The 72,089-nt window shown below is 39.8% G+C and overlaps 1 protein-coding gene across 3 annotated transcripts; it reads left to right on the forward strand.

Moving 5' to 3' along the window:
- The first annotated feature begins 8,908 nt into the window (after window positions 1–8,908).
- Window positions 8,909–53,356, forward strand: LOC148011898 (uncharacterized). Of its 3 annotated transcripts, none has more exons than XM_087670253.1 (18): window positions 8,909–9,191; window positions 10,365–10,465; window positions 10,645–10,724; window positions 10,865–10,961; window positions 11,094–11,118; window positions 11,200–11,383; window positions 11,620–11,968; window positions 12,075–12,200; window positions 48,734–48,912; window positions 49,114–49,210; window positions 49,316–49,482; window positions 51,075–51,285; window positions 51,371–51,580; window positions 51,755–51,901; window positions 51,998–52,128; window positions 52,252–52,405; window positions 52,508–52,622; window positions 52,817–53,356. In XM_087670253.1, the coding sequence occupies exons 4-18, from the start codon at window positions 10,878–10,880 to the stop codon at window positions 52,978–52,980; spliced, it is 2,343 nt and encodes a 780-aa protein (XP_087526379.1). In that variant the 5' UTR covers window positions 8,909–9,191; window positions 10,365–10,465; window positions 10,645–10,724; window positions 10,865–10,877; the 3' UTR covers window positions 52,981–53,356. The 3 variants fall into 3 exon arrangements, with proteins under 3 accessions (XP_087526379.1, XP_087526381.1, XP_087526380.1); XM_087670255.1 differs by having other exon boundaries at window positions 10,877–10,961; XM_087670254.1 differs by lacking the exon at window positions 8,909–9,191 and adding an exon at window positions 9,444–10,284.
- The last annotated feature ends 18,733 nt before the right edge of the window (window positions 53,357–72,089 follow it).

Below are 72,089 nucleotides of genomic sequence, written 5' to 3' on the forward strand. Positions count from 1 at the left end.
CTGATGTTGAGAGTGCTCTTCTACAGGAAGAGGTTAACCGTAAGAATTTGGATGCCTCTCGTGTGTTGCATGCTATGATAGTTAGAGGCAGGAATGATGGATATGGAAAGCATGGCAGTGGTAGTAGCCGTGGACGGGATTCTCAAAAATCTCGGTCCAAGTCTCGTGGAAAATCACGTAGCAAATCTCGTGGCAGGAATGCAGATGTTACTTGTTCACCATTGTGGGAAAAAGGGCCATATTAGGCCACAATGCCATGAACTGTGCAATGAAAGGAGCAAAGATAAGAGGAAAGACAGTGCAGGACAAGTCTTCTGATCACAGCTTAGTGCCTGCAAAGTCCAGTGTTAAAATTGAAGAGATCAATGTTATGCAGCCTGAGGATGTTGATGATAATTATATCCTTGTAGCTTCTTTTAGTGCTTCGCAGATGACAGAGATACACTCTATGTATGCACAGTGTTGGCTCTTGGACTCAGGCGTGTCCTTTCATGTGACACCTTGCCGAGAGTGGTTTCATTCATACCATATTGTTTCGGGTTCTGTGCGCTTGGGTGATGACACCTCTCTTGATATTGTGGGCATTGGTGATGTTAGGCACTTCATAGAGATGTATATTTGATTAATGTATGGTTCGTAGACATATCCTAAACAGAATAACCTAAGTAGTATGGCTTGAATGTTAGGCACCTACTCCACCCACGAATGCTGACATGCAAGAGAAGAAATTCCTTCTCAGCATATTAAGGCACTCGAGTTTGGTGGAAAAGGAATAAACATCACAGGAGAGGAGAAGATATGAATTGAGTCGATGAATGATTATTTCTCTGCTTCAGTGACTGGTTCTGCCAATAAAGCAATGATAGCGTTGTCAGACTCGAATATATCAAATACAATAAGTTGTTGTTTTAAAAGACCATATGCTTATAAGGGGTCGGAGTGTCACAACGAATGTGTGATAGGTCCTACCCCACTGGTTTCAGAATGAAATCCCCAGTTCTTGCGAGATGAGGACATCTCGAGTTCTCTAAGGGAGACAAGATGTAATATTCCCTCCCCTCACATAGGAACCCCCCTATAAATTTTTAAAACTAGTTGAAATTTTTTAAATCTCCCTTCCCCCTGTCGTCGTCACGAATAGGTGGCGGAGGGAGGAAGAAGACCATGGCAATAGGGGAGAAGGTGTGGATAATGATGAGGGGGAAGAACTGGAGGATGATGTTAACAAAAAAGACAAAGAAGACGATGATGGCAACGATGTCAAGGGGGAGGCCACGTGGCCTACCACCCCCCCCCCCCCCCCCCATCCTCTCGCAGCCTGTAGCTAGCTGGGCGGCCTAGAACTCCCCCCACCATGCACCACTCCAATTCCTCCCAACCTCGCACCATTATAAAACCCCCCTATCAAAGGGAGAGAGAGAGAGAGAGAGAGAGAGAGAGAGAGAGAGAGAGAGAGAGAGAGAGAGAGAGAGAGAGAGAGAGAGAGAGAGAGAGAGAGAGAGAGAGAGAGGAAGGGAGAGGGAGAGAACCTTCTAGAAGGTTCCTCCTTCTTTTCCCCTCCTTAGAGGGTGACCACAAACACTTATTCTTCTCCTCTTTCTCGCGAGGTTATTCGCTACCCCACAAGCCTAAATTCCCCCCTCCCCCGATTCGCCCGCTATTTGGGTAACAGGCTATTGAAGCCTTGTGGGAATCACGCCTAAAAGAGAGGAAGGTCAAGAATGGCCCCCAAGCGGAGAATGTCACGCACAGATGGCAATCCCACAACGAGCAATGAAGCTTCAGGCAAGGGCATCACTGTCAATCCAACTACAATAGGTGTGACTAGAGCTGATGGAACTAATAGCAACACCCCACCTCTAGCCACTCAAGTCCAAGTTCTTCGCTCTCTCTAATAAAGTATTAAGCATTGATTATTCCTCACTTAGGACAATATTGTTTAAGTCTTGCAAGCTTACCTTGAGGGTTATGCACACAGACGGTACACACACGGGAAAGATTATATGAAACATACATCTATGGTACATGAAATGATCTTGCATTAAAAGTCTTGCATCCATCCTATGAAGGTTTCACATTAAATAACGGTTGAAGAGTTTACCTTGTGCTACCAAACCATGATTTGATTACAACTTGCATAATAAATCAGGAATCATTTTACATTGAAAGATAGACTTGCATCGTAATTGTTACAATTTTGTCTCGCATTCTTTGCCTTAGGAGAAAGAAAGATAAAGTTGAGTTAAAATTATGCGTAGTATTGTACTAGGGAAAGGCTAAAAGATAAATGTCACTTAGAGAGGAGGCATAAATGCTCTTGCAAGCTTGATTATCTCGCATTGAAATGATGGGACTTACATCTTGTACGGTTGTAGAAGACCTCATCATACGCATTAGCCAAAGGAAGGAAATATCAAGTAAAATTTTGCATAGTATCACTCTTAGATCCCAAGGGGGAGAGCGAATATGCGATGGAAATATTATCACGACTATTGTTGCATTGTTTGGAAAAATACCATTGGTTTTGTTAAACAACATCCTCAATGATTTACATTTAACTAATTGTTGGGTTGTCATTTGGATGATTATTCCAAGTGCTTGTGATTGATGGTAAATTCATGGTAGGAGTGTGTTGACAAATTGCCATGGGAATAAATGAATGTTTTCTTGGAAGATGATATTAGGCTGATTGCCTTGATTGTGCTTGATTCTTAAATGATTTAATTAATGAAAGTTTGTTTGCACAGGTGGATCATTTCCAAGATTGCACCATGGATTAACCCGACAAGGGCACTACTTGATTTATGGGCCAAAGATCGAGTGGTGAAAAGGCCAACCATAGGAATGTTGTTTCACTCTTAGGTAGCTTCTGCGTCAAGTGGAGCTCTGGACACCCCTTGCCAAGTCCGAAATGTGGTGCCATGTGATTTGGACCAGTTACTTCTGCAGGACAAAAGGGACATATAATTTATCTTGGAGACAAAGATTACCTTGAAGATAAGTTAAGGAACTTGTTTGCCAAAAGGAATGCTTGCTTTGTTTTTGTGTCGGTGCTATAAATTATGCGAACGAATCCCGTTCCCTAAAAGCCTTAATTAAGGAAGCTAATTTTAAATGTCACAGATAAATGTGATAGGACCTAATTAAATAACTAAAGAATGCCTATTGGGGGAAGCGGGTGGGCGGAACCCCCGACGACAGGGTGGTCCGAGAGAACTAGGAGGCTTCTCACAAGGTTTTACTAACGTCTGACCCTTAGAAATTGTTAGATTAGAACCCCGATTTATGTCGTTTTAGGGGATCGGAATGGGACTACACCCTATGGTAGAGAGATTGAGTGGGGCATCCCTCTGGTTTTCCATTTTCTTTGAACCAAGTGCGGCATGGGTCTACTTTGAATTGGGTATCTCTGCATAAAGTAGGACGTCCATGACCCACCAACATTAGAATGCTGTCAGGAGACCTTGACCACTAGGAACCCGAGTTTCAGGTCGATCTAGGTGGGTTTGGTTGCAAACATTCCATTGCAAGGTGGGCTCAAGAAACCCTAGGTGATAGATCCCGTAACATTGCATGGGAGTGTCGGGCAACGCCGCTTAGATTTGTCTCTCGATGGACCGCTAAAAACGTTCCTGGACAGCATCACTTAGTTTGCAAAAGGAAATCTAGGAGGCTGCTCCATATAGACATCCTCCTCCAAATAACTGTTAAATATGCAGGATCTAGAGCATGGCAGTTGCGTAAGCTATGGAGGTTGGAAGAGAAAGTGTGAGTTTATGAAGACACTGACATGACTGATTGTTGCACAAGTGAATTAGGTTCCAAGATGGAAGCTTGGACTCAAAAGCACAATCTTGTGTATTGACTGACAATGACACAGAGACTTTACTGAAGGACAAAAGTACTATGACATTACATTAGAAAAGAGAGCAAGTACAATGCTTTATAGGAAATTGGATGGTAGCACTTCTCCTACTGTGAATATGGGATTCTAGTCTTGAGCCCTCACTGCTCCTTACAAAGAGACTGAAGTAGGTGTGATTGCAAACATCTCAATACCCCTCCTCAATCACAACTAGAAGTACAAAGCGTATAGAGGCTTTAGTGAAAACAACACTTGCAAAGTATGGGCACACCATAAACATGGTGAAATACCAGAGGTTGTTGCAGAAAAGGCTGAGTGTGGGTACCATAAACATGATGGACATCCAGAGGATGTATTAGGGTCCTCACAAAGTGTACAGAGGTTGTAGTACAAGGCTACATGAGGAGTTTACAAGTTTATGTCCGAAGCATTAGGGCTAGGCAATACAAGGCTAAAAGAGTCTATTCGAATAGAAGGATTGATGAGGTTTTTCCTTCTCCTAGTGGTCTTCTTTTTCTTTTGCTCCATGTTCTTCTTCTTCTTTAACATCAACTACATAGGCCTTTTGGGACCTCTTTTTGGCATGGTAGAATGTCTCGGTGTGTTCGGTCCTTTTGCAGAAGTCACTAAAGAGTTTATCCTTCTTGCCTTTGTACCTGTTGCCAACATATAATGCTTGTTCATCTCTAGATGTGCTTGGTTTTTCCTTAGTTTTTAGCTTCTTTTCCTCCTTTAATAGTGATGCTTGGATATCAACAAGTTCAAGGTTTGGCTTATTGATTAGAGTTGTTGATACATCATTATATTCACGAAGCAAACTTTTAAGTAGAACACCAATGCAAACATCTTCTTCCATTTTAATGTTGATTCCTACAAGCTGGGTTAGAAGTTCTTCCATGTAATTTAGATGTGTGGCAACTGATGTGTTGGACTTCATTTCAAGCCTGAAAAATTCAATCAAGAGAACCATACTTTGATGACTTAGACTGTGTACCAAACAAGGTGTCAAGTCTCTTTCATGTATCCTGTGAAGTATCACAGTTATCCACATGGTGGATATACCTGTCGTCTAGCTCCAGTTTGATAATGGCCTAAGCCTTATCATCATTCTTTTGCCAAGTGACTGCAAGGTCCGCATCATGAGGCTTCTTTTCTTTTCCAATGGTAATGGCCCGAGGCCCTTCTTCATCAAGATGAGTTTGATGCGGGTTTGCCAAGAGTGAAACCTGACTCCTTTGAAGCGACCTGATGGAGAGTCTTTTCCCATGTTGGATTTGTAGGGACAACAACAAATAAACTTCAGAATTCTCAAATTTTATCAGTGGAAGAGCAGGTTACAGTGTGTCAAGAGACATAAGTAATGACAGTGTGAAAGCACACTATGTAAAGACTATGTCTGAGTTGATGTCGAACTTGAATCTTCTTAGTTCAGGGTTGTCGATCCTTCTTCAATCTTTCCAAGTCCTTCCCCTTCTTGATTTGATGTTGGGATAGTAGACCAGAGTGGCAGTGGGTTGCTCCAGGTGGCAGGAGAGAGAAAATTATGAGCTTTTTGAGCTTAGGTGAAAATGGCTATGGAGTCACGATTAGGGTTTCTAGGGGGGCCTTTGTTTTTTTGACATTGCAGGAGCTATACTTGATGATTTTCAAAACTTTTTTAATGGAAATGTAGTTGACTTGATGCTCTATCAAAGCCCCATAATGAGATCAAGATCACTTGCGGATTCAGGCACGCAGAGTGGACGACGACAACAGGTGCAATTCTGGATAGATCTCAACATTTTGAATAATGTTGGGGGGCAGAGAGGACTAATGTTAATGATTTATAAGTCAAGAGGGAGCAGCATAAGTGGAGGAAGAGATGTCTAGAAGAGATTTCATGAAGATATTCTTTGTATTGAGAGATCCAGGGAGCAGGGTATGTCCTGCAGGTTACAGTTCTAGGCTATGGTAGTTGACTGAGAATTTTCACAATGCTGAAGCTATGCTTGCCCAATGTTAGTGATTGATGTGTTAAGAAGAAGCTCTAGAAGTAGGGGAACACTTGTCCAGAAGGAAAATCAAGTGAAGGTAGAGTTGAGAGATGAAGTCATGGGCTGCGGACCAGAGGTTAAGATGAGCTGAGAGAGAGCAGGGGAGAGCTAAGCTGAGCTGAGCCATGCCCGACTGGGCTTTGATACCATGTTAAATATGCGGGATCTAGAGCATGGCAGTTGCGGAAGATATGGAGGTTGGAAGAGAAAGAGTGAGTTCATGAAGACATTGACATGACTGGCTATTACACAAGTGAATTAGGTTCCAAGATGGAACCTTGGACTCATAAACACAATCTTGTGTATTGACTAATAATGACACGTAGACTTTACTGAAGGACAAAAGTACTATGACATTGCATTGGAAAAGAGAGCAAGTACAATGCTTTATAGGAAACTGGATGGTAGCACTTCTCCTACTGTGCATATGGGATTCTAGTCCTGAGCCCTCACTGCTCCTTACAAAGAGACTGAAGTAGGTGTGATTGCAAACATCTCAACAATAACCCAAACACTTATTGTGTGCTTGTGACTACTTATGTCCATATGTTTCTAAATGGACATTTGGTTAAAGCATGTATTTCTTCTCCTACTTCCTAACCCCACAAGCTTTTAGGTTGCATGAAAATTTGTCAACACACTAGAGGTACACCTTCTAGTGACCTTCATTCAAAGTAGTTCAACACCTAATCAACATGCTAATTTTTCTTGTTTAAAAATAAGTGCACCCAATGAGACTGTACCTTGATTAGGTAGTATGTAGAATAATTTATTGTGTTTTAAAGAGAGAACTTGGTCTTGGCATATATGTGCACTAGTGCAATGGCTAAGTTGAAGGCCCCTTCCATTCCTCTTTTTACAAGCTTGGCTTTCATTTCTCAAACTTATTTCTTGGTCCTTCTAACATGGGACCGAGAGAAAGCTACATATAACCCTTTGAAATAAGGCTATCCATTGAGCAATTGTTGATATAAGACCAACATTTTTACAAAACAAGACTATGTAATCTACAAACTAGATATTACTTTCATATAGAGGACCACATAGACTCATTATTAATTGAGCTTGAATGGAAAAGCAATCATGACAACATATAATATCTTTATTATTCAAACTATGCTTTGATTTGTAATTTGAAATGCTATGTTTCATGGTAGAGCTTGTTCACAATACTTTTGAGGTAGAACTTTATGTTTTGGTTTGCTATGTATAGTTGGTTTCAACGTAAAAAACTTTATAATAAGCAAGTGGTTGCATAAAATACAAAATCATTTTAAATTTTGATTGTATTACAAAGTATGGATGTGCCTATTACTTGTACAACACAAGTGCAAGTGTTTACGCTCATGCATTGGAATGCAAATGCCCTCTACAATTCTAATATAGATCTAAGATGTTACAAGGATGGATTGCCATCATGTTGGGTGACAAATCAATACATCAAAAGTGCAAAATGTCCTTTATCCATGAAAAAATTAGTTCAACTCGGGTTGAACTATGCAAAAACATAAACTTTGGTTAAAGAAAATGTCCACCAATATGTGCTCTATGTGGAACAATTCAAGGGGAATGCCTAATGGAACCTAAACATCATTTGTTTGCAAGATATTTGTTATAATTTTTACTATGGCTAGTAGCATCAAATTGCACACAAGGCTCTTCTATGCAGGAATTGCATGAATGATGCTAACTCTAAACTTTACAATCTTCACTTGAATGGAAAGATGGTAAATACTTCCGAATGGAAAACAATGTAGAGAAACAAAAAATGTACATCACCTTCCATCCTTCCTCCTTCCTCCTTTTGTCCATGAGAGTTGTGGCGTTTCTAGTGAAGTTTTCAAACAATAACAATAAACAATGTCATCTTCAGATTACAATAATCAAAGGCCATAGCTAGGACCTCCTTGGGCAAAAGTGACTTCAACCTTTGGGCAATAAACTAGCATTGCCGGAGGAGAAGGATCCAATGAATGAAGTAAGAGGGGGGTGGGGGAAGAGGAAGGAGATTAGGGAGGTATTGATTGAGAAGGGAAAGGATATGAGGCAAGAGTAGGAAGGAACAATATATGATGGAGGTGTTAGAGAGGGGAGGGGGCAGCTTGAAGAGAGATCATTGAGCCATGGGAGTGGAGAGATGCCTCTTGTTACATAGATTCAACAAGATTTCAAATGTCGTAGCAAGTCCTAGATGTAATATGTTACAAGAATGTTTTGGTTTTTTATTATTTTTCCAATTTGTGTGGTAAGTAAAATCCCTAATTTCATTTTGTCCAATTTGTGTGTAAATAAAATATGTCACTAGAACTCTTCACTATGGCATAGGGCAAGCAAAAAATCTGTAGCCTAACTCTTGTAAGATTCATTATGTCAGGCAAGACCCACTAGCTCAAGTGGTAGTGAGGTGATGTGTTAAACCTAAGTGGCAGTGAGATGATGTGTTAAACCCAAGGTCAAGAGTTACACTCCTACGTGCGGTGGAGAAGGCACCTTGTGTGGTTGCACCACTCCCATGGGTGGTGGAGAAGGCACCTTGTGTGATGTAAAAGGTGATTATGGCTCCACTTAGTTGGTCACCAAGATGGAAGTTGTAATGGGAGCACACATTGAGTTGGTAGTCGAGGGTTTGGGCGCATCTTGATTACACATTTGGGCGCAACTTGATTACAAGTTTCGAAGGAAGCCTAGATATTCAATTAATGCAAAATCCCTTTGTGTCAAAGATTTATTATGCCACCCTACTCGTATGCACGCCTTACGCATTATATGCAAGTGAGGGGTCACCATGCATCATCATCATCATCATCTCACTCCCTATCTACATGTACTTTGTGTGTGAGCACCTGCCTTCACTAGCAACCATGTAGTCTCTAACTCTTGCAAGATTCACCCATGTCACCTTACTATTATGCAATGCTAATAACAAAGAGAGAGAGTAATTGTAATGGTTGCCACCTTACGCTTAATATGCAAGCGAGGGGTCACCATGCACCCCATCATCCGCACCATCGATCACCATATCTCGCTCTCTCTCTTTCTCTCCACGCACTCCGTCATTCGTCGTGACTACCTGCAAGCGAAGTGCAAGTCCGGTACCGAAAAAGGAAGAAAAACCAGGAAAGAAGAGGATAAAAAGGAAGCGAAACAACAGAGGAGAAGAAGGCCTCCATTTTCGGCATCGGCATCGGCATCGGCATTTCCACAGCAGCTTTCGGCTGTGTCAGTTCGACATCGATTTGGGCCAAGCACAAGCGCGTATCCCCCCCTCGTGCAATATCATACCCTGTGGCCAGGCAAGAACCAATCCATTTGCTTTGCATTCGATCCCCTGACGGTGCAGGAATTAGGTCAATCTGTGCCGAGCTTTTATTTTCGGTTTCAGTTGAATGTAATCGTTCGTATTCGGGGTCCTGCATTATCAATGCTTCCATTGGATGTTGGAGGTTCTTTGGCGCAACAACTCGAAGAGAATCTGGAATAGGTTATTGTGGGAAATTCCAATAATTGGCTGGATTGATACACCAACAGATGCGGTTTTGGTGCATGAACAATCAATGCTGCACATTTGATAGTCCTGGCTTTCCACGGACACTAACTTGCAGTCCCTTTTGAAATAGATTCGATGCAGTCTTTGCCAGGCTTCAATTCCCCTACACTTTTTTATATTCAATAGCAGCACCCATACAGTTGATTACAATCTGTCATATTTCGCACAATGTTTTGGCCTTTGAGAATGACAATCCAGTAGAAGTTGATGGTTGAGTGACCGTTGGAGTATTGTCAGACAACTTAGAAATGCAAATATCCAAAGTTGCAAACACTTCTCTACATTTTATCTTGGGTATGACAAGGCATCCATATGCGGTGGGAGCTACCACATAGTCTAATTGATCTAAGAAGTGGCCTACTATATACCCCAAGTTTTCCAATCATTGCATTCATTCTGTGAACCTGATGATATGGCCAACTTGTAATTTTATATCTAGAGTCAATAATTATATCTAGAGTCAATCAGGTTCGCTAAGTATTAAACATCAGAGTATATTTTGGCTTATTCTGGTAAGCTCTGCTTGGCATATAGATTGGTTTGGATGGTTTATCTACTTAATCTGAAAACTTTACTATAGGCAGTTTTGGCTTGCTATTGGTAACAAATGACATGTAAGCATATGGCAGATGCTGGAGACTACTGGTGAGTTTTTGTAGTCCTGGGCTGGCTTTTGGAAGGGGTGTGACCCTACAGGTTCATGGAGACTGTTGAATATCACAAGCTTTTTTATTTATCAGTTGGAAATATGCCTAAAGAAAAAGCACTGTATCTGCATGGATGATCTGTTTAGCAGTTGTTCATCAGTGAGAGAGTCTACTCTGTGGTTTGATCAACAGGTCATTAGCACTTGTTCAGTGGGAGAATCTACTCTCTGGTTTTCTCAGAAAGGTCTAAGTAGAGGGTGCTTTTTCAACAGGTCATTTTCTAATGTTGGACTTATAGATGGAATGGTACAAATGGAATGGTTTCGGTGTTTTTGAAATCTAGTGTTCAAGCTGATTAAAAATGCTATAACAGGTAATTATGTTCCTGCACGATTTCTACCACTGTCATGCTACCCTTTTACATATGTGCATATGATGATCCTAGACTGTGTACTTTTTAATGCATTTCAGTAAATCAATCATGCAAACACAAAAACTGATGTGTTGCCACAAAATACTCTGCATGCTGAAACTGTGCATGTTTTGTTGTAGAGCACCAATGGTGTCATGTATATTATGCTTGGTTATTTTAGCATAATGTGCATGCATGCCAATCGATCAATTTAGACAAGGTAAGGCTCGTTTTCATCTGTTGTTCTTCTTCATTCACAATAAACAATGGATTTTATCTCATCGAAGATGGTTTAAATAAGTCCTACTAGATTTTGGTCTCTCTTATCAATGAGATGTTTTGGATCTGTCGAGTTTCTAGGTTGCTTTTCAGAATGTCACTTGCACGCAAATCAGACCACCTACAGGATGCAGAACGATCTCACTATATGTATGGTGGCATTCCTTCATTCCATGAGGTAAGCAACCTGCTTACCAACATTTTTTTCAGATGTTATAGATAGTGTCAGATAAAAAACATACTCTTTTTGTTCCATTCTCTTACAGCTGATACATGTTATCTAACTGCCAACGCATCCTTAAACCTGCAGGATGTGGATGTGTACAGGCCCACAGGTAAATGGTGGTCATGGATTAAAAAGTTTTGTTTTGCAGTTGACCTTTTGAAAGATGTATCACGATATGTTTGAACTATAGATGAGCGGCAACTTCTCTTGGCAATCACGGTAGAGATTGAGGAGGGCCGTGTGGAGTTGATCTCTGTACGAGAGGGAGATTCAGCAGAAGAAGTTGCAACTAACTTCTGTAGAGAGCATTCTATCCCCGAACGCTATGTTTCTCCTTTGACAGAGCACATTATTAGCAAGCTGCAGGACATCAGGTCAGTGTATGAACTGAGAGCTTTAGAATGGGAATTTGATCTTCTTGTGATAACTTGTCCAAAGATGCCTTGCTCTGTTGAACTGCAGTTTGGGGATTCCTGTATTAGATTATCTCCAAACACATGTACTGAGTCACTGTAATTAAGTGTATTGTTTCCTCAATCAAGAAAGGTGTTTCTCAAAGAACAGATTTGGCCTAACAGTCTCCTGGGTGCCTTTTTCAAAATCTGGACAGCTCGGAGGACCCAGCACTTGGTCTTGATCCTGGTCCCACTGTTAATGAAAGGCGGCCCCAGAAAAAGAATATAGATTCTGTGCAAGAGGAGCTTTCCCCATCTGGCTCGTTACAAAAGAATAATTTTGGCCATTTGTTATATGATAACAACCAGCCAAAACTTTGCTACCACAAATTATGCTCTTTGAGGTCTCTTCTTGATCAGGAGCCACCAAAAGTGAGGACCAGAAAACCATCTGGCCACCACATCTTACCCTCATTTGCAAGTGTTGCAAAGGCTCACAAAGTTGAACCTATTTTTGAGAAGAGGACAGAAGCACCAAGGTCCACCCAACTTTCAAAAAAATCGGTAGGTAATGGTTGCTCCATCTACAATCCATTTACACTAATCTAACCATCCTATGAAAGAGTACTAGAGAGACATGGTGCTCATACCATGCTCTATGGTGAACCAGAAAGCTGTGTACACACGGTTATACGTGGAATTCTTGAGGCACAAACAAAGAATGGAGGAAGAGAAGAAAATGTGCCGAGAACAATACCAAGAGAGGCTGGAAAGAGATAAGCCAACATATACAAAGGTGAGAGCGTTAGTTTGATTTGTTTTCTTGTCAATGGTGTACAGATGTGTTGGAGTGTTAGCAAATTTTGTTTTCACTCAACTTTTTATGCTTAAGACTGTTTACTTCTTGAGGATGATTGTTTTCAGATTTGGGATAAATTTCCCACAAATTGTCCTTAGCGTTTATCTCATGTGCATTTCATTTCCTCTGTTCATATGTTAGGAACATATTAACTGTGAAGAGCAGAAGTCTGACCTGGACAAGTTCAGTATTTGGTTTCTTCCTTAATGATAGAAATTTCATGAGCTAAATTGCAAGATTAGGAATAGACTCTAGTTGTGTAAAGTGTTGCACAGTAAACCTTCAGTGTTTTTGGCATCCCATGTTGTGATGTGTGTACCACATTATGTTGGTCCAGTTATTATGCTAATTTCTAGCTGATTTTGAAGCACTACGCAGACTTTTTGATGACCATTGGGATAAAACTAGGCTGTATGAGGTGTCACCGTGCAGATCCCTTGGAAATCTCTTTATGTTGAGCTTGAGGACTTGGGGTGACCACCTAGAACAATATATCTTTGGCTTTTTTCCTGTAGACAAAGGGTGATCAACAATGTGCCACTGCTATATGTAGATATGTATGCAAACATGCACAGACTCAAGCACGTGCAAGGGCATATGTGTGCAGAGATGCCTCACATGGTCATGTACTGGAGATGCAGTTTTCCTTGCTGCTAGCAGTTTAGTTTAAAACACAGATCGATTCTCTGTTTTTTTTATGAAATTTTTGTTGATGACATAAAAGAGTTTCAGCACAACAGGGACTGTTTTGATTTCTCTACAGACCTGCAGAAGATGCATTTGGGTAGTGCATTACACAACTTTATCAGCTCTTGTAATGCTCATAGACTGATTATTCCGATGCCCTGGTTGCAGGGCATGCTAATTACTTTTGATATGTGAAAAAATGCCAAAGTCATTGAGTCAAAGATTGAAGAAATTATGTGAATGTAGAGTGCTTCTAAAAATACATGACAGGATTGCATCTAGAAAACGTTGGGAAACAAGAGAAAAATGTTTGTCGATTGCCCTTGATGTGCTTCCTTTTGACAAGAGTCAGTGCAACACTTACTCTGGACTTGTCTTCTTAATAGGGAGTTTTGCAAAGGTTATCTGCTTTCCTAAGCCTTGTGAAGATATGCTAGGGTTTGCATTGAGAAAACGTAGAATAGCGAACGTGACTAAAGCACAATCACTCCAACAAAAATGCAAAAATGGGAGAACAGTAGAATCTGATGAGTGAATAAATGCTGAATATGAATGAGTGAAGAAGATGATACATATGTGATGCTCAAGGAGTGGAGATGTTGAACACCATTGCATCTTGTGGGAGCAAGCTGAGAGAGAGTGCTATCCTCTGTGTATGGATCCTAAGTGCAGCAATACCACCAAATCTGATGCAGCTGACTGGAGCTGAGAGTGATGAGGGCCAGTCGAAGTGATGAATGATTGTAAGCCTGGTGCAAAATGATTGAATCTGGTCAATAACCTGAGCAGGTTGAGCAAAAAGCAGATTAGGCTGGAGCGGATGACTGAAAACACAGCTTCTACTCATGGAAATGCAGGGCAGGATGATGTTTTCTGGCTGCTTTAAAACAGGTGCCTGGCCAAGGAAATAGTTGCAACCGCAATGGAACAGGTCGTGTGATGTTTGCTTGTGATGTGGCTGCTGTAAACCAGGTCATGGCAGCTGCAATAGGGTGAGGAAATGAAAAGTGGTGTGCACTCTAAGGAACTGAATAGTTGCAACAGCAATGGAACAGGTCGTGAGATGTCTAATCGTGATGTGGCTGAGGTCATGGCAGCTGCAATAGGATGAGGAAGTGAAGAGTGGTGTGCACATTGAGTCCCTTTTATAGAAATTGTTGGAGTGAGAAGAAGTGTCATGTGTTGTACGACTATCTAGAGTGTTGTACAAAATTGCTCAAATGCCTTTTTGGGCCTGTTTTAAAGAGTTAGAAATGCTAGAAAAATAGGTCAATATAAAGACAAGTCTCGGTGGCTCAACACCCTCTCTCAAGACCAAAAAGAGAGGCCAAGGACAGTGAAGAGATGGTTTGGCCTTGACCCGAAAGGTCCACCTCAAAGAGACCAAGGCATTGGGCCAACGGTGTCACTCTAGGTGGGACCTATTGTGAAGATATGCTAGGGTTTGCATAGAGAAAACATATAATATATGAACACAATAACTCAGACAAACGCAATAAAAGCAAACACAAAAACACAAACGTAAACTGAGAAGAAAGAGAACTTTGATGTGAATGAATCAATGTTGTAAATGAATGAGAGAATGTACAGAAGGTTCAAGGGTAGAGATATCTAGTAGCCAGTGGCTCTTGTGGGAGCGGGTTGAGGGAGGTATTGATGTGTGTCGTCCATTGGAGATGGATCTCAAGTGCAGTAACTACCAATCGGAGCAAAGGCTGATAAAGAAAAGTACTCAAAACACAAAAACGTCTTGTAGTAGCTACAGACACAAGTCACAACGATGAAGAAAATGGAAGGGCAACAAGATTGAAACTAGAATGCAATAGTCTTTGGGGCTGGAACTAGTGAATGTAGCAATGTCACCACCTGAAGATGATGACAGCTGATTAGTGTGGCAATAGTGGGAGGTTGGGCGACAGGTATAAGCCATGTGGCAGCAATCGTTGGGGTTGAACACACAACTAGTGGAAGAGAGCTGATGGACGAAACTTGCAACACAAGTATGGGCTGAATGGCAGGCAACTTGTCTATTTATAGATGCAGAAGGATCCTATCAAATTAGGGTTTTACTTATGGGATACAAAAACTCTATAGGACCGTGCATTGTTAATGAAACTTTTGGTAATTTACACGTTTTGGGATGTTGAGAAGCTCATTCACTTAGTCCATTTAGTTCATTTTTTTCCCTTCAGTTTTAGGATTTCACAGAGTGTACAGCCCCAAAAAGGGTTTGGTCCTAGACAGTGTTTGCCTTCTTATAGGCAGTCTTTGTCATTCTTCCACACATCCATCAGACACTCCTGCTGCTTCAGGCGCCCTGTCCGCCTTTTGCATCAAGCTCTGTTTGGAGCTCTCCCACACTCTGTATTAGCATCCACACCCTGGTGACAACTCTCATCACTTGGCAACCTCATCTTCCGTGTTGGCATCAATCTTTGCAGCCCCAAGCATTTGTGTTTGGGGATAGGTGGCCTCATCAGGTTGTGTTTGCTCCTCTAGCGATTACGTCTCCAACTTGCAACATCCTACAAGTTGTGGTGTTAGTTCTCAGGCTCTTGCTATTTGCGTTTCCAGCCTAGCATCTCTCCTACCAGCTGGGGATAGTGTACACAGCTTGAGGACAACAAAACATAGACTGGGCGGTCTAAATGATGTCATTGATGATCTTGTTTGATGCAATAGGTTGGATGAACAGTAGAGCAGCCTGTGTGGTAATAAAATACCATTGTCTCAACTTGTAGATGACCTCCATGTTAAGAAATGCCGAGATAGAGAATGAGAACTTAAAGTGTATGGCAAGAAGACAATGGATACAGTAGAACTCAAGGTGAAGATAGCTCAGAATGTAAACATAATGATTGATACAAACCATGCTGGTATGATACAATGAGCCTTAAATCTCCTGTGAAGAAATACCCTAATATAGAAATACCATAACACGGAAAGAAATTGGCTAGGCAACTTCCATTGGCCAGTCAAATTATTTTTCAAGGTACCGAAATAATACTAAATTATTTCGATGCCTTGAAAAATAATCTGACTGGCCAATAATTAAATTGGCTAGGAAACTTCCATTCCCGTGTATCTCTGCGCCATCTTTGACCATCAGATTGGAATTAGGTACCATTAAACGCCACTTCTCTAGTGTCACCAATTGACACTTATGGCCAAATGAATGACCTAGGCCAATAATTGACACCAAATACCACCAAGTACATGTGCGGCATAACTTATAGCAACTTTTGTCTTTGACATCCTGTGATTTCCTTTGGTTGCGGGCTTGTAAATTTACTCTAACCCCAGTTATACCTCACATATGCAACATTTACTTAACCATGTGATTAAAAATTAATCCACATATTAAGTGAGGTTTCAAAAATACATGTCCTCATGACAGCCCTCTCCCTTGAAATCCTTGCAATCGTCCTCAATTGCACTGCTAAATGCATCAAAAGCAAAGTACTACATTGGAATTTCCATAGGGCATCATAGTCAACACAACATTGCGCATTGTTGTTCAACCATTCCATATGCCCAACATATGCTGAAAATTACGAGCCAACATAACATAACATAAGACTCACAAAGAATCTCAAAAACATTGCCAGATTATCATGTGACATGTCCATTTCTCATGAGTTCAATTCATATGGCAAAACCAAACCATAGTACAATGAAAACTAAGCATAAACCATGGCTGAAACATCAATGGCATCATAAGGCACGTTGCTGTCCACAAAACTAGCTGAATACCACTGAATATTAATGATCATACGCTGAAAACCAACATTCGATAATCAACCCTTGATGATCATTAATTGATGCTACACCAAGCATAACCAATGCCATACCAAGCATAACTGATTACACCCTGAGCATAACGGATGCAAATGTATAGTTTCAGAGTTGCAGTGAAAACCATACCGATCTGCATACCAAACATAGTGACTAGTACACTGAATAGTGATCTCTTGGCAAACATACTGTTCAGCTACAGTACCCTGAATATATGCTGAATACATTCGAGATTCACTACTTCTAGAGCTGTCCACTATTGAGGAGTGGAGGTGCTAGCTCCCTCACAAGCATTAGGTAATACTCTGGACCTTTACTTTGCTGAACGTGATGGAGCCCGAAGCTCTAATTGGAAAGCATCAACGTAAAGCTGCAACAACTAAGGATGCTTTGCCAAGTCATCCTCCTCCATCCATTTGGCATCCATTGGTGAATAATTCTGAGACTTCACCAAGTACCTTCTAAAACCCTTACCCTTGATCTTCCTCTCTGTGTGCCAAAATTTGCTCTGATACCAGTATTTCATCGAGCTCTTCAACGTCTAGCTGAATTTCAGTAGATACATCCTTTGGCACATCTCCATGAAAAGGTCTAAGCAAGCTCACATGAAAGGCATTGTGTATCTACTAGTGTGGAGGCAATTTCAGCCTATAGCATGCATCAGTGATCCTCTCCAACACTTGAAATGGCCCATAGTATCTCATAGACAGCTTTGGATACAATCGCTCTTTGCCCTTTCAATTTTACATCCAAAGTATGAACTTTGCCTCTGTGGAAGAGGGTCACAATCTTATCATGAGAATCAATCACTGCATGCACACGATGACACCAAGGCATACCAAGCAAGACATCACATTCTTCCAATGGAGGAATAAAGAACTCTTCGCTGTCCACATAACTTTGAATGTGCAAACGAAGCTTTCCAATGATAAGAGTGACCAACTCTGTATGTCCCTTGCATGCCATACCAATCTCACCCATGGGCCCCATCTCATCCTCTCTGATGTCTAAATGGGCTGTCATATCAAGAGATGAAATTTGACCGTGCCCCTAGATCAAGAAAAATCAATGCATGCTGATCTCTGATTTTGCCTCATGTCCTGCAAAGTTCAGTACTATCTTGATCAGGCTGATCTGCCACTACACCAAGCACTAAACCAATAGTGGTTTTGCCTTTCTTTTCCTTATTATCAAACTTTTCAGCTTGCTGTTTATTAGGACAGCTGCGTGCTATATGCCATCAGCTCCCTAGGTCGTGCATCACTTTTCCCACTCTTTCTCTGCAATTTGTTCCTCTTTCCAGCCCTATTTTCAGATCTGCCCTGATTTTCAGCTTTATTTTCAGATTTATTCTTTTTCTCAGCCTTCGCCTCTTTAGCATGTGACTTGGAATCATAATTGTGGAATCCTGCATCCTCACATAGCAATGTGTCGGCTGTGGTAGCAGTTTCTATAAGCTGAGACATGCTGGAAATAGTGGACTCAATGCAAAAATCCCGAATACCCTTTGGCAAACCACAAATATACTTATCCACTTGCTCATGGAGGGGTACAGTGCAATAAGAAGTAACTAGCAACAATGCATCCCAAAACTTCTTATTGTACTGATCCAAGTTCTTGCAATCTTTGGAATTCAACTAATTCCAAGCTGTCATAATGTCTACTTCAAAGGTACTTGTCAACCAATTTGAAGCAAACATTTGCTTGAACTGGACCCAAGTGGTAGGTGACTTCCCTTGAATAAGAAGTGTAGTCCACCATTGCAATGCATTTCCCTTCAAAAATGTGGTTTCCTTGCGTATCTTAGATGCCTCTGTGAAGTTGCCTCCAGAATAGGCTGCGTCAAATTGCTGAATAAAAATAAGTGCTTTCAGCCTATCTTGTGCACCATTGAAAGGCTCAAACTTCACGCTTTTGCCACCTTCATCATAGTCCTTCGGCGGACCTATGGGAGTCAAGTTATCATAAATGGGCTGCTGCACAAAGGGTGCATTGGCTGTATTTGCATAAAAACCAGCACTATCTGAAGCACCTATATGACTAGCACCAAATCCTTGTGCTTCAATAGTCCCTAGGGGTGCTGATACATATCCATATGGCCCACTTTGTGCTCTAGGCATCATGTGTATATTGCCATACATGGGGTTGGGCATTCCACTTGCATTACGCGGATACATTGGGTGTTGTAAGCCATGCATTGGCTGTTGCATACCATAGGGATTTGTGCCATACATTCCCGTATGCAGTGCTTGTCCAACCATAGCATGAAAAATGGTACCACCACCAAAGTATCCTTGCTGTCCCATGCTTGCATGTGCATAATTGCCTTGTTGCCCATGTTCCCATGGATTGGCATTACCAAGTTCACCATGCATTTGCACTTGTTGCCCCATGGATACCAATTTTTTATGCTCATGAGGCATTTGTGCTCTTCTAAAGAAGGCTTAGGCATTTCCTTTGGTTCTTGTGGCTGTCCCGAAGCTGTAGAAGGTGTCTCCTTCTCTTTGCCTTTGTTGTCCTTCTTTGGGGCATTCAATATTGAGTAAACTGGGGATCCTTTGCCAATTCAGCAAAAAGATTTGTTGTTGTACGCATTCGATCCTTGAAGCTATCATCAAATTCTTTAGCCCCTTGCTGGTCATCAGCCTCTTTATGCATTGAAGTGCCAACATTTGGGTCATTTCCCACATTTTCAGCATGCTGTCCATGCTAAGAACCATGCCCAACATCAGTCATTGCATTTCCCCCTTCACCATGTGATTGACCAAGGAGTGATGCATCCTCTCCACTTGATCCTGTATCACCATGTGAAGACATGCTTGCTGTAATTCACTGCTGAGAACAATTTCAGCAATAATGCAATAGTCCCAAGTTGCAATCAAGTACCACGGGTCCACTAGTTCAAAGGATTTGATGGTGTCTTGGTAATGGAACCATGTAACTAGCCTTCCTTCCGTGGATGGGTGGTAAATCCCTAATTACAACTGAATTACAGCAACAAACAATTAATGCAAATCTGAAAATACAAATTTACCTATACTGATATTGGACAATGCACACCTGATTGGCCCCAAAATTGGCACCCCTTTTGGTATTTCTTTAGCTTTATTGAAGAAGAAGTTGATTTACAATGGGATTCTCCTGATCTACTTCGCAATCCAAACTCCCCTTGCTATCCAAAGTGACTAGCAAGTCTTCAATCTATTTTGCCCCTTGATTCGGGCACCTAATTGGCCTTCACCTACTTCATAGACGATGGAAATGCCCCAAATTCAATGGCTAGCTAGTCCTCCACCTCAATCTAGCTGAAATTCACCTTCAGCCCTGTTGAATCCAAGTCTTGGAGCTTCCAATTTCTAGCACGCTTCCCCAGGCTGCTGCTAATCCCTAATTTCTGTTGTAAATTAGGGTTTACAACAGAGAAATTTGCAATTTCTTAGCCTCCAAGGGTCCAAATGCTGAGATCTTCGAAGCACGGTTGTGAAATGACTGGGAGATATGAGAGAAAAAGCTGTAGAGAGAGAAAATTCAAAGTTTTGTAGCGAAGAATGACTGAAAGTCAGTTAAATGCAGTTGTTGCCTTGCCACAACAGCTTGTAGATGCAAAGAACTGAAGAAAATCAGTCATTTACTGCTGTTGCCCTATCTCAATAGTGTGTAGATGTTGTCACTTGCTGTTGATTGGTCTTCTCTTGCCCCTGGTTGTCTTAGAAGGTCCTTCAATGACTGCAAACTAGACCAGCAGCATCTCCTCCCTCTCTCCTGCAAGGTGAATACACTAAAAATGCCTCTCTCCAGCCTCTAAAGACGTTTTTCAGTCTTGTGTGGGCATTTTTGACCAGTGGCAGCCTTCCCAAACGGTTTTTCCAGCATTTATCCATAATTAAATATTAATTTTCAGTCTTTAAATACTGAAAATTAATCTAATAATTATTTCGGTGCCCTGAAAAATATTTGACTGGCTAATAATGAAATTGGCTAGAACTTCCATTCCCGAGTGTTTGTGCGCTATCCTTGACCATCAGATTGACATTAGGTACCATTAAACACCACTTCTCTAGTGTCACCCAATTGACACTTATGATCAAATGAATGACCTAGGCCAAAAACTGGCACGAGATACCGCCAAGTATTTGTGTTACATAACTTATAGCAACTTTTGCCTTTGACATCCCATGATTTCCTCTGTTCCCGGGCTCGTAATTTACTCTAACCCCAGTTACACCTCACATGTGCAACATTTACTTAAATTAATCCACATGTTAAGTGAGGTTTCAAAATTACATATCCTCATGACAGGTGGCCAAGCTCATAGTTGGCTTTGACTAATGCGTTGCTCCTAATGGAGTGTAGAGTAAAGAGAAATGAGTGTAGTTGGGCCATCTTCTATGCAAATACTTTATGAATTCAATATTCAACATTTGCTCAATACCTAGTGAAGTGGATGAGGATGAGGGGGATGGGGAGGATGTTAGAGTTTAGTCATCCCCTAGATAGGCACAAGCAGAGTACAAATGCTCTCGGGTAGGTTTATGTAGTTCTTGGATCAAGTCGGACAGTTTCATGTAGTCACTAGTTGTTCGCAATAGTTTTGTGAACAGTTGGATCTAGCAAGTGATGCAATTGTTGGTAGGTGCTACATGGCACGCAGGCAACATTTTCACTGCATTCATTATTTTATTGTTCTATTTCTATTGCAATTGGCTAGTTTTTGGCTAGCCGACCTGCATCATTTTATTATTTCTTTTCAGCCTATATATGGCTGGCCTGCCCTGAGTCATTCCTACTTTATATTTGCAAGTGGAGAGAGATCCTCAGTGCAAATATGCTTGACAACTCGTTGTACGTATCTGCTTCTTTCATTTCAGCATTCGTTCACTACAAATTTTTGCATTATACTATCTCTTTCTCTCTCCTCCTTCTCTCCATGTTCATTTTCTTTTAGTCTGGTTATTTGCTTCCTCATTCGTTGTACTTTGACATGGTATTAGAGCCATGTTGAAGGGCTGATTGATTTTGGGCAGACCTAAAGGGGAGATTTTAGCACGATAAAAGGCTGCATTTTCAGCATTTGAGGGTGAGTGGGGGGCCTGCACATTGACACAAGGTTGGGATGTGCAGTGAAGCATGGTAAAGGAACAAAGTTGCTATTTTTGTTATAGGTTTTTGCTATTTGTGAAGGAACCCAACAGTTAAAATAGGTTCGAGACAAGTGGAGGAATCCCTAGCAGGCTGTGTTTTTAAAGTCACAAGGAGCCACCCTTGTTTTTGTGTAGATTATTTAGGTGGCAATGTCTTCCGAGCTTGATGTGGAGTTTTAGGCTATTATGGACGGTAAGGTCCCTGTGTTACTAGCTCTTCCTCAAGATCAAAAGCTTGATGGGGAGAATTACTACATTTGGTGGGTAATGATGCTTGCTATCTTGGAGTTCTATGATTTGGTGGAGATTGTGACCAAGGTCATTGACCATCCTAGAGCTTGTGATTTATCCAAGCTTTCTGTAGATGAGAAAGTTGAGTTGGTGAAGGTACAGGCACATTGGGACAAATTGAATGCTTGCATTTGATTGCTCTTGAATCCTATTTCTCTTGCGCTTCGACCGTGATAGCCTACATTGAGCATTTGACCATTGCTAAGGAGATATGGATAGAATTGGATCAATCGTACAATCATATGACCGTGATGCAGCAAGCGTCTTTGGAGATAGAGATGTGAACGTTGAATCCATCCAAGTCCGCTTCCATGGAGGAGCATGTTAATAAGCTTCGGCAATTGCAGATGTGGGTCTAGAACATAGGGAAGGTGATTACCTCAGAGGACATGGGGATAACTCTTCTCTTGCAGTTACCACCTTGGTTTAGTGCCTTTCCTTGATTGCTTCAAAGTGAACAAGCACCCTCAAGTGGGATGAGTTTGTTCTAATGGTCTTGGTTAAGATGGAATAACTCAAAGCATAGAATGCTCCCAAGACGAAGGCATTGATAGGTCAGTCTTGTCATTAAAAGGAAAAGCACAAGAAGAAGAAGAATGAGAAGACCAAGCAAGACAAAGCCAAGGAGTCTATTTGTCACATTTGTGGCAAGATAGGTCATTGGAAGAAGAATTACCCCGACAAGGATAAAAAGGATACGAAGAAGGAGAAATCTACCATGGACTCAAGAGCAGTGGTTACTCCTTCATTAGCTGCCTTTTTCCGTTTAGAGGCGATTGAGGGTTTGACATCAGCGGCTATTGATGTAGCGATGTTGGTCCCACAGCCTTATGAGTGGATTGTGGACAATGGAGCTTCCCACCACATGACTCATTCTACATATGGTATTGCCTGTATGCATTCGCTGCATGGTAAATTCTCATTGGTGATAGCTCTTTGGTCCTTATCAAAGGCATACATGATATGTTGTTGATTTCGAATGGGCATGGCGGTGCTCATACAACAGAGCTCCTCTTCTTGATGGAGATTTGCAATAGTGAGGAGAATGGGGTCTATAAGATGTGGACTTTATCAGCCTTAACTTATTTTCTTCTTTCTTCTCAGACATAGACTGAGTTATGGCATGGTCAGTTTGGCCACCTCAACTATGAGTACCTTAGAAGGGCAACTCGGGTCAACTTGTTTGTGGATTGCTAGAGATTGGGACGAGCCACCTGCCATGTGTCTCTTGCATTCATGGCAAGCTGTACAAAGATACAGTTCGCAACAAGGCTTCACAAAGGGCAAAGGAGCCCTTGAAGCTTGTTTCGATGAACTTATATAGATCGGTGAGAAGAGAGTCCCTTAAGGGGAGTTTATACTTTATGCTAATTGTTGATGATTTTAGGAGGATGACATAAGTGTATTTCTTGGAGTTGAAGTTTGAAGCATTCTTACAATTTAAGAATTAGTTGATCTTCAAGGATGGGTTTGGTTGGAAACTTTAGACCTTGCAATGTGACAAAGAAGAGAGTTTGTATCCAACGAGCTAGCCAATTTTTGTGTAGATTGTGGCATTCACTAGGAGTTTCCCAACACGAACACACCTTAAGAGAATGGCATATTGGAGTGAAAGAATTGCAGTGTGATTGAGATTGCACAAACTATAATAGAGCATCAACGGACACCATAGTGTCTATGGGTTGAAGGAGTGGCCACTGCTATCCATATCCTTAATCGATCATTTGCATTGATCATAGCTGGTATGACACCTTTTGAGGCTTACTTTGGTCAAAAGCTGGATGTGTCTTATTTTAGGGTGTTTAGGTGTGATGTCTATGTTTGCATCTTGGAGAAATTGAGAGAGAAGTTCAAGCTGGCTTCCAAAAGGGAGGTGTTCGTGGGATATAGCTCACAGTCATAGGGATATAGGCTTTCTGATCTCGTTTCACGGGAGGTATACATGAATTGAGATGCTCGGTTTGTGGAGTTTCTAGTTGCAGAGAGGAGTGCTGAGAATCCTGTACTTGGAGATTTGGGCGACAGTAGGCACTTGAGCTAATGCCTCTTGAGGCTCCACGATCAATGGAGGAGGAGATTGCTTCACCACTAGATTCACTCGTTGAATCGACACCAGTGGATGTTCCAGAGACTTCATCAAAGGTAGAGCAAGGAGGGGAATATTGAGGGAGTTCTTGAGGAATGGTAGTTGTAGGATGGTCCATGGCGATCTTAGAGGAACTAGGGATACTCCACCAAGGTTATTTGTACTAACTATTGTTTAATGATTTATGCCACATAAGATAGGGAGCCCATTTTTGTGAAGGAGGCTTTGAAATCACAATATTGGAAGAAGGCTATGGAGTAGGGGTTGGAGGCTGATGAGCAAAATGACACAACAAGCAATTAATTTACATAAATTGAAATTTACACTTTGCCTCTTAAATCTTTGACAATGGATAGTCTATTGGCCCCAAAACTAGTACCCCTTATGGTATTTCTTTAACTTTTATTGTAAATTGATGGAGCACAATTGAGATCCTTTGATCTATTCTACTAATTCAAGTGTCTCTTCTTGTTAAAACTGACTAGTAAATCTTCAAACCAATTTTCCCCTTGCTTTGCTTAGGGATTGGCCTTCACCCTACTCCTTGAAAGATAAATTAAGTCCCAAATTTTATATGGGTTGGTTGCCTCTTGAATCTTTCCAAAATTTTTAAATTTCAGTTGCTGGAATTCAAGTCCTAGACTCTCAATTCCGAGTATACATCCCGCGGTGGCTGTCAAACCCTAATTTCTGCTGTGAATTAGGGTTTATATAAGAGATTAATCAAAATCTCCACCTTTGATGACTCAAATGGCTAAATTTTGCTGAGATAACTTGAGAGATGGTTGGAGGATGAGAGAGAATGCTGAAGAGAGAAATTTCAAAGTTTCATTGCAAGAAAGGTTGAAATTTTGTTGTTGCCTTGCTCAATATCCATGGAAGTAATCACCTGTAGCTTAGGATCACCAGAAAGGCTACTATCTCCTCTTGTATGCTGTCACCTACACCAGAGAGACCTTGGGATGTTAACATCTATAACTAGAGGGCTCCAAATAGTTGTTGCCTATTGTACGACTAGTCCTTAGTAGCTGCAAATCACATCAGCAATATCTCCTTGCTCTCTAATAGCCTCCTCTCACACAATGGCTGCAATAGACTTCCATCAATCCCCAAAAGGATTTTTCCTACTTGCATGGGCAAGTCTTGCTAACAAGTGGTATCCCTAAGTAGTTATCAGGCGTATGGCTGGCATTAATTAATCAATTGATGCCTAGTCTCTAAAGTCACCATTGCTGTTAGTGGCAAATAAATTGGTCTAGGTCAAAATCTCACACTAGGTACCACCTAGTATCTCTTAGCTATAACTTACCACAACTTTTGCCTTTGGCACCAATTGATATTTTAGGGTCTTTGGTTTCACATAGTGAAATAATTAACTTACATCTCACATATGTAAGTCACATTAGCATATTTATTTAACTTTTAATCAAATTCTAAGAAAAGCAATAAAATTTTACGTCCTTGTGATAGACCACCTCCGTGAAATCCTTGCAATTGTCCTTAATTGCATTGCAATGTGCAAAAGCATCCATTGCCACTATTGGAAATATATGTTGGCATCGTAATTAAACAATATGTGCACCTATTGCTTAACCATGCTCATGCCCTCTACATGTGAAATTCTAGTCACTTAAATCGGTTATAGTCCATACACATGAATCATAACAACTATTAGAACCATAAGGGATGTATCGTTGTGCTAAAACCCAACATTGTTCCGACCTCCAAGGCATCGTAATGCATAAACTAAGCATAAACAACACCTCATAGCAATGATATATCTCATTATAGTCGTGTAAAGCGTACATTATTTATAAACCACATATAACTTATGTAATTATACTTCTTTTGCATCACCTATAAATGTACATCGCATAATACCCATGTATTCCATATGTGCCTTGTAAATGTACATCATATCAAAATATACATTCCATGTATTCCATACATGTCAATAACCTTGCAAAGGTATAGTTTTAGAGCCTAGGTACAAACCATACATATGTGCATATCAATTCACAGTGACTAATATACTGAATAGTGATTTCAATGGCGGAAATATTGTCAGCATATAATACCCTGGATGCAAACCAAGTACATTGGAGATCCACTACATAACAGAGCTATCCATCACTAGGGGAGTGGAGGTGCAACCTCCCGTTGAGCATTAAGCCATGCTTTGGACCTTCTATGCTCTGTTAAGCTTGAAAGAGCTCGATCCAAGATTGGCTCTAATTGAGACACATCAAGGTATAGGGCATCACTGAGGATAATCTACTAGGTCACCCTCCTCCATCCAGTTGCATTTTTTCATGGGTGAAATAATATTGAAGCTTCACCAAGAAACACATGGAAACTTTACCTCTAACTTTACTTGCCTTGAAACCTCCACTAGGTTCTAGGTCTTTGTCTCTTTGGAGCATGGAGATCCTTTGGACTTTCACATTGTTGCAATTTTATCTTAACCAGCATGACCTCATATCCAATTGACTAGCCCTTCATGTATACCTGATATGCTAGGAGTACCAGATGCATTAGGAAACATTCATGTTTGCATACTTTGGATTGTTGCAATATGATTGTGCATGGAAATTTACATATTACCAGCCATGCCAAGTTACATTTTCCCATATATTGGATGCATCCCTGACAAGCACTATATAGATCATTTGCATGACTAACATTAGTACCATGAGTCCCAAACATAGTGGGTTGTATACATGCATTTCTAAACTTGTCACTTTATGCCCTAGCATCATGCCAACATTGTTGTACATTGGGTTAACTATCATGGGGAAGTGAAATTTTAGAGATGTTTTAATCTTGCTAGTAATATTTGATTAAGTTAATAATCAAATGTGCAAGGTTGTAAAGCATGTGTTGCACATGGCAGTTATTTTATGGTACTAGGGCAAGGACCTCGAGGAGGCACTGGGTGTCAAAGGCAATAATTGTGATAAGTTATGCCAGCTAGGCTTTGGTTGTCAATTGGTGCCAGTTTTGATCCTAGGACAGTTATTTGATCAATAAGTGCTAGTGGTGACACTAGGGAGTAGCATTAATTAAATGCCAATCTAAGGGTCAATAGAGGTTGGGGACTAGTCCAGGTTGCAAATGGCCTAGCCAGTTTATTTATGGATGGACATTTATTTGATCAATAAGTGCTAGTGGTGACACTTTTGATCAATAAGTGCTAGTGGTGACACTAGGGAGTAGCATTAATTAAATGCCAATCTAAGGGTCAATAGAGGTTGGGAACTAGTCTAGGTTGCAAATGGCCTAGCCGGTTTATTTATGGATGGACATTTAATTTTGGGGAGGATCAGAAGGGCTGTCAATCTAAGGGTCAACAGAGGTTGGGGACCGCTCTAGGTTGCAAATGGCCTAGCCAATTTATTTATGGATGGACACATTTAATTTTGGGTAGGGTTAGAAGGGCTGAAAGTAATTGTTGAGATTAATCCAATTCTAAAAATTAATTTAATGGATGAAAATTGTTGGAAAATAGGATTAGAAGGGTGCTAGTTGGCACAAATACCCATGCAATTGAGATAACACTTTTGGGGCTGACGGAGACAGATTCAATGCATTTTCAGCTTGAGAGAGAGGAAACAGCTGCTGGTCAATTTTCTGCAGAGAAAACAGCCATTGGAGGTAGAAAACAGCTACCAAGAGGGCCATGAAACCAGGCAACTAATTTAATACAGTAGGTACAATAGGCGATAGTATCTTGAATCAGATGATAGCATTCTGGTGCTCGCTGGGATAGTAGGCAACAGCTCTGATTGCAGATTTGATTGGGCAGCAATCAGTTTTGGGGTTTTCCATCAGCATTTTCAGCCATTTGGAGAAGATCGCAGCTAGATTTGGTGGACAACAAGAGAAATTCTGTTGCTGTAGATCTTAAACCCTAATTTACATTAGGGTTTGGAAGCCACCTTGGGACCTGTATCATTAGTCAAGGGCATTGTACATTGAAATCAACACCTGAAATTCAAGGAATTGTAAGGGATTTCAGACGTCGGCTCATGCATTGTGAATTTGGGGCAATATTTGGTCAATTGAGGTCCCATTTGTACAAGTCTTGGGTGAAGATCAAGGGGCAGTAGGCCTAAATTGTTTGTTGTTTGTTTGTACAGTAAAGGAGATCATGGAATCTCAACTTGTACTCAATCCCTTAGCAATTGAAGTTAAAGAAATATTGAAAGAGGCACTAGTTTTGGGGCCAACAGGGTGTCTATTGTCCAAGATTGTTAAGGTAAAGTGTGCATTTCAGTTTATGCTCATTTATTAATTGCTTAATTAGTTATTACCACCCTATCTAAGAAGGAAGACTAGTTTCATGATTCTATTTCGGGATATCATGCAATCTTTTGATTTGGTGGGCTCAACGCACCTAATTGCAAGCCAAAGCTTTGTGCTAGTGCTATTTTTTGTGCTCAACTGAGAAATTACAACAATATGTCTTCATGCAATGAGATGGAATCAAGTAATGAAGATACCTCTTAGTATGGACATTCATGGTGAATAAGGAAATGCAATGCTTGATCTTGGACAAGGCTCGGAAGATGGACGACAAGCTAAAAATGTTGTTGTTGGGTAGGATGCACAGCCTTCAAGGCAAAATGAGGCTGATGACCAGCAGAGGAAGAAGAATTTGATGATCAATTCAAGAATTGGATGAGGAAAGCAGGAAATCTCTTTGGAAAAGGATCCTTAGCTTGTTTGATTTTGAATTCTCCTAAGAAAGACAGCAAGGGCAAGAAGAAGTAGTCATCTTCTACACCTTCCGGACAATGAGGTGCACCAAAGATAGTGCCAAAGTCTTCACTTGAAGCACCCAAAGAAGCTAATGAAGAGAAATAGTTGGTACTTATAGGGTAAGGTATGCAAATGCAAGGCCATCATGGAAGTGCCAATCCAATGGATTTTGGATAGCCAAGTATGCATCCAATCATTGGATAGCTAGGATACTTTGGTGGTAGCACTATTTTTTATACAATGGTTCGACAAAGGACTACATATGGGAATGTATGGCACAACTCCCTATGGTATGCAGCAGCCAATGTATGGTGTGCAAGGCCTAATGTATTTGGGTATGGCTAGAAATGTGCATAATCCTATGTATGGCAGCACTTGTTTGATTCCTGGGGTACAAAGTGGCATGTTTGGTAATGTATCTACATCCTCAAATGCTTACGGAGCTCAAGGAATGAGTGTTGGTTACGCAAATGCTTCGTTTGGGTTTGGTCATGATGTAAATACAACAAATGCACCGTTTTTGCAGCAGCTAGTAAATAATAACTTGACTCCCAAAGGGGCAGTAAAAGACTATGATGAGGGTGGAAAAGCAGTGAAGTTTGAGTCCTTCAATGGTGCACAAGATAGGCTAAAAGCTTTGACTTTGATGCAGCCTATTAAGGAGGAAACTTCATTGAATCCTCTTAAGATTTGGAAGACAAATCACTTTCTTTAAGGGGAATGCATTGCAGTGGTGGTCCATACTCTTGATGCAGGGTAGAGCACTAGGTACAATTCAAGTATATGCTTGCTTCGAATGGGTTGACAAGTACCTTTGAGATGGCATCATGACAACTTGGAATGAGCTTGATACAAAGGAATGCAAGAATTTAGAGCAATACAATAAAAAGTTTTGGGATGTATTGTTGCCCGTCACTTTTTATCGTCTGTTACCCCTTCATGAGGAAGTGGAAAAATATGTATGTGGGTTGTCCAAAGGAATTAGGGATTTTTGCATAAAATCCACCGTGTCTAGCATGTCTTAGCTCATAGAGATTGCTGCTACAGCTGATGCTTTGTTGTGTGGAAAGGATTCGCGTTTCCAAGAGAGTAGGGAGAAGCCGAATAAAAAGTTGACTAAGATTGAGAGAAGGGGTAGATCTGAAAACCAACCTGAAAAGAGGCCAGAACAACAAAGAAAGAGCTAGAAATCATTGGCGTAGTGTAGGAATTTGTGGCTGCAAATGAATGCTTTATATGTGAACAGAAGGATCATATCACAAAGGATTGTCCCGATAGGTAGCAAGTTGGAAAATCAGAAAATCAGGGAGATCCTAAGGGAAAGAAGCCCAAGACATTAGTGAGATTGGTACCCAATGTTGTTAGTGATTGGCCAATGATGATGTTACTGAGTTATTAGAGCATGGGAAAAAATTAGGAAACAGTATGCATTGATATTCTTTGATAATGGCACGCATGTCAACTTCATCTTGTAGACATGGCAACTCGTCTAGGCATTAGAAAGCATAAGATGGGGCCAATGGAAAAAGTTGGAATGGTATGTAAAGGCCATGCATAACTTCTCACACCGCTCATTTGAAAGCTTCGGTTGTACATTCAAGGATATGTGGACAGTGAAGAGTTCTTTATTGCTAAACTTGAGGGTTGTGATGTATTGTATGGTATGCCATGATGTCATTGTATGCATGTGGTGATTGATTCACATGCAAAAGAGATCACAATTCAAGGTAAGGGAAAGACTCTCACACTTGATGTAAAGTTGAAAGAGGAATGTGCCCTTGTTGTATCTGCTTTGTTGCCATTTCTAAAGTAATGAAAAATCATCTTTCAATGTAAATGGCTTTTATTGAGGATAAGGATGATAGTGAGAATATTGGAAACACGTTTAAGTTAGAAAAGGATTGCATGTCATTTTTAAAAATATATGCTGATTACTTCTCTCAATCACTTCTAGGGCAACTATTTTCTGAAAGGCTTGAAGATCATGGCATAGATCTTATTCTTGGAAGTAGCCTACCTAATAAGCCACTCTATAGAGTTAGTGCAGCCTAGTAGGAGGAGATTACGAGTCAAGTGAATGAGTTGTTAGAAAAAGAGCCGATTCAGCCCAACTCGTCTCCTTTTTATTCTCTAGTGCTTTTGGTGCAAGAAAAGGGTGGTTCATGGCATACGTGCATTGACTATCATGCTTTGAACAAAATCATGATAAAGAATTAGTTTTCGATCCCTTGGATCAATGATGTTATGATAGATTATAGGAGGTAGCCATATTTAGCCGTATATATTTGAAAAGTGGTATCATTGGATACACATTTGATCAGAGGATGTGCTTAAAATAGCTTCCAGGGCATCTTTTGGGTTGTATGAGTATGTTGTCATGCCTTTTGGACTTATGAATGCTCCTGCTACTTCTAATCGAATGATGGATTGCATCTTCAAGCTATATAGAGGATTTGTGGGCACTTTCTTTGATGACATGATTGTCTATTCAAAGAGTAAGGCAGACCATAGAAAGCACTTGGACATTGTGTTCAATGAACTTGATAAACACAGACTGGTCATTAATGACAAGAAAGGTGAATTAATTTTGCATAAAATCCACTCTTTAGGTCATATTGTATCAACGGATGGTATTCATATGGACTTTGCAAAGGTTGAAGCAACACAATCATGGCCACCTTTGAAGAATATACATGAGATTTGTAGCTTCTTGGATTTATGCTCTTCCTATAGGAAGTATATACGCAGTTTTGTTGAAATTGTATTTCCATTGTATGCCTTGCAAAAGAGAAATGTGTCATTTATAAGCATTGGAAAAGTTAAAGGAAAATATGACTTCAAATCATGTGTTTGTGTTGCTGGATCTAAGAAAGTCATTAATGGTTTAGTGTGATAGATGTGGAAACAGTATCAAGGTTGTTTTAATGCAGGATGGTCGAGTTGTGGCTCATCTTCTCTACAGTGCAAAGAGAAATTTGTAGGTCTATGAGAAATAACTCTTCATTGTAATTTATGCATTGTCTATATGGAAACATTACTTATTAGGGACTGATTTAACAGTGTGGATAGACTATCAGACTTTGAGATACTTTCTCACACAGACAAAGTTATCAGAGAAGTATATGAGATGCACAAACTTTCTCTCTATGTTTCATTTTTGGATTGTATATATTGATGTTAAAAAAAATATTGTGGCTAATGTACTATCATGTAAGCCTCAGATTTTAGCCATCAATATGATTTATCACATTGAGTTGAATGCCATGGAGTAGTATGTTGCTGATTTGGACTTTGCTAATGTTTATGATTAGCTTTGCAATGGCCAGAGGCATGAGTACTTTGTGCTAAGAGATGGATTTCAATGATGCATGGACAACTGTGTGTCACAAAGTAGTTGAGACCTAGAGTGATTATTGAAAGTCACACTCTTGTGTATGCAGAACATAGAAGTATTGATGTCATAGTTAAGGCAATGGAGCATTTATTTTATTGTCCAAATTTGAGGCATGATGTAGAGTAATTTGCCAGGACATGCATCATATGCAAGAAAGTAAAGCATGGTAGGCAAAAGATGCCAGGTTTATTGCAGCCCTTGTCTATTCCAGATAGGACTTAGCAGAGCATTGCAATGGATTTTATTTTTGAGCTTCCTAGGATACCTCTAGGGAATGATGGGATATGAACTATCATTTGCAAGTTTAGCAAATAGACCCATTTCATTCCGGCGGAAGAAAATAAAAGCTAACCATATGGTACATTTGTTCTTGCAGCATATCTTTAAGTATTATGGTATACTAGAGTCGATTATCATTGATTGAGATCCTCGGATGACCAGTTTATTTTGGAAGGGGTTGTTTGAGAATATGGATATCACGCTGAAATTCTCATCATCCTTCCATTTGCAAACAGATGGTTGGTCTGAAGAGACTAATTCCATAGTGCTGGATCTTTTCAGGTGCTATGTTTCAGACCATAAGACACAATGGAAGCAGTATTTGCCATTGGTTGAGTTTGCTTATAACAACACGGTGTATAGTTCCACTAGCAAAGCTTCATTTGAAATGGTTAAGGATGGCAAGAAGATACCACCTATTTTGTAGACTAAGGATAAGATCTTTGAGGTTAATTGCTATGTGGAAATTTTAGATGCAACCTATACAAAGATAAAGTATGCACTTCAAAGATCACAGGAAAAGCAAAAGAAGGTAGTTGATCGCCATAGACATGCTTTGTAGTTTGTAGAGGGCGATTATGTATTATTGGGTTTTGAGAAGGCAAGACTGAAAAAGATGAAAGAAAGAGAGAGGTTGTATCCAAAGTTGAGTATGAGATACTACGGGCTCTTCCAAATGTTGGAGAAGATTAGCAATGTGGCAGATAAGCTGAAATTACCTCCACATTGGTGGATACACAATGCCTTCCATATCAGTTTGTTGAGGCCTTTTCATGGTGATATGCTAGAGGATGTATCTATTGAACATCCTCACTTGTTGCAGCTTTAACCTAGATGTCTTTCAATTAGAGTTGACTTTGGTTCAAGCTTAGTTAGGTTCAACAAAGCAGGGGTTTGGAGCATTGCTTGATGCTCAAGGGAAAGGTAGCACTTCCACTCCTCCAATTGTGGACAACTCTCATATGTAGTGGATCTCGGATGTATTCAGTATGCATCCAAGGTACTGTATTAAAGTATATCTACCATGAGGTCAGTACTCAGTGTACTAGTTACCGTGAGACGTGTGCAAATGAGTATGGTTGTTACTGTTGCTTTGAGACTATATTAATGCATGAGTTTTCGCATTAGTTTGGAGATCAATTACTTATTAGTTTTAGCTCAGTTAGAGATCTGATTATGGTCAACTTTGGATCAGTTTTGCATCACTTTTTGCATCAATCTCTAATCAGTTTTTACACTCAGTTTGTCGTCAGCTTGGAATCACATTTGTAGCAACTAGTAACTAGTTTCACGTCAATTTATGATCAGATTATGCTCAATTTTCAATGGTTATAAGCTGGTTCCATGGACATCAGTATGATTGGTGAATGCCTTTGACAATTTCAACCATGGTTTATACTGAGAATATGCTTTGCTATTGTTGTGAAGTCAAACAATAGAGAAACATGAGTTATGGATGCATCCAATGGATTTCTAGCAATAGTTTTGGAATGTTTTTTAGTTTTATCTGACATTTATGCTGGCTGAAAATTTTCAGCAAGTTTTTGGGGCATATGGCATGGTTAGAAAGAAACCGCCAATGTCGTGACTGTGATGCCTTATGGAAATTTCACTGCACTATACTTTTACTTTGGCACAATGTAGTGTAATTGAGGACGATTGTAGGGATTTCAAGGGGGAGGTCTGTCTTGGGGATGTGAAATTTTAGAGATGCTTTAATCTTGGTAGTAACATTTGATTAAGTTAATAATCAAATGTGCAAGGTTGTAAAGCACGTGTTGCGCATGGCAGTTATTTCATGGTAATGGGCCAAGGACCCGGAGGATGCTTTGGGTGTCAAAGGCAAAAGTTGTGATAAGTTATACCAACTGGGCTTTGGTCGTTATTTGGTGCCAATTTTGACCCTAGGACAGTTATTTGATCAATAAGTGCCAATGGTGACACTAGGAACTAGCATTAATTAATTAAATAGTACGAGTCTAAGGGCCAATAGAGGTTAGGAACCACTCTAGGTTGCAAATAGCTTAGCCAATTTATTTATGGATGGGTACATTTAATTTTGGGCAAGGTGAGAAGGGCTGAAATTATTTTTTAAAATTAATTAATTCAAAAAAATTAATTTAATGGTTGAAAACTATTGAAAATGGGATTAGAAAGTCACCACTTGGCACAAATACCCATACAACTGAGAAAAAACGTTTGTAGGGCTGGTGGAGAGGTATTCAGTGCATTTTCAGCCTGAGAGAGAGGAAGGAGCAGTTGTTGGTCAATTTTTTGCAGAGAAAACAGCCATTGGAGGCAAGTGACAACTGCCAGGAGGGCCTAGGAACCATATGACTGCATTTGATGCGGCAAATATAGCAGGTGACAGTATCTTGAATCAAGCGACAACATTTTGGTGCTTGCTGGACAGCAGGTAACAGCTCCAATTGCAGATTTGACTGGGCAGCAATCAACTTTGGGGTTTTCCCACGTGGAAAATCAGAGAATTCTTTCTCTCTTGCATTCTATCACCTTCTCCAATCCATTCTCAAGTTATGTCAGCACTTCCTAGCCATTTGGAGAAAGATCACAGCCAAATTTAATGGACAGTAAGAGAAATTCTATTGTAAACAGTAGCCACCTTGGGACCTATGCCATCAATCAAGGGTATTGTACACTGAAATCAGCACCTGAAATTCAAGGAATTGTCAGGGATTTTAGATGCCGGTGTCGTAGTGCATAGGGTTGAAGGTCACCACAGGGGTTTGGTAAGAAAACTGGACAAGATAGATAGAGATGTGTCTTCAAGAGATAAGTAGATTACAGTGAATGTTTAAAGGTTCAAGAGGTACTTCACATTCAATCACAAGGGTTTGAGAGAGAAGAATGTATGGGGGTTCAAGAGCTTAGACTCTGGAGATGGTAGAGATAAGAGAAGGGTTGAAGGTTTCAAGCCAAGTTCCTGAAGATGTTAATAGAGCTTCCAACTGCATGTTCTTAGCAAAGATCACAAGAGTATTATCTCATAAGTTCTAACTCAAATCAAGCTTCTTTTCTTGACTGTAAGAGCAATCACAAATTATAAAATCAAGTACAATATGTTGTCATGTATCATAAACAACTTTGCATCCCATCATTCATACATGATGCCATAGCATGAATCAACTTTGCATGATTACATTCAATGTAGATTGTTAGGGACAAAAGCTTATGAGTCAATTACAAGGCTTATAGGGCAAAGAGACTTGCTTCAAGAGCGCTTCAAATTGAGTTATTGATAAGGATAAGTTACCACAACCAAGAAATAAGAGAAAAAGCTCCTTTTAATTCAACTCAAAGCATCTATGAATGATCTACAAACATTGCCCTGCCATAGGGGCGCATAATACTTGCATATTTTGACAAGATGTCTTCTGTAGAGTAATAAATGAATTAAAAGAACACTGCTGTAGCTAACACTTTGAATATGGCTGAAGATATCAGTCCCAAATCAGCCTACGGAAAAGAAGGGGTTCGAAGAAATAGAATACGTAGAAGAATAGTTACAGAAAGAAATAGAAAATGTATAAGAATACTAACAGAGATGAAGCCTGTCAGTTTATTTCTACATTATGAGAATATAAAACTTTTGTAGACAAAAACGTATATAAAATAATACCTTCCTCTATGTTGCTCAGATCGCCAATCTGATGCCTCCATTGGTTCTGAAAGGAGAGTAAAATATCAGGATACCTGTCCAGAATTCAGCCAGATCACTCTTTCTTCATCTCCCACTTTGGAGTGCTATTCACTGCCTGAAAACAGCGATTGCACATCGCGCGATTTCGCTAATCTCTCTTTTTTACATAAAATCCTCTTAAATTAGCTGAAAGCTACATGCTTTTTTTTGCATGTTATCATAATCTAGAAGTTGTCTATAGTTTTATGGATTTTTACAGGAGATAATATCTAAAATATCAAAAATTGGTTAAAACTTGTCCAAAAATCTAATATTTTTGAATCATGGATACTAACACTAATGTCTAAAATGGCATTGGCTCTCTAAATCAATAAGAAAGCCACACTCTAGATTTTTTTACACGTGTGTGCGTAGCGGCACAACATCCATCCCCTCCTAACTTGCACATTCTCTGGCATGTGCCAAAGTCTTTACGGATTTGCAGTGTTAGAAGAAGTATCTTCTGCCATGTCAATGTCTTCATCTTCTACCTCTTCTTCTTCCTCTATGTTTTCATGCTCTTGAATTATATCCAAGTCTTCTAACTCATATGTTGAACTTTCTTTTCATTTGAAGAGCTTGATTCTTTTTCCAGCTATGGGTATCTTCATGCTTGTTCCATCCAATTCAGCCAATGAATATGTGGCATTGTCATGAATGACCTTTACTACATACGAGCCAAACCAACGCTTTATCATCTTTCTAGAAGCACTGTATTGATTGTCTAGGTTACTGTGATAGACAAGTACCCAGTCATTTTCTTGAATTGCTCTTGGCCGAAGTTGATATCACTTATCAAATCTTCTTTTGTTCTTTAGTCTTGCTGTCTTTAGCTTCTCAATAGCTGCTTGAACATCTTCGGGCCTTCTTTCTGGCTGCTATATGTGCAAAGTTAGCAACTCTTCTCTACTAATGCCTTCCTCCCAAGGTAGAAGACTCCATATGAGAATAGATTCTTCAATTGGCATAATTGGTTGTTGTCCATGCATAAGTTCAGCTGCCATATAGCCAATCACTGTACTGTGAGTAGTCCATTTAGCCCATAATGCAAAAGGTAGCATTTTAGGCCATTCTTTGATATTTCCTTTACAAGACTTTGCTAGAGCTTTGAGAATAGGCTGGTGTTCTGTCTCACTTTTTCCATTGCCTTCAGGGTTGCAGGTTGATGTTAAAGCCAACTTAATACCCAATTGAGCAAAGAAGTTGCGTGTCTCATCAGCATCCAACTCTCCTCTATTTGTAGTTACTTTACCCACACAACCCATATCTGCAAAACACATCTTCAAGAAAAATACGACAAACAACTTGAGTGGTCTTAGTTATTAAGGCTTTACCTTCAACTTGATTGGTTAGATCCTCTCTTGCAAGCACTAAATATCGCATATTCCATATTCTTGTAGGCATGGTTATAAGATCAATAATCCATCTATAATGTATAAACAAGGGATAAGTCGGTTGTAACCCATCTTGATGCTTGACCATAGAATACATCTGACACACATAACAGGTTTCAACAAAATGTGCTATGTCGTTTCATGTTTTATCACCGATATTTTTCTTTGACTTTACTAAAGGTTCCCCATATGCCTCTATGGCCAGCCCACAAGCTTTCATGAAATTCCTTCATTACCTATTGTTGCAATCTTTTGTTACCTAAAACTCGGACATGCGCTCCTTTCTTCTTCTTTGCGTGTTTCCATAGATACCCTTCTTTAAGAAAAAATCCATAAGCTTTCCTCTTAATATGCTTGAACTCTTCATCAGTTCAAGACTCCTCCTTCTTCATTGTGCTCAAATATTGGCCAATCTTCTTCAAGGAAATGAACTAGATTTTGAGCAATGCAATGAGCATGCTAGCTTCTAGTTAATCACTCTTCTTCCATAGATAATTCTTTGATCTTTGTTGCTGTATACTGATTTACAGCAGTACCTTTTCCTGTTCTTATTGTACTTAATACTATATTATTAAAAAGATCAGCTTCACTTGCAAGATTCAGCGTTGAGTTTGTATATGCAGCAATTGAAAAGGTACTTTCAGCAGCCTTGGAATGAAATTCAGCAAGTATAGATTCTTTAGCTTCATCTTCTTCCATAAGCTCTTCTTCATTGTCTTATCTTACACGTGATAGCATGTCAACAACTGGATTCGCCTTTCCTGCAATATGCTTTAACTTGGGGTTGAGAGATTTAATATATGCAATCCATCTTAGCATAGCAATGTCGGGTGTAGAGCAGTTGGCAACATGTCCAAGAGTGGAAGACAATCCATTTCTACCACTACGGAAGCACCTATAAAGTATTCACGATCACAATCCATCTTAGCATAGCAATGTCGCGTGTAGAGCAGTTGGCAATCATACCCAAGAGTGGAAGACAATCCGTTTCTACCACTACGGAAGCACCTATAAAGTATTCACGATCACACTTTAATGCTGTTACAACTCCCCACAATTCTCTTTTTACTTGTGCATACCTTCTTTGATGTTCATTGAGAACCTTTGCTCCAAAACGAATTGCATACTTGTTACCTTTAAGGTCTTCTTGGCCAACAGCCCATCCTATCCCAATGGGACTTGTATCCACAGTAAGGATGATGGGTTGACCATTTGAATAATCAGCCCTTTTGAGAGTGGGGGCTGAAATTAACAACTTTTTTAGTTTGCGTATAGTGAGAGTATGCTCTTTTCCCCAAGAGAATCTTTGGCCTTTTCTTAATAATTGATAAGGATTTTCGGCGACATGAGCAAAATGTGGTATCCATATGAGATAGAATACACATGCGCCAAGAAATCTTCTCGTCTCTGAGATATTTGTGCATTTTTCTTGCATTCTGCTGATGGCATCTATCTTGATTGGTGAAGGTTTACGTCCGTAGGAGCCACACAGATGTCTGACCACTAGGACTTCTTCTACTCCAAAAATCGACTTAGCTCCAGAAAGAGTAAGATGTATCTCTTCTAGCCTTGTCAAAATCCTGTCACAATCATGAATATGGTTAACTACAAATGTCCTGCAGTCATTTTCGTCAAGCTCCTCATTCTTTTCATTGACTTCACATCCCTTGATAGGTACATCATCAAGAAATGAAAGAGTAAGTTGTGGAATAAAGTCCCTTAAGACTTTGTTCATGGCACTTATCATATGGGCTACGGAGTTTGTTGCACCTTGTGGTAGAGTGTACATACGGACCAATCCAAGAGGTGTCTTCATTGTGGTAATGTCTTGGCTTTCTAATGAAAGCTGAAATTGGTCATATCCTGAATATAGGTAACCCATAGAATAAATTGCTCTACCTGCAAAAGCTTCAGTAAACTCGTCAACAATTGGACCCGAACCAACATTTCGGATTGTGACACGATTAAGAGGCTGTAGATCTTGGATGAATCGTAAAGGTCTATTTTTCTTGGATACGGTAAATTATCGATTTGAGTAAGGTGCTGAAGAAGGTTCTAAAATCTTCATTCTGATCTTTTCATTTAGAAGTTCTAGTAATTTAGGCAAATGCGCCCTTGGAACAGGAATAGGCTTGAGGTTCCAAGACACATGTGGAACAGTAAAAATGACCATAGGAGCCACAATATTTAGATCCACATAGCCTATTTCACTTGGTTAAAATACAAAAGCTTTTCCATGTTTCATTAGCATTTGCATAAAAGAGTGTTTTTCAGTCGGTTAAAGGAAAGAATTTTCACCTATTTTGAGCTCTTTTATACTTTCAGATGTGAACTTGTGACCAATGTTGGAAGGATCACGAAGACTTGGCTGATTTGCTGCCCTATCAGCCAGCCCTTCACTTTTAGGAGACAGTGGAACTACTATAGGCTTGACTTTCTTATCCACCGTCTTGTATTTTGTCTCCACTTGCGCTTCAGCCTTGTTGAGTAAACCAATGTCTTCTTGCTCAACAAATTCTTGAATTGTTTGATAAAAATCCAATGTACATACTTCTATGGACTGATTTTCAGTATGAGCAGTTGCATATATTTCAGCCAATGTGTCAGTAGTAATCAGTTTAAAAAAAATGCCCAAAATATCTTCATTTTCAATCATCATGTCATAAGTTTTCAGCACCATTTTTACATGACATAAATATTTTCTTTCAGCTTTAGTCATGGCTAGAAGAGACTTATAACAACCCATCTATTGGTTGTACACTCATATAGATTTGCTAGAAACAGTTTAAACCCTTGAATTCTCGGGCATTAGGAGGCACATGATAATCACGCAGTTGATCTTTGTTTCGATGATGGTTAATACACACAGTAAGAAATTTGTTAAACGATGTGGATCTAGGACATGACACAAGCTATGGTGGATCAAAGATGTAAACCAAGTTCATAATGACATGGACAAGTAGAGATAAACTATTACACAAGTGAATTAGGTTCCAAGATAGATTAGCTTGGACTCATAAACACAATCTTGTGTAGAATTGACAATGATAGACACTTAACTGAAAGTACAAAGCATCATGATATTGTATTCATTTCATAGTCAAGTACAATGTTTTATAGGCTTTGAGTTGTTCCACTCTCCTCACTGTGCATATGGGATTCAGGACAGCTTCTCTTGGAGCATACATCATTTGTCTATTTCTCAACACCTCCCTCAAATGATGAGTCCCTACACTTGCTGGCTTTTGCCCCCTCTACATGATAACATGGCCCGGAAGACTAGCTCATAGGCAGCCTAGTCAAGTTAAAGCTTGAGACTTTACATCTTGGCAAGGGTTTTACAAATCAAATCCACTAAGGAAAAGAAAGATCCACTATGGGAAAAACATATGAAAGATACAATGAAAGTTCTTCAAAACAATCTGTCAGAGTTGTTGATGGTAGCGGAAGCATATTCTTCTTCTTCTTCTTCCATGAATTGGTTCTGGTGATAATCACTTTGCAATTGTTGTGCTCTTTTCTTGTGGAAACATTCACTGGCTACATGGCCAGTCTTACCACAATAGTGACATGTAATCCGATCCTTGTTGTTGTTGTTGATGAATCCTCGACCTCTTCCTTTAGGTCCAGCAGCTCCTTTGGTGTACAAAAGATTGTCCCTAGATGATGAGACATTGTCTTTTGCATTCTTGTTTTTTCCTTTTCCTTCTTCATCGAGTAGTGAGTGCTCAATATCTTTAAGTGTGAGGCTTGGAACATTACTCAAAGTGGACATAAGATTTTCATATGGATCCTTGTTTACACTTGCAAGCAGTACGGCTATTGCTTCATCTTCCTCAATATTCTTTTTAAGAGATGCAAGCTGAGTTTTTAAACTCTTAAACTTATTAATGTGTATGGTCATAGAAGCACTGTCTTTGATATCTAGTTTATAAAACTGCATGAGAAGTTTTACCTTTGAATTCTTTGCTTGAGTACCAAATATTTTATCAAGTTCCTCCCAGGCGGTTCTAGCATTTTTAATGCCAGATATATGATGTAACACATCATCACTTAATCCCCAGGCAATGATGCCTAGTGCCTTATTATTCATCTTCTTCCATTCTTTGGATTTGAACTGGTCTTCTTCAACAAACCCGTCTTCATCATCTTCCTTCTTGTTATCCGCATCATCTTCAAACAGGTCCCATAAGTCATTTCGCATCAGGTGATACATGGTCTTTTCCTTCCAGGCATGAAATCCTTCACCGTTGAATTTAGCTATTTGCTCAATCTCTGCCATGTTGCTAAACTTCAGTTAACCATCAAAAGATTGTATTTAAATGTGTCAAGAGACACAAGAGAATCAGTGTCAAATTGACACTAGTTGAGTGTTAATGGATACTAGTCGGTACTTGATTTGCTTTCTCTCAGGAACTTCGTGGATGGCTTCTGAGCTTCCTTGGACACTTCCAGACTAGTAATGATCTTCAGAGAGTATTCCTCAGTGATTAAAATCACTGTTGATAATGGTAATGAGAAAGGGAACAAGGTTGCCAAGCTTTCCAAATTTCAGGATATGGCTTCCTCTAGGGTTTCAGACAGCCGACTGTTCTTTCAGTTCGTGCAGCTCAACGAGTTGACCATTGCCCAAGATATTGTATGGGGAGTAGGCTTGCATAGTGAGCTTCAAAAGCCCTATGCTCACAGGGTCGATTGCGGACTGTACGATTGGCGTCAGCAGTACGACCGTGGATAGGCGCAGACAGGACAGCGCGTTTCGATTTGTGTAACGCTGGAGCTAGGAAGCAGTAATATCGTCGATTGAAGTGCTAGGATGAAGCATCTTGAGCAAGAGAAGATACCTCCAGAAGGAATCACCTGAAGATATGGCCCGTAGAGAGAGATCCAAGAGCTCCAAGGTGGGTAGGTGCAGTCTGGCTATGGCTGCCACAAGGTCCAACTGAGATTTGAAGTTGAAACTGAAGATATGAGCTGAATGTTGGCTGGTTAGAGATCACCAGAGGTGAAGGGAGACTAGAGATTCAGAGTATGAGCTGTGCCATGCCCAACTGGGCTCTGATACCATGTTAAACGATGTGGATCTAGGACATGACACAAGCTATGGTGGATTAAAGATGTAAACCAAGTTCATAATGACATGGACAAGTAGAGATAAACTATTACACAAGTGAATTAGGTTCTAAGATAGATTAGCTTGGACTCATAAACACAATCTTGTGTAGAATTGACAATGACAGATACTTAACTGAAAGTACAAAGCATCATGATATTGTATTCATTTCATAGTCAAGTACAATGTTTTATATGCTTTGAGTTGTTCCACTCTCCTCACTGTGCATATGGGATTCAGGACAGCTCCTCTTGGAGCATACATCATTTGTTTATTTCTCAACAAAATTGGACAGCTCGTTTATTAACCTTACTTCGGATTCCAGCATAGAAAGAACCATCATCAAGAGCTTTAGTTTCCAAGCGGGCTTCAGAACAGAAATTCAATATGGTATGTGGACTCCATGGTAGTCTCATGGTTCTCCATCCATGTCAGATGGGGAAGTAGCAAGTTGGGAGGCCCACTCTTGATCGTTTATGTCCATGTTTGGCTGTGGAGATTGGGGTGGTGTTGAAAATGTGTTCGAAGTCATCTGACCCTTTTGTTGTTCTTGCTTTCGTGAATGAGCTTTCCGATCAAAAGCCAAGGTTTCTCAAAGAGTACCTAGCTTTGATACCATGTAAAGAAATGCTCTAAACGTAAAAAGCATGAAACCAATCGTACGACAAAGCATAGATTAATAAACTCAGAATACAAATAGGGTTAGGGTTTGGGTAACTTAGAGACCTTGAACACAATGAATAATAACGTGAATGAATAATGAATATACAGTGCTCATGCAACAAACACACTATATGGTGAATATTGAACCTCAAACTCTCGTATCTTTGGGATCAAGGCAGAGGTTATGATCTGTAGAGTGTGTCGTACTCCAAACAGATCCTGAATTGCAGCAAAGGCAGCCTCAAGTGTCGAACACCAGCAAACGCATCCAAGGAAGAATGGATGATGTAGACAATAGTGCAGGAGAGGGAAAAACTAAAAAGGAAGGTACCTAAAGAGAAAAAATTTGCACAACAGTTGTTAGGTACAAACGCAGCAAATAGTGATGAGAGAATGTCAGGGCACTAGTCAGAAAACCAAAACGTAGCATTTAGAGGAGAGAGAAGATGATAGTGATAGCACCAAACTATAGGCAACAGCTCTTGGAACCTGGCGACAACTACAAACATGCAACAAAGGTTGGAATCATGCACTACATGGTAGCAGGTGGCTAGTGGAAGCTCTAATTGAGATGTCCTTTGCAAAGGGGATGTGGGCAACAGAGATACGGCTCCTGAAACTTGCAAAAAAGAGATTTAGGGAGATTGGTGGACTACATGCCTATTTATGAAAAGTTTGGGGCACCCAAATTAGGGTTTTGTCTCCTCATGTGAGATTAGACTAGGAACTAAGATTGTTGAAACCAGCCTTCCTCCTCAGAGATAGTGGTAACGACCTAATTAATCAACAATTACAACAAGCATAAAATTCACATAAACTGAAAATGCACACTTTATCACTTAATCTTGGACAATGAACAGCATGTTGCCCCCAAAATTGGTGTCCCTTGTGCAGTATTTCTTTAGCTTTTATTGCAAATGGATGGAGTACAACAAGATTCTGTGATCTCCTCCACTAATCCAAGTGCATCTTGTTGTCAAAACTGACCGGCAAGCCTTGAAACCAATTTGCCTCTTGGTTTGCTTCGAGATTGATCTTCACCCTGCTCCTTGCAAGACAAATTAAGCCCCAAAATCTGATATGGGCTGGCTAGCCTCTTCAATTACATTGAAATTCTTTAATATAGCTCATGGAATTCAAGTCTTAGGTCCTCAATTCTACGCACGCATCTCAAGGTGGTTGTCAAATCCTAATTTCTGTTTTGTAAATCAAGATGGCTGAAGGATGAGCGAGAATGCTAAAGAGAGAGAAAATTTAGACTTCCATCATGAGAAAATGGAAGAAATCAGTTGTTGCCTTATTTAGATAACCATGAAAGTTGTCTCCACTAACGAAACACCCCAAATAAGATATTTTTTGGTTGAAACAACCCTCAAACTGCTATCACCTACTATTGTAGTCTCTTTAGGATATGTCACTAGCTCTTGAAAGGTCTCTTGCTAATTGGGAATGGCCTATCAATTGTTGCAGTAGCTACGGTACCTCTCTCTCTCTCTCTCTCTCTCTCTCTCTCTCTCTCTCTCTCTGTGTGTCTCTCTCTCTCTCTCAGCTTGCGCAAGGTTGGAATGACCCTCTCTCTCTCTCTCTCCCAACCTCAAGAATGTCTTTTCCACTTACATGGGCAAGTTTTGCCATGTGCCAGCCTTCTAGTCCAAAGAAGAATCCGTACAACAAGCTGTTGAAGTACCACCAACCGGAGGTCTCTCTCTCTCTCTCTCTCTCACCTGCTGCAGAAAGCTGAATGAATGTGATCAATGGGCTGAATTGCCTAAATAGGCAGAAAACGCAGCATAAAAATGACTAGGTCGGCCAACCAAAACCGATCAACTGCTGCCAAATATGGCCGTTTGGAAGTCAAAACTGACCGATTGTACAAGAAGTGCAATGAATAGCTGCATGCCACATGGCACTGTCTATCGGCCCTACCTGGCCTGTCCAAAAGACTGCCCAATCGCTGGTGAGTGCACAATACTTTCTAGGTGAGATAGTTATGTCCTTTTCCGTATTGTCGCACGGAGTTGTCAAAAAAGTGTGAGCAACTGGAAACAAAGGGAAACTACTGCAATAGATTGCAAGAGCACAAAGAATAGAAAAGAACACTACAAGAACACGAAAACTCAAGGAGAATATGCTCGAGAAATGAAATCCATATACCAAGGCTCAAGAACTATACAAAGACTTGGGCATCGAGTCACTAACAATGTGCTTAGTCTCCCTCTCTCCTTTTGGAAGTAGTCGTGCTAAAGGACGTGTATTTGATGGTTGAGTGACAGTGGGAGAGGGGCAGCCTATAAATAGGATACAATAATGCGAGACAGGGTGATTAGTTTGTGGTATTGTAGCACGGAGTGGTCAGAAAAGTGTGACAACCAGAAACAAAGAGACATTGCTGCAATAGATTGCAAGAGCCTAAAGAATAGAAAGGAACACTACAAGAACATGAAAACTCATAGAGAATTTGCTCGAGATATGAAATCCATATCCCAATACTTAAGAACAATACAAAGACTTGTGCATCGAGTCACTAACAGTGTGCTTAGTCTCTCTCTCTCCTTTTGGAAGTAGTCACCTAAAGGATGTGTATTTGATGATTAATTAATAGTGGGAGCTACTATACTGCTAGTTCCTCGCATTTCTTTTGGAGATTCCCCTTTTTGCTACAATGGTAGCACTGTGGTTTCTTCTTCTTCTACCTATCATCCCTCTTTGAAGGTGCAAAGACTTCCTACTTGCCACCATATCAAGATGGTAGCCTCCCCTATAAATGCAAAGAAGCCTCATGCTCAAGTAGCATAGAGGACACATGCTCCAAACTAATAGGTGTAGCCGATGTTTGAGCTTGTAAGGCATTGGCCATACACATCAAACTTTGGGGGAAGCTTGTAGAGAACAATCCCAACAAGATATGCTTCTAGAAGGGTGGATTGCATGTGTCGAAGCTCATCATATATCTGCATCACTTGAAGAAAGAATGATTGAACCTTATCAGTTTTCTTAGCACCTAAAGATGTAGGTTCCCCCCTTGAATGCTTGCGAGGCCTCTAGCTCATGCAATGTCAACCAGAGTGTAGGCAATACAATTCAAATTTTCGGATTTTTTTAGTCCCCTTAGCTACATCATTGGTGCGAATGGTGGATATTACAATTTTGTTTTTTGTCTTTGGTGCTTACTGTTCTTTGACTCTTTAGGCTTGGTCATGGTGTCCTTGCTGTTCTTAACTTCCTTAGTTTCCTTTGTCTTCTTCATTTGCTTTGTCTCTTTCCTGAAGAGTAAACATTAAATATTCTTTTCTTTTGGACATAATTCTTTTTGCATAAATTGCCTTGGCTCAATGGCTTCTTGGTATACATGGCATTTGCCAATTTTTGAAGTACTACAGTGGCTTTATAAGACATTACATTGGCATTGGATTTGATTTTGAACTATACACTTGGGCACCTATGCATGATGGAATTAAAAGAGTGTTTTTGGGATAGCTCAATGGCATACATAAATGCATACATGTGCACATGGCTTATAACACTTTTATGATGATGAAGATACATCATTGGCTCTGAAATTTGATGGATGGAATGATCTTTAGATCAAACCAGTTTTCACAAGGCTCAATGTGAAAGGGGTTGGAATAAGAGCGGTAGAGAGTAGATGTGAAAAGGATTAAGTTATTAAGGTTCAATTGACTTTAGACGAGAGATAAGAGGCTTATTAAAAAAACCAAGGTTTATCGTTTTGAACAGATGACTGTGAGTTGGTCATGGGTTGATGCAAGAGGACATGAGACTTTTTTTTCCCCCCACCGTTTCTGATGAAGATATCCTTGTGCAGTAGTCAATGGGTTGGAAGAGCTTCAAGCTCTATGAAGTAAGCAATAAATGATGTTCTTCCTCTTCCCTTCTCTCTCTCCTCTCTCTCTGTCTCTGACACAGGAAGCAGACCCCCTACTTGTCTCCTCAAGCTGCTCCCTAGCTTATCTTCAAAAGCACACCTTGAGCTTGCCTGAAGTAGGACCCTTGAGCTGCCCCTTAAGCAGAGGGTTTAAGCGGCCTCCTTGCTTGGCAATAGCCACCAAGAAATGGCAACTGATTTAGGCTTGAAACTGGCCCTCAAATGACTACACACTTTTCATTTTCTCACAATGACAACGTTAAAAAATGGATCCAGGTATAACGAGCTAAAGAGGGAGATATACCTCAATACATTCTTGAATGGGAGCCTCTTCAACACACATTGACTGGACTCCACACCCTTGTAAGCCTTGAATATCGAGCCTTGAACATCAATGGACAACACATCCTCATCTTGAGCTTCTTCACCTTGTGTGCAGCAATGGATGTCTCTCTACCTTACAGCTCTGGGAAAGAGGCTCTAATACCATTTTGCAAAACATGGTTGAACAAAAATATAAGATGAGCTATGGGGCAAAGAAGAACAAGTGGAGAATCATGATGACACAACATAGACTTGATTGATTTTAGTTGAACCAAGTACATTCTTTTATAGCTTTTTAGCTAGGCCACTCTTCCCTCTCTTTGCCTATGAAATACAGTCTTTGTGCCTAGAGCACTCCTCATTTTTAAACCATACATTGTTTGTGCCTCTAGCACCATACTTTTAACAGTTATTGCCAGTGACATTGTCTCGCATCTATGGATAGCTTGATGTTTGGCTGTCACTAATCATCAGCCCATATCATCTGCAGATAGTGTGACACATCCAGCTTGATCTTATCCACACACCCCCAAAGGTGGCTGCGAGAGAGTACAGAGATGTTCCAAGTTCTAATGCAGCAGCAGCTGGATAGGGGCTTTTTGGATACCTGCTTTCATGGTCCTTTCCTAACATAGGATCATGGTCACATTAGATTGCATTACTCAGAACCCAGTTGGCTTTCCCATTTCCCACATGTATGAGAGACTTACTCCATAGGTCACATGAAGTGCACTCACAAATGCCTCAAGTGATGTGAGTCTCCTGGTTGTTGCAACAACTCCTACTCTCGTGTTCAAGCATGCCTGTGCAATCTGAACATGTATATAATATTTTCATAGACTACTGGATAGTTATCAGATTCATTAAGAAATTTGAGTTGCTAAACAGGGGCACTTTAAAGTTCTGCAATCAGGAAATGATTCTCAGTTTATTTTTTTTCCAAATATTTGGATTAGAGAACAAGGAGGATTATGGTCATGAGAGGAAGGGCAGCAAAACAGTTCAAAAACTACGGTGAGCTTCTTTACCGGGAGGGTTTAAGTAAAGACGCAGAAAAAAGAAAGATAGCTGAGCAAAAGCAACTGGAAGACCAGTATCATGAACTTCAAGGGTTTACTGCAAAGCCTGAAATCAGGTGGCTATCCAATGCGCTCAAGAAAACTCTCAGACGATAATGAAACATGCTATATAAGAAGACCCTTTTGCTACTTTTAGCTGGTTTTGACTGAGAAATGTAAAACTGTGGCTTGCTGATTAATGCAGTAGGTGCATACATTTTAAACCTTATGTGGATAATCTAATGGTACTGGAAGTTAACACATATGATCACTTGCAGTAAATATGCAAAGCAATTGAAACGACCTGATCAAAAATTTTGGGAGAGGCTTTCAACTGATACCACCAAGAATCATATTCGTGAATTACAGCATGAGGTATGAGATGCATTCTGTCATGTTGAAACGGAACTAATATGGGAAATTCGGGTTTATCTGCACTGCAACTACTGATAGACCTGTTTGTTTTTTGTCCGAAATTAGTCATTGGAGACAAAACTCATGGAGTGCACTTTTAGACCACGGATCAACAGGAATTTTTTGACAGAACAGGATTCATCAGATAGTGCCAATCGTTTTGATCAATTGTTTTGGGATGCTGAAAATCGTCGCCGCCGCCAGGCTGAATATATGCAATGGTATCCTGAAGGGTAAGCCAAACATGGGTTTGCTTCATTAACTCTTTGATATGAACCATTTTCAATGGACCTTTAGATTAAGCATTACTTTCATACAAAAATGATTTTGTAACTCTCAGATTTCTCTCTTCAGCCTCTAATTGTTGTTTTTCATTACACGCACACATGAGCATGAGCATGCGCATGCATGCATGCACACACTTGTTTGGGTGAAACAACCAAAAATTACAATGATGTATCAAGAAGGTGATGTTCAATGTGAACATAGCCTAATATTGAGGGCATTGTAAAAAGAGAGTACCAATCCTGATTAGTGTCATGGTGTCTAAGTCATTCATACGGAGACTGTTGAAGAGATCTTAAAAAAGGTAAGAACAACGATAGCTGAGTCACCAATCCCATTTGATCTTGAGATTTCCAAATGGTATAGAAAGCCTAGAATCTGACCCAAGCTAAGAAGTGAAAAGAGCTCCTCAAACAGAATGCAAGACCCCCAACATCCATAAATTATTGCTGAATGTGCAGGGACAGAAACGATCCCTCAAGCTGACAATCTATCCAGAAAGCCTCGGGCATAAGGGCAAAACCACAAAATGTGAGTGCCTGTTTCCATAGGCACATTACAGCATTGACAATCTGAACCAACAATGCCTCTCCTTGCAAGAAGCACCCAAGAAGGAAACACACCCACCAGATGTCTCCATATTAAAAGTCTCGATTTAAGAGGAAACATCACAAATTTTCCTCCGCCAAGATACCTATTTTGACAAATCCAAGAGAGCACTAGCATGGTCTTTTATTCATGATGAAGGAATAACATGCAGTTACACCACTTTTACAGTTATAGAACAAAAGACAAGGGCTTGGTATTAGGCAAAGAATGCTGCAAAGTCTAATCAGCCAATCTGCAGTGTGAAAGATAGAGATGGCATTTGTGTGCACATTGCAACAAGCACGATAGATCAGGGTTGTCTTAAGTGTACAAATTCTAGCAGTAAGAGAGCTTTTCTTGCCAACACATGATAATGGATGTTCAAGATATTTAATCCACCATGCCTTTTGGGAGAACACACTCATGCAAAAGCCATCAATGCCACAACACATGCCAAGCTGATAGGGTCTCTAAGTTCCTTCTTGTGAGGTTTTTTCTCCATAAAATCTCTGTGGTCATAGGCAGATATATCAGCATGTGCTTTTCCCAAATGATGAGTGCAAGAAAGAACTTAATGTGGGGCATTACAATGGATCAGACAACTTGAAGACACATATGAAGATTCAAGAGGCCAGGTGGACAGTTTCCTATAGTCTGAATTTTGGTTTAACTTTTGTGTTACCCATCGAGACACTTGCTGAAGCGTGAGATTCTAGTCTAACGGATAACCCAAATTCCAGGTGTCTTGGTTTTCAATAGGGTTTAATCCTATTGTTGAATACCTGTATCCAACTACAGTGTATTCTGACTATAGGCTGTTTGTAATGTAAGTGCAATGTGATTGTGGTTTGACTATAGTCCCGGACCTTACTTATTCATTGTTAGGTATTCCTACATGTGTGCATGGATATCTTTTCTAGGAAGGGAATTCAACATCTCTTTCTTGTTCCAGTGTCACCTTCCAACCGGCAATAAATAGGCAATGGCAGTCAGGGAATATCTATGGACATGATAGAGGTAATGTCTTCACCAGACTTTTGCAGTACGCCACAAAGTTGGCTGAAAAGAAGCAGAAGTGGCAAGATAATGAAATGAGACTTGTGGATCCTAGCACTGGTCAAGAGCTTTTTAGGCCTCAAACTGGGCGCAAACCATATGCTGAGGTAAAGTTCATGGTGTCTAAATTTTATACGTACTAGATCTTCAAAGAGCTTTTTAGATGCTGACCTGCTTCTTTGGGTTGTGCAGAGAAATGCAGATGCCGTGCCCATAGGTGATTTCCTGTATCAACTTAAGTTTACACTGGATAGCAAGAGGCGTGTAATGGAGGACAGAAACCTTCAAAGAGCTAAGGATCTGGCTAACTGTCAGTATGTCAGCACTCAGTCTTCCAAACTTCTGGAAAACATAAAAAGACGGAACTTCCGGGACATTTTTAATCATCTTGATACAGATAAGGTCTGCTGCATATTCAGTAGGGACATTCTTTTTTATTCAGTAGGGACATTTTTAATCATCTTGATACAGATAAGGTCTGCTGCATATTCAGTAGGGACATTCTTTTTTATTATGTTTGTAAATTTGAGACAGAAGTCTACTAGTGTATCTAGTTCTAAAGTTTCAGACTTGCAGGATGGATATATTGATTTGACTACAGCAGATACAAAGCACCTATCGGATGAGGTTGTTGAAGACATTAATGATGTAAGACAGATGGGTTCTTCCTTTGAAAGACGCCTTTCATATGATAAATTTGCAGCACTCATGAGGACTGTTCAGGTAGGTTCATTCCTTTTTAGTCTGCCATCATCAGAAGACATGAGTAGCAGCTTCTGTGAATCTTTGATTAACACAGTCTTAGCTTGCTCATCGCAGAGGAAGAAGAAAAGGGGAGTGCATCTTGCTCTCAAACCTTGTAGGAAGCACTCAGATCCAGAAAATTTTCCATTCAAGTTCAAGGTGGATCAACATTCTCGTCACTTAGCACCTGGTCGCAGAAAACCTGGGTATGAGGTTCTTGACCAGTTGTGGTGTTTCATCTGTGTGATTAGCACAGGCCTGCAATTAACAATCACCTAACTGGTTGTGCATGCATCTGTTTTGCTTCTAACTAGCCGAGCTACATGCAGCAATTGTCGGCATTGGTACAGATTGGTTTTGTCAGACAGAGAAAAAAGGCAAGCTAAAATAGAAGTCTTGAGAAAAGAAAAAGAGAATCAGGAACTAGCTGAATGCACTTTTCAACCATCGTTGCACAAAAAGGACTGCAAAGGGCCAGCCAGGGTATGAGGTGTTCTGTTATTATAGTCGTCTTTGTTGTATGACTTCAAAATATATGGGCTATAACATAGTTGACATGACCTTGTCTTCTTTGGCATGTAAAAGTTCATACATGGAGGTCCAGTCAGCAAGCATCTCTCCCCTCAATCTACTGTGGTGGAGAAGGAGCAACAAGAAATTCATGGCTTTATATTTCAGGAAGTCAATATGGAGGGGACTGGTATGCCGTTTAGTCCTTCCGAAAAAAAAATCTATATCTTGTTGTCAGATAATACGAGAAGATGGGGGTTAATTGCATTCGAACCCCAGTTACTAGATAGAGCTGATTATCAGAGTCTAATAGCATTATTGTTGTCAAAGTAGTTATTTGTGCATTTTTCCATTTACATGTTGGATTGCAATGTTTCTCTGCAGTTCATGCAGGGCCAACCAATGCTTCTGATGCATCATCACCGTATAGTTTGCTTAGATCTCTGAAACGCATGGTCTCCAGGTCATCTGAAAAGCAAGAAGAAAAGCATTCACCAAGTGAAACTAAAAACAGTGGCTTATATCTGAGTGATATGCCTGACGTCTAGGTAGCTTGAAGTTGTCAACAACCAGGTGGTCTCTGACACAAGAAATCCTTGTATGTGGGCAAGGTTGATTAGACCACCATACTGCATGTATATTATCCTTTGCAGTAAAAGTGCTTTTGGAGGTTTTTTCTCAAGATAAAGTCCAGCTGATTGTCCACTTATTCCAAGTTCTTCCTAGTTTTGGATGACTTAATGTATTAAATTGAGAATAACGCTCAAGAGAGGGAAAAATAGGGCACCTAGCATACCATCGAATTGCACATCCATTTGGAAGCCTGCCAACCAGAATCTACTCTAAATAACAAGTGGGCTAGTTTACAATGAATTTTTTTGACACTTTCAAGCAATGTACATATAATTGGAGGCAAATGACAATGAGGCTTGCATAATAAAGTACAATTTATTTTAGTGATCAAATGCTTCCAACTATAGTAGTTGATGAGAAAACCAAGTTCCCTAATTTTGTTATGGTAGTATGGGATTGGTACATGCATTTTGTACGTGGATGCAAAATTCTTTTTGTTTTTTAACAATGCAAATTCTATTAATTGGGAAAGTATTTACAAGCCCTTCAGCAAAAAGGGGATTGACGAGTGCAAAGAATTAGAGACTTAAGGCATCACTTGGTATACATGAAAAGGACTTGACTAGTAATGCATTAGATACGAGTCTTTTGTGAACCCGCAAATGCTACCTTAAAAGTGTGATCTAAATTCCTAATATCTTATAAGGCTAACAGGATATTAACACGTAGCTCTGGCCACCCTTCCAATAGTTACTTCCATTGGGATTTCTTTTGAAATACTCTTTCTTTCCTCTCCTTCCATATCCAACTAATTACAGCTCTCCTCAGCACATTCTGAATCTTGAGCAACTCTGGATTAGGGTTAGCAATCTCCAAATAAAAAATGACATTCAATGTGACAGATGCATTGAGTCCAGCAGTAGTTATTCATTTCCTAGTATTGCTTCAAATTCGCTTGGCATGTCTGCATTCCCAAAATAGGTGGAGAATGTCTTCAGTGTTCCTCTTGCAAAACACACAAAGAGGGCTGATTTTGAAAAGCATGTTTAGCTTGCTCCTGGTGGGAAGCTTACTTGACAGTACCTTCCAAATGAGGAGATTTGTTCGGGTTGATGGAGTAGCTCGCCATACACGTCTAACTCTCTTCCTCCAAATTTGTAATGTTGATTTTGGGGATTTTTTTTTTCATGTATGACCTAGCTTGATTATGGACCGAGTGTCTTTAACAGCACAGTCCTTGTCTCTGTTGTACTCCCAAAGTGGCTTTTGTGTGGGGGGTCTCCAATAATTTTGTCAAGTTAGCTTGAAAATAGTTTGGGATGTGGGCCGGTTGTCTCTCTTCCTTGAGAGGATGTCTTGCATCCATCTACTCTCCTCTTGCAGGTGGAATTTGATTCTCATTTCTTCAGTGGTCATTATGTCAACTTGTTATTGCTCCAAACATCCCCCCACTCCACAATTCTTCCTTTCTCAATCACTCTCTTAGCCGTGAATGGCCTCTCTTTCCAAGGAAGTATGGGAGGGTCATGGGCTTTCTCACAAAGAAAGATTGCCTATGCTAGTGTCAGATCATCCCTTTTATCTTTTGAACCTTTCCAGCAGGCCAATGAGATAATTTTAGCCCCAATATTTGCCATTGCTTGGCCTACTTCTGAGGAAGTTTAATTCGTTGACTTGCCAACAATAGATCTACCTGCTCCATTGCAGGGGGGGTTCCCCCTTTCATTCGTGCATCTTTCAACCAACCCTTCATTATGATTATCCATGGTTATTTAGGTCCATCCTTTTTATCTTGTTGAAGATCAAGCATCTTGCATTGGATCTGAGATTAGGGAGACCCAAATCACCCTCAGTCTTGCTTGTGGTCACTTGTGCCCAAGCAATGGATCTCCATCGTCTTCCAACATCCTTGTCCCACAATATTAAGCTTAGCTCCTGTTCCACTCTCTTCTCGAAGGCTGCACTGAAGCATAGAATTAAGGGCATATAAATGAACATAAGACCAAGAAGAACCTTAATGACCACTAATCTACCCCCAAATGTGATCGGCTCGGCTTTTCACTTGGCTAGCTTACCTTTGATCCTATCTGATAGCCAATCTGCCCTTTGTTTCATTGTGATGGCCACTCCCATAGGGCACCCTAAGTATGGCAAGACCTGTCCAAGGGGGATTACCTTAAATCCAAGGTCAATGAGCGAAGGCTCTGGTTCTTTCCAATAGAGGGGAACTAACTCAATTTTGGCCATGCTTATCTTTGAACCGGATAGCTCACAGAACTCTTGATATGTGTCAAGTTGCTAACCGATTCTTTCTCTACGTTGATAACATTTGAGGAGTCATCAATGAAGAACTATGCTAAGAATATGTGTGTGTCTGATTGAGTGGAGGCTCCTTTATTACTCCCTGTCGCATTTTCTTGTCCAAATTCCTAAGAAGAGGATTTGGGGTGATAGCAAAAAAGAGCAGAGCTATCAGGCATTGTTGCCTTGCTGATCGAGCAAGGTCAAATGGAGTACACATCTTGCTGTTGATGCTGATTGCAGCAGATGCATTTGAGAAGGGGGCGGCTATCATCCTCAAGAAACCATTCCCAAATCCCATGTACTTCATGACCTGTGTGATAAATTCCCAACCTATTTGATCATAGGCTTTTTCAAAATCCATGGAGAATATGAGATTAAGAAGGGCGTCGTGGATCTTACGACCCTAGATGAAACCATAGTGCATCAAATGGAGGGACCTTCCCAACATGTACTTGATCATGTTGGCCATGCATTTGGCCATAATCTTGTAAATGACATTCATCATAGTCAATGGGCACCACTGCATGATCCTTCCTCTGTTTGGTGACTTGGGGATTAGTTTAATTAGCCCTCTGTTGAGCTCATTTGGAAAGAAGCCTTGCTCGGAGATGTGGTTCAGTAATTTAGTGACGTCCTCAACACAGCACTCCCATATTGTCTGGAACACCTTTGTTGGCAATCCATCAATGCTGGGTGATTTTCGAGGTTTCATTTTTTTACTACATAGTGTAATTCCTCTCTAGAGAACCCGGACAGTCAAATAATACTTTATAGTTGGCAAATTGTTTTTGCTGTGCTTCTTCCTTACCTAGCTTTGTTTCTTGCAAGGCTACTATGTCAGGCTTCCTCCTCTTTAGTAGGAAATAGAGGACCTCCTTCCTCTTGTGGGAGCACATCCCCCTCACGTTCCATGATACTGCTGAGCACTTCATGAAAGCAGTGGCCATATTAATGTAGGTTGAAGAAATCATCCTTCATATCTTCCCCATCATCAAGGGCAGCAAAAATAACTACGGCCAACAAGAGGCTTACATGTGAGCTTTTTAAGGGATATATTCCTCCTGCCTTTATGCCCTTTGATTTGTGCTGTAGGGTTTTCACAGTTCTGAGACCCAAGGGTGTGACAGTTCTGAGACCCCGTGGGTGTGACATTTTCTTTATTTGCAAATTTCCCATGGATGGCAGTCGCAGTTTGAGCTTGCAACGCACGCTTCTTATCATTTGATTTTGCTTTGCTGCTCTTACCGCTTTGTTTTCCTTTCACTTTCTCCCTCCTGATTGGATCCTGCAGTGCAAACTTGTTTTGGTAAGCAACAAACTGCGCTTTACTCTCTTTTTTGAAATGCTGACTTTGAGCTCTTCTGGTCATCCTACTTCTTTTGCTGCGCTTCTCCTTCCTGATTCTTCTTCGGACATTTCCTAGCAAAATGAGCATCCTCTTACAGACAAAACATGCATCAGAGTATGCCAGGAATTCGGCCTCAATGATGATCTCGATCTCATTTGGGTCGAAGACTTCAAGTTCGTCAGGTTGCTTCTTTCTTTTGTCGCTAAGTATACAGATTTTCTTCTCAGCTTTGAGAGCTTCATTTTGATGTGTGATTGCTGGGGCATAAAGCACTTCCCCCGCGCCTCAGCCAGAATTGGTACTTCTCCATCTGTCCTTGTCAATAGTCCTGGAAAAGACACCCATATCAGGCACTCGTGTAGAAGCATGTCATCTTGTGAGAATCCTGACGCCCATGGCAAGAGTACACGAGGTCACCCTTGAATCCCACCGCCGAGTTGACAATCTTGTCTGTCTCTGCTCGGGACCTCACGACGCCCAGATAGAAGCCTCTCCCACAAAGTCGAACTGGGTCAGGGAAGCTCTTCCTCCAAATGTGCTCGAGAATGTACCTGCCACAGTGAATAAGATCGGGGTACCTCTGCTTGAGCCTTGGCAGAGAGAATGCCACAGGTACTCGGAGTACTTGATACTCCTCAGTGATGAGGACTCTTTTTCTATCATTGAACCTCTTCTGATCTCCGCGAAGTAGCTTCTCAATACCCGATTCCTCAGGGTCAAGACTGCAGAGCTGCTACATAATCCAGGTCCATTTCCTCTCCACATTTTTGAGATTTTCCTCCATTTCCATTTGCCCGGGAGCTCTCCTCTCCACCCTTCTCAGGGGGACGCTTCAGCGATGGGGGGCCTTGCATTCATGCAGGAAGCAGTAATCGTTGAAGTTATTGATAATCGTGCCCGAGTGGCCTTCTATCATGCACTCCCTCTCTCTTGCTCCTCTCTTCAACTTTTTGAAATTCTTTATTTTGCTCTCGGGAATATTACAATGGGAGCCAATTAAAGGTCACTAAATTGGCCTATTAATTCTCATAATTTGTACATCATAGAAAGAGATTTTGCAACTTTTCATAGAAAGAAACTTGCATCAAATTCATGAAATTTGTGCCTCGAAGGTTTGTATAGTGAACCTTGCATCAAGCTCATACATGTATATCAAAAAATAGTTTGAAGAACCACATCAATATATGGAGGAATGACTTATTAGCAAAACCCAAGTATTTTAAAAAGGTGACAATTATAAAGGTGGGATCCTCGAGTTATTCTAACACTATAAATTGTTGTTCAACTTCTACAAGTTGATGTTGCTCCAAAGGACCAAACTTGTCTCATATCTTGTGGAGCAACATATACACGCGCTTAGGAAAAATGTAGAAGTGTCTTATCACCTAATATAATCAATGGTGAATTATAAAAGTGGTCCATGTACTTTTAAAAAACCAAAGTAATGTCTTGAGGAGGTGTTATTTAATGTTACCAATTACAAGGCTACAATGGAGTTGCCTTTGTATAGCCTTCCTGGGTATTGAATGTTGTTTGAGGCTTAACCTTAAAGTTGAGGCCAATGGCTTAGCTAGATTGCATATCATTCATGTCGAGTCACTCTTTAGACATTTTTTATAAAAAAGTGAGAGTAGTATTATATTGGAAACGAGGTAAAATAAGTACATTGCCACTAGTGGGGTAAGACTTAGTATAAGCCCTTTGAAGAGCTTAAAAATTGGCTGAATTGCCTCATCAACTTTAGCCATCTTCTCAATCATATGGCAACATAAAAAAAGATGCTTCAAGCCGTTTTTCGAAGTCATAAACCCCCCTCGTGGTCCAACTTTCCCTAGGATTCCATGGTTCTAAGTAGCCATCTAGCATTAGGTTGGAATTGATTTGTCATGAGAGTTAGTCAAATGCTTAAGAAATGGATGACTACTCATATAGGCCATCCCTCTTTAGTTCTAGATAGGACTTCTTGCAATCATGTAGCTTTTTTTCTATTTAGCCCAAATAGAGTAGCAAGATGGCATTTTGATGGCAGGTTGGAAAAAACCCACTATCAAAGGCATGAGAGGATAGCCAATGTTCATAGCCAAAGAAGCTTCTCCTTTGCCATTGTCCCCATCTCCCCATTTGAAGAGGTTGCACATTGCTTGCCATGTTGCAACAATATGATTGGCAACATTAGAGCATTGCAAAGTAATGTACTATCCTACAAAAAGAATATCATACAATTTCACATTAGGCCAAACCTTGCCATAAACCTCGGCACCAGAAATCCAATTTGTGATCAATATGGACTAAGGTTGTCCCTCATCGATTCTCTTGAGAAGAGAAATTGAAAGTCTTTGGGCTCACTCCTTAAGAGGCTCCAAGTTGAGACCCCCCTTATCAATGGGAGAAGTGGCTCGTTCCCTTGGAATACTAGGCTATCCCTTGGTTTCCCCAAAGGACCTAAGGACATTCCTAAATAAGGATTCAATCCCATCCTAGTTTTCCTTAGCAAAGGGAAGTATCGAGGCAATAAAGCTGGGTGTGGGATGAGATGATCCCTAAAAGCACTACCCTTCTAGCAAATCAAAGTGTAAATGAAAGTCTAGATTTGATCTTGTCCTACACCCTACAAAAAACCACTCAAAACAATGGGAGAAGTGACGTTCCCAAGGCAATATGGATTTGATCTTGTCTTGCACATTAGCAAAAGCCCCCCTCATCAATGGGAGAAGTGACTTATTCCCAAGGAATAATAGGACATCCCTTGGTTTTTGCCCAAAGGACCAAAGAACATTCCTAAATATAGCTTTGATTTTGCCTGAGCAAAGGGAAATACCAAGGCAACAAAGATTAGTATGGGAGATAAGATGATCTAGTGTTGTAGACAACTTTATTTGGAGAACATGAGAGATTTTGTGTATCTTTGAAGTGTCATCTCTTACATATGTCAATGCCTAGTTGCATTCTTTTATGGCTAGTAATTATATACCTTGAATTTCTTGTGGTTACAACTATGCTCTAACTATACATAGTTGGTTCAAAGTTTGAAAAACAAAAGGCAAGATGTTGATTGGGTTTTCATTCTCTCATCTTGCTTTACCACATTGAAAGACAATGATTGCTTAATTCTAATTTGTTGATTAACAAGGGCTATTCCCACTATAGGATAAACCAATAGGAGTGATGAGGCAATTCCCACCATGTGATTATCGAGCAAGACCATGCAACCATGTCTTATATACAAAGCTCCACTATAAGTCTTGATATCCTAATGCATTGTTGATGTTGCAACTTAAAGTCCTTTCTAGGGCTTTATAGGCCACAACACTTAGTGTTCTTAAAGGAAGTGAGCCATGAAGTAGAAGCATAGAGTGGAAGCAAGGGCTATGGTGGAAGGAGCAAGAGCAAGAGCAAGAGAGAGAGAGAGAGAGAGAGAGAGAGAGAGAGAGAGAGAGAGAGAGAGATACACACAAGATGTGGGAACTCCAACAATCACAATGTGTGACAGGCCTTCCCTTTATTCAAATGTCACTGAAAGAATAAAGAATGAAGTGACAATGATGGGCGTCTGCCATTTGTAGGGTACAGGTGTGTGGATAACTAATACACGGGCGACTAGGCACATGAACCTTTATCCCCAACAACCTCCCATTTAAAGGCGAATGTGCCCCTAATGAGGAGAAAATAAGAAAAAAGTGACAAAGTACAAGTGTACATATAGTACAATAGGATGAGGAAATACATCATCTCATCCAATGCCCATGAACTTCCTAAGGAAGGTAAAATGCCCCACTAAGAGACTTGTAGTGAGCGGATCTATAGGATTTTGGTCAGTTGAGATCTCAACAAGCTCAATGGATTTTTCCTTAGTGACCTCTCTAATAAAGTGGTAACACACCTCAATGTGCTTCATCTTTGCATGGAAGATCGGATTCTTGGCCAATTGAATAGCACTCATAGAATCCAAATGTAGTATAGGGACCACACTAGTAATGCCAAGGTAACCGGAGAGCCTTTTTGCAAGCCTTAGTGGCTGCAACATACTCTACCTTTGTAGTAGATAGGGCTGTGCATTTTTACATCCTGGACATCTAAGAAATAGCATCTCCAGCAAAGGTGAAGACATAGCTAGAGGTGGACTTCCTACTGTCTACGTGTCCTGCATAATCAGAGTCAGTGTACCCCATGACTTCGGTATCCTAGCCACCATAATAGATACACATAGCTACTGTGTCCTTCAAGTATCTCATGATACCCTTGACAACATTCCAATGTTGTCTACCAGATGTAGCCATATAGCGTGCTACAACTCTCACTTCAAATGATATGTCAAGACGAGTGACTATTATGGCATATATCAAACTACCCACCACTGTGGATGCATAAGGGATCTTGGCCATCTCGGCCTTCTACTCATCAGATTGTGGACAATCATCATGACTAACCTTCACATGATAAAGTAAAGGATAGCCAATAGGCTTAATAGTCTATAGATGAAACGGCTCAAGAATCTTCTAGATGTACTCTTGTGACAAAGTAAAGGAGCCCTCTTAGAGTAATCGTGCGTAATGCACATCCCAAGAATATGTGAGGCATGTCCCATGTCCTTCATCTCAAAGCTCTTTTTGAGCTAATTTTTCAAGGCATCCAGCTCATCATCATAAGCACTCCCAGCAATTAGCATATCATCCACATAGAGTATCAAAATTGTAAGGCTTCCATCATGATCCTTCTTTCTGTATAAACATAGATCCATATCACTACAGGAATATTTGTGTGAATGCATAATAGTATCAAACTTGTGGTACCATTCCTTAGGTGTCTGCTTAAGGCTATAAAGGCTCTTTCTTAATCGGCACACTAGGTGGTCCCTACTAGGTTCTACAAAGCTCTTAGGCCGCTCCATGTAGATCTCATCATCAAGTCCCCATGAATGATAGCCATCTTGGCATGCATGTAATAAAGATCCAAGTCAAGTTGAGCAACCAAAGCCAGTACTAAGTGTAGGGTAGTCATCTTCACGACAAAAGAAAAGACTTCATCAAAGTCCACACCATGCTCTTGCTCATTCTCCAATGGCCCATGTCCCTGATGCTCCACGGGATATATATGCCCCACAACCTATTTTGAGGCAATCTACTAGAGATAGATGAAAGCTTGAGCGTTTTGTGCCCTCTATGGATTATGTTATGGTGACAGATGCTAGTGAGTCTCTTACTTATGATGAGGCCATACTACACAAAGATGATAATCTCTCTTAGGAGAGGGCCATGCAGTTAGAGTATGACTCATTGTAGAAAAATCATACATGGGATTTGGTTCCTTTGCCTAGTGAAAAGCATGTTTTACCATGTAAGTGGATGTACAATTGCAAGCTATCCAGTTGGCTATATAGGAGCAGAAGATCTCCTCTTAAAATTTTACCTTGCATACCTCGACGACATGCTCAGGCTACATAGGCATTTTCTCCTCATGGAAAACAACATCGTGGTGGTTGTAGATGACCTCTCAGCCTACAGATCCCATAGGTAATAGCCCATCTCACCTACGTCCCCATAACCAAGAAAGATGCATTTCATAGACTTAGTATCCAACTTATTACACTTGTTATAGAATACGACAAAAAGTCTCACAACCAAAGACACAAATGAGCATATGATGGAGGTTTTCCAAACTATACCTCCTCTGCACAACTGATAGTCAAAAGTAGTACATGGAGATTAATTAATCAAGTGATAGCAGTAGTAACTATCTCAGTCAAAAAATGTTGTGGTAAGACTATTTGGCTAAGCATACTACATGCTCGCTCCTGAATTGTCCTATTTATGTGCTCAACCATACCATTTTGGGGTGAGGTGTACGAGGCAGTCAACTGACAATACCTCTCTTATCACAAAATTGCCCAAAGGCTTTAGAGACATACTCACCCTCATTATCTGACCTTAGGCATTTCAGCCTATACCTATACTAGTTCTCAACCATAGCATGCCAATGCTAAAATGTAGCCAAGACTTCTGATTTCTACTTAATAGGGTATGCCTAGACCTTATGTGTATAGTCATCAATGAAGGTAATGAAATACTTCATGCCACCTAATGACTTGTAGGATATGGAACTACATACATCCGAATAAACAAGAGCCAAAGGCTCACCCATGTGTGTCATACCAAACTTTTTATGTGTATTATGTGTCTACGTGCCATATAAACAATGATCACAAGACTCAAAGTACTTATAATCAAGGGGCGGAAGATACTGCAAATGAATAAGCATTTTCATTCATTCAAAGACATGTGCCAAGCGACGATGCTAAAGAGATAGCAACATAACTTGCATAATCCAAAGTGCCAACAAACAGAGAGATAAAGCTCTTTATGAGAGTCGGTACATGACATACATCATGAAGAGTGAACATGCTATCAGAACCAAAATGCAGCTAGACATCACCAATACCAACTATCTCTAATCCCATATCATTACCCAAACGGACAAATCCAATCATACTGCGATAGGAGTGAAACCACTCTCTATGATGAGGGGTCACATGAAAGGAAGCCCTTGAATCTATAAAACCAACATTGAGTATATCCTAACAAGGTATCACTCAGTTGTGAAATATCAAGAGAAGAAGCTACAAGTATGATATCATAATCATAATCAATTTGCACGACATTAATCTCTTCAATCTTAATGCTAGACTGAATATGTCTTACTTTTCCATAGTAATGACAAGTCAATGAGGACTTACGGTCATGGGACTTACTGCAAGACTATCCATGTGATTGAGAACGAGACTGCTGAGAGTCTCTCCCATGGCAATCATTACCACTCCTACCATTATTGCCTCTAATTGTCAAAGCATGAGAGATGTGGGAAGCATCGACATTCTTTCTATTAACCTCTTCATTCAAGAGTGCATCCTCTACATCGTGCAACTTTAATCCTTCAATATGCATATTTACAAGGCCAACCAGGGAGACATAAGGCATTCTAAGGCCACCAAATATAATGTTATTTTCAAGGCACCATAGTCTCATCAAAGTGACTCCTCTAACGTTCCACACATTTTTCAAGACTTCATTCAAGTTGCCACGATCACCAAGTAATATTTGGTTCCAACCTACCAAGTGATGCAAGTTCACATTTTCCATCATTTCTTGATTTTCCTCCACAAAGTTTGAATCTCTTGACAATCCCAAAAGACATGTTTCATTGTTTCTTCATTTTTCATGTAGAAAATGCACATGGGTGATATCTACATAAACTTAGAGATCCTATCCTTGGTAGCAAGCTTATTAGCTACTATTCTCCACAACAGAGCATTAATTTTAAATGGGGGATAGCTCCAAGCCTCACATTGTAGTACGAACATAGCTTATCCATTTAGCTCATTTGTATCAATACGTCCCAGCTTAACACCCTCATGTTTCAAAGGCTTAATTTGCATTTTTTGCACTAAAACTTGCCAGATTTGGGCCTTTGAGTAGTTGTAGTTGGTGCCATCCAACTTGTCAATGTTAAAGATAGCATTGTGATGAGACTCACCAGTCATAATAATGAGACCATGCAAGTGCACAAAAGGGCAAAACGGGATGTTGTAATAACCTGCAAATGAGCCCCAAAACCACTACCAAATCAAGCTAAAAACAAGAGGTCCCACCAGAATAATGAGTTGTCCACAAACTGTATGCAAGAAACTGTCAAATCCAAGTGACTGGCCTCAAATAGACTGCATAGAACTGAAATGATAGGTTGCTATAATAAATTGCAACAATATGTAAACAATCAACTATGAGCAACCAAGAAAAGAAAAGCTAGGAACAATTGGCTTTGAAGACTGACACAACTGTAATGTGTAAGTAACCATACATGCAAGAGGCATAGATGTCATGCATAGGATAGTAGCTCTCAAGGTAAATGAAGAGAACTACTAGATCCATAACCCATTGAGTGAGACTCAATACATCACCCAAAAGCATATAAATACCAATGACAACACTCTAACAGACATAAGTGCAAGGTCCAAAACAAAATATCAAATCAGCCCATGACACGTTAACTACATCCAATGAGTATCAAGAGAGCATGTACGTGTCACAATGAGTCCCACTGTCTCACTATAATGAGATCATGCTCAACTCTATAACCAAATGCTCTCTAGCATATCCAAGTGTCAAGTGTAGTGGCTCCCATTGGAACAAAAGTCAGCAAGCAAAGCTCAAAACCTCATGTGAGTAGCATCCATACATCCAAGATCCAGAGAGCATACATCCTGTAGCATAAAACCCAATATATACTCTTCAAGTTTGTAACAGCAAGGACAGAAGCAATGAAAGCTTAAAATCAAGGTGCCAAAGTATCTAATGTGGCTCAAAACAAAGCCTCAAATGTCACCACATAGACATGTCCAATCTCGTACATTAGTGCCAAGTAAATACATTCGCATTTGTCAGACCCAAGAAGCATATAAGCCTTTCAATATATAAAGCTTTCAAGTGAAATACTTGTTGTCCACTATATATACAACAAATAACCTTGCTTCAAACTAAGCAAAGAAAGCTCAAACCTATCCAAGAAGCATCTCAAGACATGTACCAAGCATCTCAATATTGATGCATAAGTGTATGAGCATCAGTGAAGCCCAACAAACAGTGAAGTAATGGCTATCCCTATTTGTATTACAACAAACTATCCTAAATGTATAGACAACGGCTGAGATATGCACTTGCAAAGGAGGCTTCAATGGGTCCCAAACAATATTGAGAGAGGTGCTAAACCTTTCTCGGGTGCTATAGGAGCTATAGGAGGTTCCAATGTCTACAATAGTGCCATGGACAGGAGCTAGAAAACTTGTACAAATCACGCTAATGATGTTGCTAGTCTTGCTACTTGCAATGATTGCTATTGAGCACTTACTCAGGCTTAAGCAAGGTCAACAAGCTCTAGAACAAGCCTCAAGTGGAGGGAGCAACCCGAGAAGAACTAGTAGCAAGATTCATACCTCGGGAAGAAGAGGGTTGAACTGCCATGGAACCTTCAAGTTGAAGCTTTTTCTTAGCCTGCCGCAAACTGAAGGGAAGAGCTTTTCAATGCCGGTGCGATGGCTCTCATACCAGTTTAAGGGATTGATCCCTGAAGTGGACGCACAAAGCAAAAGCAAAAGCACCTCTCTCTCTCTCTCTCTCTCTCTCTCTCTCTCTCTCTCTCTCTCTCTCATGCTCTCTCTCAATAGCACATTGGAATAATAAAAAATAATCCTCCATAACCCCTCTTTGGTCGTGGATACCTCTCCCAAGAGGTATGTCTTCTATGAAAGGTCACCAAAGCCACTACGGTGTCCTTTCGCAACTCAGTAGTGTCACTGTCACTTCAGTCTTCACTAGAGTCTTTAGTAGCTACTTTTTCCACTTCTTTGAGCTATTTTTAACTTGTATTCATCTCTTTCAAATATTAGAAAACTTCCCCAAGCTACACATTCATTCAACATAACACTTACAGAGACATACAAAACAGAAATAGAATAAAAACAGAGGCTCTACGAAAGCTCAATAGAGAGTCTACAGAACCATACAGAAGGTCATTAGAAAGAATTTAGCTCAACTAAAACCATTCAAAACCATCAATAATCATTCAATAAGCTTTGAAACACTCTCACACTCCATCAATCATCATTCCATCTCCTCATACAAAAGGAAAACAAAACAAAACAAAAGCTCAACAAAACACTATAGGACATCAACAGAACATCATATCTCCACTAAATACTATCATGAGCTTCTCAAACCTAATCAACCTTATCCAAAACACTCTCAAACACTTCCAAACCAACTAATCATCATACAAAATCAATTAAAAATCAATCATTCAGTCCACAAAAATAACAAAAATCGACCAAAAAAAAAGTCATTTCAGTCCCTCAATAATTATAGAGGAGTTTCGAAAGCCTAAAGTACTTAGATACTTTTTGGTCTCGATGTATTTAGTAACATTGATAACTTTACTAATTGGTTTTCTTTTGTGCTTTAAGAGACGCCCTAGTTTTTCCTTGTACAAATGATACCCCAAAGTGGATTGAACAAAAAACTTTGATGTTTGTCTCTTTGTCCTATATGTCTTTGGGGCATCTTAAATGACGTTATTACAAATTTCTTTTTGTGTATGTGTTTTGGGTATGTTCCCCTTGTAATTTCAGAGAAACCAAACTATAAAGCATAGATGAGCTCACACTAGCACAACTCACATGACTAGTTAAGATCACTAAGATAAAGGTAGTTAGGAAGTATGGAAAATGGAAAGTTCATTTTTTCATTCATTTAGAACTTTATCCCCAGGCCTTACATCATAATTATTTCCCTCATCACCATCCTATCCAATGGCCTAACCAATTCCCATAGGACTCATGTCAACTAATGATGGGGCTTCCACTTATATAGTTAGCCTTTCTTAATGTAGATGTAGTCCTCAATAATCTCTTTAGATTTCTCACTGCCTTTGTGTGCATTCTATCCCACTGAAATTTTGTTCCTTTTCTCAACAACTAATAAAAATTATTTGCATTATGCATAAAGTGTGGAATCCAGATGAGATAAAACACACAAGCTTCCAAAAATCTTTGAATTTCTAAAATTCATGTGCAAGTTGCTTCCACCGTGCCAATAACATCTACCTTTCCTAAACATGGTCATTTTCCATACCAACCACACATGCGATCCACAATCAAGTCATCATTTACCCCAAAGACTTCTACCCTGAAAGAGTGATTCACCTCCTCCAATCTGGTTAAGATCTTTTCACAACAAGTTATATGCTCTAAAACAAATGTCCTACATCCCTTTTCATTTGATTCTTTATCTTTGCCCTCTTTTGGGCACCCTTTTATCAGTACATCATTCAAAAAAGGCATAGTAAGCTGTGTTATATAGTCTTGCAAAAGCTTATTCATTGTAGTCATCATATAAGCAACAAAACTTGTTGCTCCTTATGGCAAATCCCACACTAATCCCAATGGTTTTTTCATAATATGAGATTTTTTTCTTTTTATAGCCAAGTGTAACTAATTACAACCAGAATACAAGTCATGGAAAGAGTAAATATCTCTCCTAGCAAATGCCTCTACAAATTCATCCTCAAATGGATTAACCCCTACATTTCTAATAGTGGCTTTGTTTACTGTCTACATATCTTTAATAAACCTCAATGTTCCTTATTTATACAATATTATGAACCACCTATTTGAATATGGAGCTGAAGAAGGCTCCAAATTTCCCATCCTAATCAATAAGTCAATCAGCTTGGAAAGATGAGCTTTTGGCACTAGAATTAGCCACAAATTCCAAGGTACACGAGGGATGGTAAAAATGGCCATAGATGTAACAATACCTAGATAGATGTGGCCAATTTTATATGGTTGAAATCCAAATGCTCTTCCATGTCCAACATATCCATAAAACACTATTTCTCTATAGATGAAAGGAAATCCTCATAAGCAATCTTTAGTTCCTTTAGAGACTTTGCTACATACCAATGCCCAATCTTTTTTGGGTCTCTCAAATTTGGTTGACAAGAAGCCAATGCAATATTCTCCTTAGAGCATCCTATCTTGCTTTTTAACAAATAGAATTATTTGATTTATTTAATTCACCTCTAGGAATATTTTCTTTCTCTATATTATGCATTTCATGTGTTCAAAGTTCCATTTTCTTACTAAGCATAGTCACATAACTAGGATCCTTCACAATCTACAAACCAACGGTTGCAGCTTTTCCAATACAGCAGATGCATTTTTAATAGCCATGTCATCTAATACTAGTTTCTGTATATTACCCCTTTCGAAAGTTTGGGTTGAGTAGCAATCAAGTCTTTGACAGATGAATTTTTTCATCTTTAAAGAAAATGATATTTTTGTCCAAAGCATCTATATATGTCTCGCATGTTCATGCTCCATGCTATCACATCAAATGCATATGCATACAAAGTCTTTACAAGTTTGAATTATTGGTCTTATAGACAACTCTTTTCTTCCACTTTTGTGAGTTTCAACTATAATTCTTGCATGCCTTTTACCAACTCATCCATCACATCATCCTTCACTAGAGTTACTATAGAAATTGACTTCTTACTTACTTATTTAGTTGCCTTGCTTGAAGATGAAGGCATAACACCAACATGCATCCTTTGTCTTCTTCTTTGAGCATAGACATAGCATCTTTTACATCCTGGAAATATGTCTTTAATCCTTGCTTTGTGCTTTCATCCTTAAAAGCTCTTCAAGGCTTAACTATAGTGTAGGATCTGCCAACTAAAGAAATAGCTCGACCTTTTTCGATTCTAGAGATTGCAACTCTGTATCATCCAACTGATCATATCCGCATTCAAACTTGTGCAATAACTTTGTAGCTAGTCCTTTGTTGGATTTTATAGCCCACTCCATGGAAAGTTCTTTAATGACCAATACTACATCTTCTTTAAGTGCTTTCTTGAAATCATCCCATGCATTCCCTTTTGCAAATCTTTCATTTAAGTATGGCATCAATTCATGAACTACAAGCTGTACAAAATATTGACTCATTCGATTTGCAAGTATCCCAAAGAAATCTATTTCTCTACATAGACCTTTATGTGCTTTCTTGAAGTCATCTCATTTATGCCCTTTTGCAAATCTTTCATTTATGTGTGGTATCACTTTATGAATTGCAAGCCATACAAATATTAGCTCATCCAATTTGCAAGTATCCCGAAGAAATCTAATTTATCTACATAGAGCTTTAAATAATTTGATACATGGTGTCCATCAAACAACTTTATTTGGCTTTCAATAGCCTATTGTGCTTTTCTCAAAATTTAGGCATGCTTAGCAGAAGACTGCTATTGCTATTATTGTTACTCTACTACAAATGCAAGTACACTGTAAAAGTTTCTCATATCATTGATTTGACCTATATTATCCTCCATATTGAAGAACTCTTCCTTTGGCGATTTCACATCATATTTACCAAAGATGTTAGGGTATTTAGCATGTATGGATGAAACAATGAAAAACTTATACATGTAAGAACTTTAATAGTAGATTGTGATTATGGTGTAATACCTTGAGCTCAATCCACATATAACATGTACATTAGCATATAAACCATGACATGAGGCTATGGCTCGGCATAAATCCAAATATATTCAGCCCATATGTAGTAGAACCACCATTCATGAGTTTAGATAACAAACAATGTGTCTATGGCGCGCAAGGAATGCTATCCCGCTTTGTGAAGCGGGATGCGAGGGAAGTGAAGCTTCAGTGGGTAATGCTACCTTCCCTTCACTTCCCTATCGCACAGTGGGTAATGCTATCACAAAAACATCACATGCTTTACTCTCCTCTCCTCACAACCCCTCTATCTTTCATCCCATTTACACCGCCCCCCTTTGTATCCACACTCACTCTCTCTCTCTCTCTCTCTCTCTCTCTCTCTCTCTCTCTCTCTCTCTCTCTCTCTCTCTCTCTCTCTCTCTCTCTCTCTCTCTCTCTCTCTCTCTCTCTCTCTCTCTCTCTCTCTCTCTCTCTCTCTCTTACACACATGTATAAAAGGCCAAACATGCATTTGCATCAAGGAGTACATAGACTCATATATACATGCAATGACCATGCACCAAACTTATAAACTTGTATCTATACTTGCTCTGCACAACAATTAGAAACAACTTGTATCCTTGGATGCTACAATGAGAAATAACATTCCTACGGTGAAACGAACCACAAATGAAAGATTTGTGTGTTTCATTAGCTGCTCCAATTATTGCCGACTACCATATTTGCTTTTCTACATTGAATGTAGAATAAAAGAAATATTCTTACCATAAGCAATCACAATTTTTATTGAGAATGACCCTCTCAAGCTTGCATCTCTTCGGAACTTTGCATTCCTTGTACTTCACAACAAATTTCTATTTCAAAGTAGAATCTAAAAAAACAAAGACCAACACCCTTTATGCATTAAACCATGTAGAAGGAATCCATGGAACATTGCAACCTAATAAAGTCAACAAGAATGTAATTAGGCTCATTGTATATTTAGGGCATCTTCCTTTCATCATTCATTCTTTAATGTTCATTATACATCCATTTTCTCTTTAAAGAAATAGTAATTTTCTCTTGAATGTATATTCATGCTCCACATTTAGCTTTAAGCCTATATAGATGAGGTAAGACATAGAGCTTGTGCTGTTAGGAGCTATTGCATGGGCTATCATAATGTATATTTTCTCATAGCCTACCAACTCACCCTAACAGCATCACATGTTTTTTGAACCTCATCCACTAACAAAATTTTGAGGAGATTCGCAATAACCATGTCAAGAGTCTTTGAAAATACAAGGCTTCTAAAAAATTATTTCAAAAGTAAATAACATTCTCAAAAGAGTTTCTAAACCAAAAAATGTGCTAGGAAATTTCTAAATCATTATAATATAGGAATAGAGGAACCTAACCTCTACTAGGACACATGTCTTTTGTGCTCCGACAATGATATTATTGGAGAAAATAAAGGTTTTCTTTATTTTTGTCCCATAAAAGTGTACTTTTGCCATTCCAATTTCTTGCATGTTTTTAATTCATCTTTAATATAAGGTCCCTATTTCACTAATCTTGCAAAGCTTACTCACTACTTTCAAAAAGTATTGTGAATGAAGTAAAAACTAATGAGTATTATATTACAATGAGATAATATTTAGTCGGCATGTAGATGTTTAGAATAACCATCCCAAACATAAGTGAGCAATGAACTAATGGAATGGAAAGGGCAATTAAAACTCTTAATAAGGTCACTTGGCTGTAATGAACGATCAAGACAAAAGTCTATTCCTCTTTACTTTTGTATAATATTGAGAAGCCAATGTAGCATTTAAGACTGTTTGTTGTGTGAGGCCTTTGTTAAAATGTACTCCTCATTGATATGACCACAAATATCCATATTCCTCATATGATAAGTTATATTAGCAAGTGATTCTATTGACAAAAGAATTCTAAATTAGAGAGGGTATCAAGGGCAATATTGTACAGGAAATATGTATAAGAGAGAGTTGAATTGCAATCACAAGCATAAACCTTGGGCTTGGAGTCCCTACCTATGAACACGGAGTATGATGAATGAAAATTTATACATAGAGGATGGTTGGATACCTTTTGAAATGAGGAAAGCTTCATTTTGGGAGGTACGATTTAAAAAATCATATGCTAGGGTCAAAATTTTCTTGCCCTGAATGGTGTGGCCCTCTTAGGACAAGTATTGGAGCATCAAATGGTTGTGTAACTTCATTTTATGGACCATAGGTCCCCACATATGTGCAAGGTGAAGGGAATACCGTACAACCTTCACAGCTATCCCCTACCTACCAAACACCCCCCCCCCCCCCCCCCCCCCAAAAAAGGAAAAAGAAAAAGAAAAAGAGGTAGGTTGGAGC

The sequence above is a fragment of the Lygodium microphyllum genome, chromosome 28 (genome assembly GCF_053477565.2).
Source record: "Lygodium microphyllum isolate KBCC chromosome 28, Lygodium_microphyllum_v1.1.10, whole genome shotgun sequence".
Taxonomy (NCBI): domain Eukaryota; kingdom Viridiplantae; phylum Streptophyta; class Polypodiopsida; order Schizaeales; family Lygodiaceae; genus Lygodium; species Lygodium microphyllum.

What these genes read in the sequence shown, in the direction of transcription:
- LOC148011898 (XM_087670253.1), top strand. Translation starts at nt 10,878, where the DNA reads ATGTCACTTGCACGCAAATCAGACCACCTACAGGATGCAGAACGATCT. An exon ending in GGCGCAAACCATATGCTGAG is followed by an intron (nt 51,286 to 51,370) that starts GTAAAGTTCATG and finishes TGGGTTGTGCAG; the next exon opens with AGAAATGCAGATGCCGTGCC. An exon ending in CCTGGTCGCAGAAAACCTGG is followed by an intron (nt 52,129 to 52,251) that starts GTATGAGGTTCT and finishes AGCTACATGCAG; the next exon opens with CAATTGTCGGCATTGGTACA.